This window comes from Arachis hypogaea, chromosome 17 (assembly GCF_003086295.3).
Source record: "Arachis hypogaea cultivar Tifrunner chromosome 17, arahy.Tifrunner.gnm2.J5K5, whole genome shotgun sequence".
Classification (NCBI taxonomy): domain Eukaryota; kingdom Viridiplantae; phylum Streptophyta; class Magnoliopsida; order Fabales; family Fabaceae; genus Arachis; species Arachis hypogaea.
In genome coordinates this window covers 28,502,166-28,574,254 of record NC_092052.1, presented here as the reverse complement: position 1 = coordinate 28,574,254, position 72,089 = coordinate 28,502,166, and the positions used below count along the sequence as shown (strand labels likewise).

The following is a 72,089-nucleotide window of genomic DNA, read 5'->3' as shown; positions in this document are numbered from 1 at the left end:
AATACAAGTAAACAATCATTAAAGATTAGCAGAGAGGAGAAGCGGATTAAGCCACCGCAAAGACACCCACCAGCTTTTACCGTCTCCTCCAAAGCGAAACGGACAAGGCTCTCAATAATCAACACTTGTATAGTATGACACTAATCTACACACACAGACATACACAAAATAATTCACAATTCCATTCCTATCTTTTAATTAAAAGCTATGTTGTGTACTTAATCGATAAATGTTGTTACATTATTCGACCTTTCCTTTTAAAATTTTCATATATTCTAACATATTAAATGAGGATAAAATGATAAATATGTTAAAATATAAGTGGTTAAATTTTAAAATAAAATAAACTATTAAATTAAAGAAAATGGTGCATGAAAAAGATGAAGTAGAGCACTGAAAATTCAAAAAAAAAAAAAAGTGAAATTAGATGGTGAAAATGTAACTCTATTAGTTGGCTACTAGTTGTATAATTTTCAATGAAGTGTATACTAAAATTATCTATATATTAATATAAAATATATATTAAAATATAAATTACATATTAAAAATAAGTTAATTATACATATATTTATATATAAATTTATAATAATTAATTTTTGATAACTAATTTTTTATGTAAATATAATATTTTTATATAATTTGTCTATCAGATCAGCATGTGATGCAAAATTCTAGAAAAATGGAGAAAAAGAACACTATACAAGCAGATTTGGAAGACTGAGCTTCCTCAACGCCTTAAAACCTTTAGTTGGCTTTCATAGATGAAGATTACTCTCCAAGATGTCATGAAAAAGAGGAATGTTGCTTCATGTTTGGGATTAATTATCCTACATCTCTACAGTGTGGATTAACAAGTTTCACAACATGATTATGAGAATTGAGTCGAATTAGCCGGTTTAACTAGGTTAACTAAAAATCGATCACTAGATTAGTTCGATTCAAATAAAAAATTGATTGTGTTTTGTCGATTTTTAACAAATCGATGGTGGTTCGATTCTAATGGTCTAGGAGCGAAACCTACTCCTCTTTTGCAGGTACCAGTTCTATAAGTGCATTAAAGACTCTCGAATTAGACCAGAATTGGAACAAGAAATAAAATCGAAAAATGCCAAAAAGATAAAAAGAAATGAAAAAGAAGGGATTCGAAAAGTAAATTGACTAAAATCGAAATGTTTTGCATTGAATTGAAACAAAGCAGTAAAGTGCCTTTGATTGAATCAAAGGACTTTTGACATAAAAATTAAAAGTGCTGAAATGTAAATTGGGCGAAGGAATTAAATATTGCCTGAAAGATAAATTGGATAAGAAAAGTAAAGTTTTACAGAAAATGTAAATGGAAAATTAAAGACAAGTGGAAGGAACCCTACAAAAATTTGACTCGAAGCAGACTCAGAAAGTCGCTGGGATGTGAGTGTGCATGAGTAATTTCTGAAGTAAAATTCCAACCCTCATTTCCTAAAACTTTCTAATATTTATAATCCATGTATGTAACCGATCCTTAATTACACGACACTAACTTGTATGCGGATTCTTAGGTAACCGCTCCTGCTCTTCTGCTCATAGACGTTACCCACAAAATTCTCGCTTGAAGAAAGCCTTCAACTTCTTTACTTAACGTAACCGCTCAATTCTCTATTCGAGCAACTATTCGATTTCTCATTCAAATGCTTGCTCGACTATGCTTACTCGATTCAATAAAGAATCTAAATCGAGTTCGTGTCGAGTAACTCCCAATTAATGCCTGCACGTGCGCCTTTTCAACCTCTGCTTCCATCCTAATAATCTCTTCAATATTTCGAATTAGCTGATCTCAATCGAAAATATTTTTCGACTAACAAATCGCCCCCTAGGATTAATGTGTTTGTCTTCGAAATCGTGCCTTGGAAGATGAAACACTTAATCCTAATTCAAACTTCAATCTCCTAAATCAGTAATAATTACCATTTAACTTCTCCATTAATACTGACCCATTTGACACGTCTCCCACGATTCACACTTTCTCTCTCCACCACTTCACCTTCTTCGCAAAGTTACCTCTTTTCTCTTTGAATTCCTTCTGTAATAACGGCTATAGTGAATCTCCCTTTAAATTCGATACTTGTATCATTGTTCAATCTTTCTCGAATTTTTATCTCCTCAATTTCTCTTGCATTCAACCTTCTCGTACAACTTTTACTCTTCAATCTTCATCCTCCCTTGCTCTCCAATGGCTATTTCTTCATCTCATGCCGCTGCATAAGACAAAGGAAAAGGCCCCACGGTGCATCCACCAGCTCCTCTAGCTCTCCCCATTTTAAATCAAGTCAATGACGAAGTTATCAATGACCCACAACTTCAAATCAATGACCCTAGAATCCTTATTCCTTTTACTGTGGGTGAATACATCCATTGTTTCATCGGTCCCATCAAAAATTTGGAAAGGGCAAACAAGAAACTCCCTTTCTTCCCTAGTGCTCAAGGGAAAGATTTGCTGATCAATCAAGACCTCGATATCTCCTTCTTTACTAACCAAAAATCCTTTCGGAACAATCCCAAAATCACCCATCGAGGAACTGACTTCACAGCCTGGTACGAACGTTTGGCCCCATCAAAGAGTGCTGCTTGGGGGGCTTTGGGGATTCAGGATCTTTTGAGACTTTCTCACTTTTCTCCTTCGACACTCCCTTGGATGATCGGAGCAGTGACCTTTTTCTAGAATAAGACTACCAATAATTTTCACCTTCCTTGTGGAATGATTGGTATGTTACTGCTAGATGTGCCTGCTATTACAGGACTCCCAATTAGTCCTCCAGACTTCACCTCTGACATGCAGCCCAGGCAACAATACGCTATTGCCCCCCACAACTTCTTATAGTGACTTCATTGCTCACCACATGGGTGCAACAGGTACTGCTATCACAGATGATGAACATGTGGCCTTTCTGTTCTATTGGCTAAATACAGTCGTCTTCTGCTCTCGAAGTGTCCAAATGTCAAAGCTTTTCCTTCCTCTTGCTTCTCTGCTTCATGAAGGAAACAACCTTAATCTGGCCAAGCTTCTTCTAGGGTACATCTTCAAAGAACTTGGCCAGTTTGTCAATTGTCTTCGGAATAACTATTTAATCAGTACAAGTGACCCTCTTTGGCTTCTTCAACTATGGCTTAATGCCATTTTCGAAAAACACATGATTACACCTAGAGGTGGTGCTACGGACAAACAGCACATTGAAGGTTTTCGATTGGAAAATTTTAAGCCAAACTTCCCAGAAGCAGAATCGGACGAAGACCAATTTTGGGCTGTCTTTTCTCTTTTCCACTCTTGCAAAGACTTCCACAATGAAGACCTCAATTTCACTCCCTTTTTGCGTTGAAATTGTGGTCCTACTTAGCTTGAATGCCTCCTCTTCCCCAATGATGCTGAAGAAAATGAATTTCTAACAGGAATTGGAAAAATTTACTGGCAGTACAAGCGATTCCTACAGGGATACCTCAACACAAAAAAGAACGTTTCAAGATAACTATGTATGCCCCTCATTACACAGCTAGGCAGCTTGAATTCTCACAAGCTATACCAATTCCACTTCCCAGAAATAGCAAACCGTTTTGTCACATCACTTTGACTTCTCAGAAAGAACTTGATCTTTGCCTCTCAAAAAATCAAAAACAAGAAGAGGGCTATAATTTCCTGGTTTATGATCGAAGCTTGTACATCACCAAATCTTGCTTCAATTGGTGGACTACTTACTACTCTAGGTACAGTCGTACCTTAGAGGAGATCAAGCGTTCTGCTGTTCGAACAGCCCCTACTGCTGAGGATTCTCCTAAAAGACCCCAAAAAAGAAAAGCTAAAACCACAGCCTCCTCACGACAACCACAACAAAAGAGTCAAAGGACTCCCACAAAGACTTCCAGAAGGGTATCTACTCTCTACCTATACACATGTACTCGAACTGAAACATTTCGAAAATCACATTTACTTGACAACTTTTAATTTCCATATTTCATCAGTTAAAGTTACAACCGTCAAGTGAAAGCTCTTCTGAAGACAGTAAACCATCTATTCGGAACATCCTTACTGCATCCTCACAATCAGAGGATATAATGGAAGATTCAGGTCTTCAACTAGTTCGAAGGACAAGACCCATTCCGGTAACATAATATCATTTCTACATCCAATTGAATTAAAATAAATCTCACTAATAGCTGTGTACCTTGCATGTCAACCCACTACTGCTTCTCAATCAATCACCTCATCTTTGGTACCAAATTAGCCACAACAACAACAACAACAACAAGACCTAGAGCAAACCACATCTCATTCATCAATCCAAGTCACAGGGTCTGTTCAGTCTCTCCAAGTCACTTTTCCGATTCCAACTGGGACACAGGTAATCGACTTGACAAATGGGCACACTCAACACTCTCCAACACAAATAGTGATCTTTGGACATGTCTCTCCAACAAACCAGGCTGCGCTTTCTGCTAAATTTCAGGTGGCCCCTGATTCTGACTCCCCTTCTCGAGTCGCTGAGACTATTGCCTCAGACTCTCCATCTAGAGTTGTGGAAACCTTTCCTTCTCCTCAAAGAACCTCCAGTCCTCCTCCACAAGCTGAACTTCAAACTCCTCATGTTCAAGGATCTGGAAATTTGGGTGTTTCCACGAGATCTGCAAGTGCCACCTTGGCTAACCTTGGCTATTTCCGTTCAAACTCATTATGATAAGGAAGAGATAAAAATTGAAGCAAAATTGGCTCAGATTAATGAAAAACTTGACAAAATTCGCAAGAGAAGGGCTGATATCGCCATGCCTCTAGCCACTGTCCAACAAGAGCAACAACAACTGATCCAAGAAATTGTTTCTATTGAGGCCAAACAAGAAGAATATGGGAAACAATTTGACAAAGCCCAATATGAAAGATTCAAGCATGCTGAAACACTTTCAGATCTGAACAATGAAAGGGTAAAGTTATGCTCAGACCTAACAAAGCTTATGGCACCTTATATCTCTCCACCTTAGACTTTAGTACTTGTCATGGTTTTCCTTACTTTCGAACTTATGCATTTTGATTTTTAATTCAGCAAACAATGATATTGCTTTAAGTACTTTCCGTTAATCGAGTTGATTATATTTCCTGATTCGATATCCTTGATTCGATATGTATTTCTAGAATATAATCCTATCACTTGGAAAGGGCCTTCCCAAGTATGAGACCAGTTGTCAAGAAATCTCGATTTCTTTTCCATTGGCAAAATAACTTTTAAAACCAACTCGCCTATATTGAAACACTTCTCCTTTATTTGATGATTGTAGTTTTGAGCAACACTTTCTTTTTGTCGAATTATATTTTCAAGTGCCAATATTCGCTCTGAATCCAATCATTCAACTCATCAAACATTGCATTCCAATAATCATCGACTGGCAACTCGTTTTGTTTTGACACTCTTAAAGTATTTAGATTGATTTCCAATGGAAGCACAACATCATGGCCATATACTAATTTATAAGGCGACATACTTGTTGACCCTCTTAGTGAATTTCGATAAGCCCAAAGTACTTAACTTAACGTTTCATGCCATGTTAGAGGTCTATTTACGATTTGTTTTTTAATTAAACTTATCAGAATTTTATTTGCTGCCTCAACTTGTCCATTAGCCTGTGCATAATAGGGGGTTGAAGTAACCATATTGATATTCCTCGAAGCTGCAAAATTTTTAATTCACTGACCAGTAAACATAGTTCCTTGATCAGTGCTCAATGTTTGAGGAATTCCAAATCGATGAATTATATGTTCCTCAATAAAATCTATTATTTCATTTTAACCAACTTTTATTAGAGGAACTGCTTCAACCCACTTTGTGAAATAATCAATTGCAACCAAAATAAATTTATGATGTTTCGATGAAGGGGGGTGAATCAATCCAATCAGATCCAAAGTCTAACCTCTAAATGGCCATGGCTTTATAATCGAATGCAACTCAGATGCTGTGATCTGTTGTATCAAACCATGCTTTTGACACTCCTGACACGCCTTTGCATATTCGATACAATCTTTGATCATAGTTGGCCAGTACACATGATTGCGATATAGCACCCATTTCATCTTCTTCCCAGCTTGATGAGCACCACATATCCCTTTGTAGACTTCGCCCAAAGTAATGTCTTTATCACTTTGACTTAGACATCTCAACAAACTTCCATCGATTCCCTTCATATACAACTCATCAGCCATCAACACAAAATTTGTTGCTTGTAATTTTACTTTTCTATCAACTGGGATTCTTTAAATACTCAGCAATAGGCTTTCTCTAATTATTATCCTCCCACTCGCCTATACACAAAGCCTCCCTTTCATCCGCAGGCACTAAAATTTGATGGATACTAGCTAATTTCCTTAAAGTTTCTGGACCGATTCTATATCTCGAAACAATTTGGGCTAACTCATTAGCAATCTCATTATGAATTCTTGGAATATGAACCAAGGAAACTTTTCGAAACGAAGTCAACAACTCCCAAGCTGTTGCTAAATATTTTTGCAGTGTCTCATTATTGCATTTAAACTCCTTCGATAACTGTTTTAGGACTAACTGAGAGTCCCCTAGGATTTGGACTTCCAAAGCTCCCTTATCGATCAATATTTCTAGACCCAAAATTAAAGTTTCATACTCTGCCATATTATTCAAACAAGGATATTTTAGTTCAAACAAGAATTCTGATGGAATCCCTTCTGGCGAGATCATAAGAATTCCAACCCCTGCACCATCTTTGTGCTTCGATCCATCAAAATACAACTTCCAATAATCGACTTTAATGTCGAGTACATTTGCCCCCTGGTCATTCAGATTATTCGAATTATCAACAAGAAAATCTGCAATAACCTGACCTTTCACAGCTTTGGCTGCGACATATTGCAAATCAAATTCTGTCAAAACTAGCATCTATTTCCCTAACCGTCCTCGTAACATTGGAAAACTCAACATATATTTAATGAGATCAGTTTGTGCTACAACTTTTACCGATTTAGCAACCATATAGCACTTTAACTTCATACAAGCATAATACAAAGATAAACATAATTTCTCTATCGGGAAATACTTTGTTTCAAATCAGTTAACACTCGACTAAGGTAATAAACCGCCCGTTCATTCCCATTCTCATCGTCCTGGGCTAGCATACACCCAATGTACAATTTTAAGGGCTCATGTGGACGAACATTTGCCATAATCGGAGCCTTAGACAAATAAGTCTTTATTGAATCAAATGCCTGCTGATGCTCATTTGTCCATTCGAACTGTGAATCATTCTTTAGTTTCACTAAAGATGCAAACACTCGAGTTCGATCAGAAAGATTCGAAATGAACCTTCGAAGATAATTCACCTTTCCTAGGAAAGATTGCACTTCTTTTTTCGATTTGGACGCAGACAATGCTAATATTGCATCAGCTTTGCTTTTATCGATTGCAATACCTTTTTTATGAACAACAAAACCTAGGAAATTTCCAACTGATACACCAAAGACACATTTTAAAGGATTCATCTTTAATCCCTTCTTCCTCATAGTGATAAATGCCTTCCTTAAATGATTAATGTGTTTATTCACCGTAATCGATTTGACCATAACGTCATCGATATACACCTCCATAAATTTCCTGATATACTCATAAAATATAGCATTCATTGCTCGCTGATAAGTTGCACCAGCATTTTTCAAACCAAAAGGCATAACCATCCATTCATAAGTGCCTAATGCCCCGGGACAACGAAAGGCAGTTTTGGACTCATCATCTTCTGCAATGAAGATTTGGTTATATCCTGAATAACCGTCCATAAAACTTAAGATTTTATTTCTCGCTGCAGAATCGATCAACATATCTGCGATTGGTATAAAATACTCGTCTTTCAGCGTAGCATTATTCAAGTCTCTAAAATCAATGCTTACCCTTAGCTTTCCATTTTTCTTCATTACAGGAACTATATTCGAAACCCATTCAACATAACGTGTGGTTCGACTAAACTTTGCTTTAATCAACCACTCTATTTCTTCTTTAATCTTTTGATTGATTTCTGGAACAAAACGACGAGGAGTTTGCTTCACATGTCTAGCATTTGGTTTCAACGCTAATCGATGTTCTACAAGAGAACGATCGAGACCAGGCATCTCATGATAATCCCAAGCAAAACAATCTTTAAATTCATGTAAAAGATGGAAAAGTTCATATCGAAACGGATCTACCAGATGTTTACAAATATAAGTGATTCGAACATCATCAAGAGACCCTAAATTAATTTCTTCTAAGGGATCTTGAGATTCAAACCCTTTAAAATGATCCTCATCCTTTACTGAATGTTTTTCAAAACCCAAAGGTTCTAAATCATAGATGCAATCAAAAGAGAAATCAACATATTCATTATAAATAGAACATACTTGATCTTTTGCTGGATTAACAACATCTTTATTTTCAATACATTGAACTTCTACTATGAAATCAGCAGTTCGACTAACAACACCATTTGCATTACGTAATAACGAAAAACTTAAACCATGACTAAACTTGATTGACGATATCGAGTTGTTACAACTAAGGTAAGAACTTGCGTTCCTAAATGATTCCACTTCATCAGAAGAATCACCTTTATTTTCTACAGAAGAGAGATTACTTAAATAATTATGTAAAGTTACCAGGTAATCGGAGACATCTTGAGCCTGGTCCATGGAGTAACACTTCAGAACCCTTAAGATGAACAATCCCAACCAGCTGGGATCACATTTAGTTGTGGATGGCACAACTTCACTGTTAGGCCTTCCGAATATAAGTAACAACCCTCACAGTTGTAAGCATTCAACGCCCTGTCAACATTCAAAGGCTTCCGTTTTGGGATATATACTCTGAAATTGACATGCAGCTATTCGACATATAGATTTGAATCTGCTTTAACAACTTCATACTTGCCATTCTCTGTCTAAAAAAGAATGCTTTGATGCATAGTACATAGTACAGCCCCAACTCCATGAATTCAGTCTCGACCCAGTAAAGCATTGTAACTTGCTTTTGATGGCACCACCACAAATACAGTGTTTCGCTCGGATGACCCTACTTTTACACCCAATATAACTAAACCTTTTGCAGGGGTGGAAGAGCCACTAAAGTCTGTTACAGCAATATTGGTGGGAACTAAGTCATCAGGATGCTTACCAACCTTCATCAGCATCCTTTCTGGTAAGAGACTAATTGCTACTCCACCATCAATCAAAATTTTATTTACTTTAATCCCACTCAAAGAAGTAGTAATATGAAGTGGGCAAAGATGAGACTTTTGCTTCTCAGTAGGCCTCAGGAAATATCCTGGTTCGTCCTCATATCAGATGAAGGAAAAAGCCTCTTAAGCATCCATATCATAGTCCTCTTCTGGATCACCTTCATACTCCCCTAAATACTCAGTTGGAATAATCGAAATAGTTCTAACAATCTCATTATCTCCTTCCTCGAAGTACTCCTCATCTAAATCAGCCTCTTTTCCTTTATCAATTCCTGAAGAATGAGCAATTGCCTTACCTTTCTCTAACTTTTCAGGAGAAGAAATTCCCTTTGGACATGTTTCCCCATCAGAAGGAAAGACTATTCGGGAATGCACTGAAGGCGTTGCACCCTTGCTTTTGTCTGATTGAGGTTTCTTGTTCTGATATATATATTTCTTCTTCCTCTACACCTTGAATATCCCCGAGCTCGACCACGGTTATAGGGATATTGGTTTCGATGAGGTCCTCGATGTTCCCACTCTGGGTTCCGTTGATAAAGAGCATATCGATTATGAAATTCCTGACAATTCCGAATTCATTGGACACTTATGGCTTGAGAACGGCTCAATGGTGCAACAACATTTTGTTGTGGGGCCTTAGAACTTTGCCCTTCTATACACCGAATCGGTTGCCTTTGGAAAGCTTGCTCTTCTCTATGAGCCAACTCCTTCTTCATTCTTTCCTTTTCAAAAATTGCTGCAGCTTCAGCATCAAATACAGCATTACACCTTGGACACAAAGATACATCTCGATCTTTGATTTTTTGCTGTACCAAGAAATCTAGCAGGCCATCTTCTGCTCGAGGATATACCGATCGAACTTGTGACTCGAAATCATCCAGAGCCACATCAAAGTCATAAGGCATACCAACCATATTTACTCCAAAATATGGTTCAGCAAAACTAGCTTCAGCATCGAAAGGATCGGTATCCACTTTCATCTCTTTCTTCCCATCATCAAACTTCAAACGCCCTTCCATTATTTCCTCCTAAATTAAGTCCCTGAAACGAACACAACTATTAGTCAAATGTCTGATTGCTTGGTGAAATTTACAATAAGGTTTCCCTTTTAAATCTTTTACCGAAAGTAAAGTTCTACCCTCAGGCATAATTAATTGTTTATCTTTAAGCAACACATCGAAAATCTAATCAGATTTTGAAATATCAAAATTATACTTCTTTCCACTCTTTAGTTTTGAATCATTCGACTTTTCGTTACTAGGGAGCCTTTTAAGTAAGGAACAAACATATGGAGGACCCTTCTTAAGTTCAGCCAAATCGACCTCTGTTTCGAGATCAAACTATCCTCTGAGGACTCCATGGTCACATAAGCAACTTTCTCCTTTTGAGTAAAAGATTTACTCTTTAACTTTTGTTCATTCCTATATTTCTCCTTTTTTTTCTTCATCAATTCAACCTGACGAACCCTTTCAGCCAGATGGGCTAAATCAAGGATATGCATATTCAATAATTTTCGACGGATATAAAATCCTAACCCCATAACTGCTATTTTCATTATTTCACTCTTAGGTAATGACACGTAGCACCAACTTCTAGCATTTTTGAAACATATCATATAGTCATCAATGGTTTCACCATCCTCTCGTTTCAAAGCAACCAGATCAGTCACTACTACATTCAATTCCCCTCGGTAAAATTGAGCAAGAAAAGCAGTTTCCAACTGATTCCATGTCGTTATCGAATTTGGTCTGAGATTCGAAAACCAAGTAAACGCATTCTTCGTTAACGAAGAAGGAAAAAACTTCATTTTAAAATTCTCATCATTGGCCAATTTCCCAATCTCGACCAAATATCGAGCGATATGTTCAGTGGTAGATTCTCCAACTTTTCCTGCAAATTTTGTGATTATCTTTGGATTTTTTACCTCTCTTGGCACTTCAGCCATTTGAACCACTTGAGGGAAAGCAGATGTAAAATGGGTTCGATTCATAAACCCAACATTCAAACCAACTCGATTGAGCACTTCTTCCACAATTCTTGTGACTTGATAACATTCACCACCATGATTAGCACGTAATCTGTTTAGAACCTCATCTGTATCCTGACCATGGGGAATTATCTGAGGATTTTCTCTATTTAAAACATTGTTTTTATTTTGAAATACATTTTCAAATCCTCTATTATTCCCCCTGGCATCATGCCTTTTACCATCATCATAATCAATGATTCAAGCAATTCGTTCGACTTGCCTCGCAGGACGTTCGAATTTTGATTCATGATCAGCCATCATAGGATCTAAAATTGTTGTCATCTATTGAGTCAATAAGTTGACTAAATCATTATGACTTTTCTCTACATGTTGTCGAATTACCGCCATGGAATTGGAAGCATTCGATGTAGAGCCCACATTATAATCACGCGAGTATTCAAAATACTGTTGTGGGTTTTGAGAATTATTTCCTCCATTCATACTCCCGAAATGAATAGGAGAAACAAAACTACTCACCGGTGGAGTATAACTGGGAGGAAGACCATAAGGAGGCCAACCAGTAGTTATTGGAGGTTGGATTGGTGGTAAGGAACCACGTGGACGAATATTACGTCTAGCATTTCCAGTTTGTACACTAGTAACCACTATACTTTCACTTAGAACCACATCTTCCAAATGTGAAGTAATTTACGTCCGAAGATTGCACAGTTACTGGTATGCTATCATTGGTGGAAGAACCACCATTCACATTTGATGCTTCATCAGCCATGTGAATAATCTTTCCACTTCTTAATTACATACACTAAATGACACCATGAAATAAATTTTTCAACACAATTCAGATTAAAACTATCCCACCGGGGGTGCCAATTTGTTTTTTCGATTTTTAGCAAATCGATGGTGGTTCGATTCTAATAGTCTGGGAGCGAAACCTACTCCTCTTTTGCAGGTACCAGTTCTATAAGTGCATCAAAGGTTCTCGAATTAGACCAGAATTGGAATAAGAAATAAAATCGAAAAATGCCAAAAAGATAAAAGAAGTGAAAAAGAAGGGATTCAAAAAGTAAATTGACTGAAATTGCAATGTTTTGCATTGAATTGAAACAAAGCAGTATAGTGCCTTCGATTGAATCAAAGGACTTTTGACATAAAAATTAAAAGTGCTGAAATGTAAATTGGGCGAAGGAATTAAATATTGCTTGAAAGATAAATTGGACAAGAAAAGTAAAGTTTTACAGAAAATGTAAATGGAAAATTAAAGACAAGTGGAAGAAACCTGACGAACTGATTTCTGCCGGTAAAGAATTTTATAAGAATAATCGCGTTGTAAGTATAGTTTCTAAACCAGCAAAGAATCCTTTCATACAAAAGTTTGGTTGTCACAAGTAACAAAACCCAATAAAATTTATAACCAAAGTATTGAGACCTCAGGTCGTCTTCTCAAGGAATTGCAGGGAAGTATGATTTATTATTAGTTATGGAAAATGGTATATTTTTTGGTTTTTGAAATAGGGAACAAGTAATTTAAATGATAAGAAAAATAAATTAATAATTAGAAAATCTCTTGGCAAGGTATGAGAACTGGAAATCCCATCCTAGTTACCCTTATCAGGTGTGATGAGAATTATTTATTGCTCCCACTTAGTTAACCCTTACTAAATAAAGGAAAGTCAAGTGAACTAATTAATTTGATTCCTCAAGTCCTAGTCAACTCCTATGGAAAGACTAGCTTTAGAGGGATCCAAATCAACCAGCAAGAATTCCAATTTTTAATCAACAGCTGAGTTTGACAACTCAAGTGTCACCAATTACTCAACCAAAGCCAAAAGGGAAAAAATCCAAATTATTTATATAATAAATAAAAGAAAGCAATCATAATTCTGAAATACCTCAAATCATATTAAATAAAGATATCAATTCTAACATGGAAAAGTTCATAAATCAAATTGGGAAAAATAAACAACTAAGTGATAAAGTAAATAAAAGTAGAAGAGAAATTAAATTAAAAAAACATTGAACCTGAAATTGAGAAGAAATAAACCTAACCTTTAAGAGAAATCCTAATCTTAAATCCTAAGAGAGAGGAGAGAGCCTCTCTCTCTCTCTCTAAAACTACATCTAAAACCTAAAATTATGAATAATGAATGTTGTATTTTCTGTGTGTTTGAGTCTCTGCTTGTTCCTTGGCTTTATTCTGTGTTTCTAGACCGAAAACTGGGTCAAAACGCGGCCCGAAATCGCCCCCAGCATTTTCTATTAATTCTGCAGATTGCGCAGGTCACGCGTACGCGTCATCCACGCGTGAGCGTCATTCAGTGATTTTCCTTGTCACGCGTACGCGTCAGGCACGCGCACGCATTGTTGCAATTTTCTTTATTCCGCGCGCTCGCGTGAGCCATGCACGCGCGTCGTTGTTCGCTGGTCATCTCCTTAGTTTCTTGTGTTCCTTCTATTTTTGCAAGCTTCCTCTCCGTTCTCTAAGTCATTCCTGCCCTATAAAGCCTGAAACACTTAACACACGGATCATGGCATCGAATGGTATAAAGGAGAATTAAAATATACTAACTAAAGATCTCTAGGAAGCAAGTTTTCAACCATAGAACAATACTAGGAAGGAAAATATAAAACCATGCAATTTATATGAATAAGTGAGTAAAGAGTTGATAAAAACCACTCAATTGAGCACAAGATAAACCATAAAATAGTGGTTTATCAATCTCCCCACACTTAAACATTAGCATGTCCTCATGCTAAGCTCAAGAGAAGCTATAAGAGTGAAGAGGAATGGTAGAATGTATGAAATGTAACCTATCTGTATGAATGCAGCTATATGCAAAATGTTTTTACCTACTTGGTTAAAAGTAAACAAAACTTTTAAGAACAAATATGAACTGGGTTTCACTAATTCAAATCACAAAATAAAGTACAAGTAAACTTGCAGAAGAAAATAGCTTATGAAAGTCGGGAACAAAGAATCGAGCATCGAACCCTCACCGGAAGTGTATACACTCTAATCACTCAAGTGTTTAAGGTTCGATCTCTCAATTCTCTACTAAGCTTGCTTCCTAAGGCTTGCTCTTCTTCTACCAATCAACAAATAATTAATACACAGATACACATATCAAGAGGTCTTTTAAGGGTTGTAATGGGGTTAGGGTCAAGGTAGGATTGTATTTGGCCAAGTGGACTAAAATCAGAATCCTTAATTAACTTAAACTTTCCACCTAACTTAGACAATCCATGTAATCATAATACAACATCTAACTATCCATTAACCATGTTTTCCACATATTCATGCATTCTAATTTCAAGTACAGTACATATGCATTGTTTTCACCACTTACTTTGGGGCATTTTGTCTCCTTTTATTTATTTGCTCTTTTTTCTTTTCTTTTTCTCCTTTATTTTTCTTTTTCCTTTTTTTTATTTTTTTATTTTTATATATATCCATATTATTTTTTTCTCAATGCATATGATTAAATTATTGAATGCATGAACATGTCCTAAACATTTCTTTCACATTTTCAGAAAATTCTAACATACTCAATTCTCAAACCAAATGTTTCCAAACCCAATTTTCCCACACTTAAATCATAAGCACTCTCACTAGTCTAAGCTAACCAAGGATTCAAATTAAGGACATTATTATTTTCTGCTTAGATTTAGTGATGAGCTAAAGTAACGAACAAAGGGGTATAATAGGCTCAACATTGGTTTGCAAAAGATAATGAAAGGGTAAGGCCATATGGGTATGTAAGCTCAGTGAAACAAAGGCCTCAATCATATAAGTGCATGCATACATCAAACCATGGAAATATAGAATTAAGCAAGACAAATATCACAATTTTAGGGAGAACAACACACACCAAAAATAAAATATTGTTGATAGAATGCAACCAATTCAAATAGGCTCAAAATCTCACTAGTTTTGTGTGTTCGAACTCTAAACCATGTTCCAGTATAATATTCTTTCAAACAAGTTTATAAAAAATTTTCAATTTAAATTAGTGAAATATTATAAAATAATTTCTTGGAAAAGAATTCATCACTTCAACCAAGCAGTGGTAGAATATGCACAAAATCAAACAAACGTGCAATTAAACATGCAAATGCAACAATGAACTAACAAATAAAGTAATATATTGGTGTTGAGAAAAAAATAACTAACCCATGGAGATCGGTATCGACCTCCCCACACTTAAAAATTGCACCGTCCTCGGTGCATCCAGAGATGTACAAGTGGATGGGTGGCTCCGCAGCTAGTGCTCTTTTTGTTCCTTTCCTTGCCGGTGGTTTGGGAATAGCTTTCTCTTTACCCTTCTTGGTTGCCATCCTGAAAAGGAAAAAAGAAAGTAACTTTTAAAGCTAAGGGTTAGAGCAAGGAAGGGGATGGTACAAGTGATAATCAATGCACGGTAAAGAAGAATGTCGTTAACACATGGTCGCGACTACATGTAAGAAGTTCATCAATGGAAATATAGCAAGTGCATGTGATGGCAAGTAGATGCAAGATGTTTATTGGCATGCTGGCAAAAGTATGAGTAGCATAGATCAAGCATTAAATGCCCAATTTGATTACCAACTCTTTCAAACTAACAACCTGTTTGTATTGACAATTATTTTTAATGAATATAAAAAGAAATTTTGTGAAAAATAGGCATTAGAGTAGAAGAATAAAATAATTAAATATACACAATGCCATACGAGCTTTTTCATAAACACTTAGCATGCATGGTAAATATGTTATGAAAAGTATTGAATTTGAACATGCAAATAATCCTAAAATAATTAATAATTGTCAAATAACTTCTAAACAATCCACAAGCAATTATAGAAGAAAATAATCACCCAATTAAATTTCTAACACCAATTAAAATAATGTAAAAAGAAAAAGAAAACATATATAATGAAAGAAAAAAGAAAAAGAAGAAGAAAACATAAATAAAAATAATGATGGAAAGGTAAGAAGGGAAGAAGGAAAGAAAAGAACTTTGATGATGATGATAAAGGAAGAAGGGAGAAAGTAAAAAGTGAGAAAGAATAAAGAAGGAAGAAGAGAGAAGAAAGAAATAAGAAGGGAAAGAAAAGATTTGGATTTGGGGAAGAAAAGATAAGATATCAGGCGCTAATCTGGATAAGCTGTGCGTCGCATGTGACGTTGACGCGTGGAGCACGCGTTCGCCTGGGTGGTGCAATTTTTAAGTGACGCGGACGCGTGGGTCACGCGTTCGCGTGAAATGAACTGTGCCATTGGCGCGAGAGCAGCCTCGCGTACGCACAACTTTCTGTTTCGTTTGTATAATGCCAAAATTCAGGGTGACGTGTGCGCGTGGGTGACGCGCACGCGTGAATGGCCTCTTTTTGAAAAATGACGCGGACGCGTGGGGCACGTGTTCGCATGATAAGGCTTGTGCTTCCAGCATCATTCCAGCCCCATTCCATTATAACTCTCTGCCATATACCTCTTTACGTCGATTTTGCAGGGTCACGCGTGCGCATGGGTGACGCGCACGCGTGGGAGGCTGATTTTTCAAATGACGCGGACACGTCAGGGACGCGTTCGCGTGAGCATGCTTGTGCTTAAGGCACGTCTCCAGCCACACTCCCACGTAACTCTCTGTTTCTTTCTTCTTTGCTTCGCATTCACACATGACGCGTACGCGTCAGCGACGCTCGCGCGTCGCGTGCGATTTTTTTTTTACACAGAATGCAAAATGCAGAATGCAAATGCTGATGCAGGCACTATGAATGAATACTAAGAAAAAAATAAAATAGAACTAAAATTAAAACAAAATAAAATAAAACTAAGACAAAAAAAAACGATCATACCATGGTGGGTTGTCTCCCACCTAGCACTTTTAGTTAAAGTCCTTAAGTTGGACATTTGATGAGCTCCCTGTTATGGTGGCTTGTGCTTGAACTCATCCAGGAATCCCCACCAATGTTTGCAATTCCAATATCCTCCGGGATCCCAAACTAGGCGCAAAGAGCCTTCAAGCAAGATTAAGCAAGTGACAAGGCCCCAAGAGTATTGATTGCTAGACTGAATTCCGGGGTCCCAAACCTTACTTTTGTACCTGTCTTCTTGTTGATCATCATTTTTCCACTTGGGTGGTGAACAGTCGGAATTCTCACGGAGACATCCAAATAATTTTCTAGACCCATTCAATTGAGAATTATACCAACCTTTATACTTCAATTTGTAGCATGCAACCATATTGAACCTTGCATGACAACTCTTACCACTAACCATCTCCCTCTTACTCTTATAGCCACAAAGAGCTCTAAGTTGCCCATCTGTCTCAAGCAAAGCATATTCAAGTGGGCTAATTAAGCTTAGAGATGAGAGATTTACCCACTTGAATGAAGGGATGGATGGTGATGGCTTTGGGAGAGAGGTCTCCAACAACCTTGGCAAGGTGATTTCTAGCTCCATTCCCTTGAGCTCTTCCTTGAAAACTTCCACCTCCTTGCAAGCTTCTTCAATTTCAACCTCTTCCTCTTGGTAGCTTTCTTCCAATTCAATCTCTTCTTCATTGTTCACCAAGGGTATGGGAGGTTGTGCTTCTTCTTCTTTAATCTCCATGTCAAGTCCAATGGGAGAGGATTCAAATGTAGATAAGAATTCATCAATGATTGAATCTATCTCTTGATCATCCTCTTCAAAGTCTTCAACCAGGCTATGCCTTGGAGGTTGTACACCCTCCTCAACAACAAATTCAAACTCCTTAGAAGGGAGCTCTATGACTGGGCTTTCCCATGGATGTTCCGCATCTCCTAAGTCTTCGACCACTTCTTCCTCTTCAATAATTCTGGCTTCCTCCACTTGTTCCAATACAAAGTCATGCTCCTCACTGTCCACCGGAGTTTCTAGCGTCTCCTTCATGCTACGTTCTTCATTAGATTCTCCACATGAAGCCATGGGAGTTCCTTGAGTGTCCAAACATTGGGAAGCTAATTGATTTATCGCTTGCTCCAGTTGATGAAAGGTTGCATGAAATTGATCTACTGTTTCCTTGAGGCGAGCCTGTGATTCTTGGGTCGATGGATATGGACATGGTGCATATGGAAGTGGTGATTATTGGGGGTAATTGGATTGGAATTGGGGTGGATAAGGTTTAGGGTCATGTGGAGGTGAATGGTTGTGGTTGGCTTGTGAGTATGGTGGTTCAAAACTATGTTGAGGAGGTGGTTCATAGGCATATGATGGGGCTTGTTGGTAACTACAAGGGGGTCCACTATATCTATCATTTTGGTACGCACCTCGGAATGGTTCTCGACCATAGTAATTTGGTGGAGGTTGGTTATCACGAAAAGGTCCACCATAACTATTGTCTTGGCATGTATTGTAAGATGGTCGTTGTTCATGGTACTTTGGAAGGTGTTGTTGCTGAAAGGGTTGATCAGATCCTCGTGGCTCCTTCCATCTATGATTGTTTTGACCTTGACGCATATTCCTGTTATAGCTTCCATTCCTTTTAACAACATTAGAACCAAACTCAAAGCAACGGGGTTAAAACTCATAGTAGCTAATAAAAATTAAAAACAAAAATAAAAACAAATAAACAAGCAAAAGAAAATATTTACAGTAACCAATAATAAGGCACACAATTGCAATTCCCCGGCAACGGCGCCATTTTGATGAACTGATTTCTACCGGTAAAGAATTTTATAAGAATAATCGCGTTGTAAGTATAGTTTCTAAACCAGCAAAGAATCCTTTCGTACAAAAGTTTGGTTGTCACAAGTAAAAAAACCCAATAAAATTTAAAACTGAAGTATTGAGACCTCGGATCGTCTTCTCAAGGAATTGCAGGGAAGTATGATTTATTATTGGTTATGGAAAAGGGTATATTTTTGGGTTTTTGAAATAGGGAACAAGTAATTTAAATGATAAGAAAAATAAATTAATAATTAGAAAATCTCTTGGCAAGGTATGAGAACTGGAAATCTCATCCTACTTATCCTTATCAGGTGTGATGAGAATTATTTATTGCTCTCACTTAGTTAACCTTACAAAATAAAGGAAAGTCAAGTGGACTAATTAATTTGATTCCTCAAGTCCTAGTCAACTCCTATGGAAAGACTAGCTTTAGAGGGATCCAAATCAACCAGCAAGAATTCCAATTTTCAATCTACAGCTGCGTTTGACAACTCAAGTGTCACCAATTACTCAACCAAAGCCAAAAGGAAAAAAATCCAAATTATTTATATAATAAATAAAAGAAAGCAATCATAATTCTGAAATACCTCAAATCGTATTAAATAAAGATATCAATTTTAACATGGAAAAGTTCATAAATCAAATTGGGAAAAATAAATAACTAAGTGATAAAGTAAATAAAAGTAGAAGAGAAATTAAATTAAAGGAACATTGAACCTGGAATTGAGAAGAAATAAACCTAACCTTTAAGAGAAATCCTAATCCTATATCCTAAGAGAGAGGAGAGGGCCTCTCTCTCTCTCTAAAACTACATCTAAAACCTAAAATTATGAATAATGAATGTTGTATTTTCTGTGTGTTTGAGTCTCTGCTTGTTCCTTGGCTTTATTCTGCGTTTCTGGGTCGAAAACTGGGTCAAAACGCGGCCCGAAATCGCCCCAGCGTTTTCTGTTAATTTTGCAGATCGCGCAGGTCACGTGTTCGCGTCGTCTACGCGTGCGCGTCATTCAGTGATTTTTCTTGTCATGTGTACGCGTCGTCCACGCGTTTGTGTCATTTTAGCATACTCCAATCCACGCGTACGCGTCAGTCACGCACAGGCGTCGCTGTAATTTTCTCTATTCCGCGCGCTCGCGTGAGCCATGCGCGCGCGTCGGTGTTCGCTGGTCATCTCCTTAGTTTCTTGTGTTCCTTCCATTTTTGCAAGCTTCCTCTCCATTCTCTAAGCCATTCCTGCCCTATAAAGCCTGAAACACTTAACACACGGATCACGGCATCGAATGGTATAAAGGAGAATTAAAATATACTAACTAAAGATCTCTAAGAAGCAAGTTTCCAATTATAGAACAATACTAGGAAGGAAAATATAAAACCATGCAATTTATATGAATAAGTGAGTAAAGAGTTGATAAAAACCACTCAATTGAGCACAAGATAAACCATAAAATAGTAGTTTATCAGAACCCTACAAAAATTTGACTCAAAGTAGACTTAGAAAGTCGCTGGGATGTGAGTGTGCGTGAGTAATTTCTGAAGTAAAATTCCAACCCGCATTTCCTAAAACTTTCTAATATTTATAACCCATGTCTGTAACCGATCCTTAATTACACGACACTGCCTTGTATGTGGATTCTTAGGTAACCGCTCCCGCACTTCTGCCTATAGACGTTACCCATAAAATTCTCGCTTGAAGAAAGCTTTCAACTTCTTTACTTAACGTAACCGCTCGATTCTCTATTCGAGCAACTATTCGATTTCTCATTCAAATGCTTGCTTGACTATGCTTACTCGATTCAATAAGGAATCTAAATCAAGTCAATGTCGAGTAACTCCCAATTAATGCATGCACGTGCGCCTTTCAACCTCTGCTTCTATCCTAATCATCTCTTCAATATTTCAAATTAGCTGATCCCAATCGAAAATATTTTTTCGACAAACAGATTGATAATGGATTAATCAAAAATAAAAAAATTCGGTCAAAAAATCTATTAATTAATCGAACTGGCGCAAATTTTTAATAGCTAACTAATTTTAAATAATAAAACAATAAATCAATTTTTTTCTAAAAGATATATATTTTATACATAAATATATTATTTTATTATATTCGATTCAACTTCGGTTAAACCTTTAAATCTTTATACCGCTAATTCTATCAATTTAATGACCGTTGATTTTCAAATTACACATTTGTAACTCACTACAAGAAAATGTTGAGTATCGTCTGATTTATCGGTGAATTTACCAAAAATATCCACCGGCAATATATTTACTATCGGAATTACCGTCCAAATAAATCTAATGGTATAAACTTCGCCGGTAATTATTTACTGGCGAATTTTTTTGTCTGCCGTTAATTACCATCGAAAAATTTTCACTAGTAATTTTTACTGTTGGATCTTTCTCCAAATAAATTTGACGGTAATATATTATTAATTAATAATTAAATTAATAATTACCTTCGAATTTAACTGACGATAAATCCAATTATAAACTTAAATTTTAAATTTTAAAAAAATGTTTAAAAATTAATATATAATTTTAAATATTTAAATTCAATAATTTATAAACTAATAAATAAAAAAATATAACATTAATTAACTCAAAAAATAATTAACTTAGATAATAATACTTAAAAAATTACTTACAATAAATAATAAGTCAAAAATTAACTCAAAAAATAAATAAATTAAAATTAACTCAGACAATTAACAACAATTAACTAATTAACTCAAAAAATAATTAACTCAAATAATAATAAAATATTTTTATAATTATTTCGTTTGCATCACCAATAAAAAAAATAAAAGTGAAAAATTATATTTTTTTTGTCTATCCATATTTTTTAGGGCAAAACACCCAATTAAGCCAAGGGAAGCAAAATTTTACATGAATCAGCCAATCTGAAAAAAGTTTCATCAATCAACCAAACCACATTTCTATGTAATTCGAAAGAGCTAAATTCGAACTACATTTGTATATAATTCGAATCTACTCAATTCGAATTATACTCGAAGACAATAACACACTAATTCGAATCTACATGATTCGAATTACAAACAAGCATAATTCAAACTAGGTAACTTCGAATTACACATGTGCATGATTCCCCAAGTAATTTGAACCTAGTTGATTCGAATTACTCCCATTTTGCATCTAGTAGTAATTCGAATGGGGTTGATTCGAATTACACTGGATCCGGCTATATAAGGAGTTTGAATCCCCCTCATTCGAATCACTTTTCCATTCTCATACCCCACCAAATCCCGGAGAAAACGACCCAGATTCGTTCCGACAAAGACTCGAGCAGAATATTCAGCCGATGGGGGACGATCCGGAAAGGCTATATCGGTTGGATGGAGTTGCTCATATAGCCAGGGTCATCAACGACGAGGTTAGTAGATAGAAAATTTTGTGCTAGTGGTTTATCTGAGTTAGTGGTTTTGCATGCAGTTTTAGTGGCGGTTTATGTTAGTGGTTTATCCTAGTGGTATTGCAAGTGGTTTATTTTAGAGGTTTTGCATGCGGTTATGTTGGCGGTTTATGTTAGTGGTTTTTATTAGTGGTTTTTATTAGTGGTTTTGTATGCGGTTTTGTTGATGGTTTATGTTAGCGGTTTATGTTAGTGGTATTGGAAGTGGTTTATTCTGTGGTTTTGCATGCGATTTATGTTAGTGGCTTATCCTAGTGGTATTGCAAGTGGTTTATTTTAGAGGTTTTGCATGCGGTTTTGTTGGCGATTTATGTTAGTGGGTTTTATTAGTGGTTTTTGTTAGTGGTTTTGTATGCGATTTTGTTGATGGTTTATGTTAGCGGTTTAAGCATGTGGTTTTGCTAGTGGTTTATTATGTTGGCTTTGCATGTAGATTCCGTTAGTGGTTTCCATAAGTGGTTTCTGTTGTTAGTTGTTTTTGTTGGTGGTTTTGTGAGTGGTTCTAATAATGCGGTCCATGTGATGCGCAGCCCCAGCGATGCATCTCGAGCATGCGGCGGCAACAGGGCATGCGACTCGATGAGCGGTACGTTCCGTACTTGTAGATGGCCGGATTATACCATCTTGCAGGGCCGCTAGGCGATTACTTTGTTGGTGTCCCCGCCCATGACCAGACACTTCAGGAGAGTACGCCATGGGTTAGCCCAGGGACGATGTTTTCAGACTTCCTGGCCGGTGATGGTCTTGATGCGGACTTCGGCGGGTCACACTTCCTAGATGAGATTAGTGCCATCATGCAGGAGGATGATGCGGCCCGTCGGCATGGTCAGACGTCAGGCATATAGGCACCTTTAGATGTCGACCTGAACGAGCCTCCTACCATGCCTGCTCCTGACTATTTTTCATTAGGTGGTACCCCTCCTTCCGCCTATACTGCTGGAGTACATTCAGATGCCGGGCCGTCTGGGGCACCCGTCTAGCCTAAGCCACCTGCACAGCCTGCCCCGGATGAGGAGGAGGATGAGATCGAGGACGAGGAGCCGCTTATCCGGAGAGGACACAGGACACGGGTACCCCGTCGTTGCTTCACCGGTTCGCATCTGTTCAGATGATTAGTGTATGTTGTATGACTTTATTTGATGATTAGTGTTGTATCTTAGCCACCTTTATTTATGTCTTTCATGTACGTGTATGATCCAACTTATATTCTAGTTATTTATATTTGAGTACTTTGTTGCCTCATCGTGTTTCCGTTACTTTGAAAATGGGTGTTCATTGTTTCTTTAAGTTATTAGGATATTTTCCCCATCATGTATTCATGTAATTTGTAGATGGTGTTATTGCCTTGTGTATTCATCGAACATTTCATGCTTTACTTCAAAAACAGAACATATTCATTAATTAATATCACATGCAAAGTACATCGCATTAAGTTTAACAAATTTTAACACTTATCAAATACAACTAAGGAAACATATAACAGTGGAATCTAAACACCAAAGTGAAATCAACAAAGTACTAAAGCTAACAATACACCTACTAATGTCCCCCTGTATGGGCTGATCCTCCGATATGTGGGCAACTCCGACGTGTGTGTCCGGGTTGCCGACAGAGGCCACATCTCTTAGGCCGGTTTGGATCTGCCTCGTCCATATTGGTCCGTATTTGAGTGGACCTGGGATGACCCTCCCTCGCACGCCTCTTGTTCGGGTCTGGGCCCATCATATGGTGGCCAGAAATCCTCCGGAATGGGAGGTGTGAACCCCATTCGATACACACTGAACACCGAACTAAGACGATACACCTGGTGGACGTACGACTGCCAAGTAAGCCATGAGTAAGCACAGCATGCCAGGGCGTGAGGACACGGGAAATGAAGTGCCTGAAAGTATCCGCAATCACATGTCTGAGATCCAAGGGAGACCTTGTAGCTACCCAGTGAGAACGAACCAGTGGGAGTCATCTCTGCGACGGTGAACTCCGAGTTATCCCTGTCGTACAAAGTCACTGTGAAGCACCTCGCCGTCTTCAAGTTGGCCTCGATACACTTCACCAGGTGTTGACTGAATTGTTGTCTGGTACCCAGCTGGGCCTCAGCCTCCCTCCTCTTACGGACAAATAGTTCGGCCAACCTTCCTTATGTAGCCTTCACCAGCGAGCACACAGGGAGGTTTTTGACCCTCTTGAGGATTGAGTTAACACACTCAGAGATATTTGTTGTCATGTGCCCGAATCTCTGACCCTCATCACAATGATGTGTCCACAATGAATACTCAATCCGGTTCGCCCACTCACACATGGCAGGGTCTTCATACCGTAGAATATTAAACCAGTAATCGAACTCTACCTCGGTCTTAGCATACGTTGCATTCACAAGAAGCCTCCTTGCGTTTTTGCCCTTGAAGGTTAGGGCATAATAAATAATAAAAACCAAAGGAAAGAGGTCTTTTGGAGGAAAAAAAATTTGCTGCTACATGTCGAATGCAGAATGCACGGTATGCAGCTGGAGGTAGCCATCCTCCGTCGGGAGCCTCAAGCGCGGCCTTGATGTCGTTATGCCTGTCCAATATAAACAGCAGACCCGGCTACGGTGTCACGTGCTGACGCAGGTGGGAGAGAAAGAAGGACTAGGACTCGGCATTCTCACCCTTGACTAGTGCGAATGCAACAGGCAGAATGTTGGAGTTCCCGTCCTGTGCAATCGCGACAAGCAACGTTCCCCCCATACTTGCCATACAGATGGGTGCCGTCAATACTAACCAACGGCTTGCAATGACGGAATGCCTCGATACATGGTGGGAAAGTCCAAAACAGTCGGTGAAAATAAGCTTGAGACTCGTCCAACTGTCCCCCAACTCGAACAGGGCTCGTCCTAAGGATTGCAACAGTACCAGGCATCGTCTGCTGAACTCCTAATACCCACCTAGGGAGCTCGTTGTAGGACTCATCCCTGTCACCATAGATGACGGCAACAGCCTTCTGCTTCGCCAACCAGACCCTTCTGTACATCGGCCTAAACCCAAAGTGTGCAACCGTGGCATTTAGGAGCACCTTGATGCTGACGGATGCATCAGCCCTAACCATTGGCATAATGAATGCTAAGATCACATGATAATTCAAACTTCTGTGGTCACTGGAGATGGAGGTCGCGAGACACGTATGCGGTCCATTGTACCGTTTGACCTCCCAAATGCCCTTGCGCTGCCGGAGACTCAGTCGAATCAACCATGTGAACCCATTCCCAAACTCAGAGCACTTGCCCACAAACCGGCGATAGTCAGACTCCACTACCTTGTACTGTACCCCTCGACGGATGCTGTAAGTCTTGACACTTAACAAGGCCTCATCCTTATCCTGAAATTGCTGACCAACCTGAAACTCTGTCAGACCTGCAGACCCTTCCGCATCTCTAGCGCCAAATCCAATAGGCTCCCCAGGAACCCCCTCTTACCTCATGGCATCCAAGTCCAAAGATAAAAAAATATGGAGGGTACTGCTGTGTGCCAGAGCTAGAACCACCTCCCGTCCCTACAGGCTCACTCGCTCCAATATCATCGCCACTGTCATCAGCAATCATATCCGGCTCCACATCATCATCCTTTGGATCATCCAACAATCCATCTCCAACCCCAACCGATGCAGCACACTGTAAAGAGGTCGGCACAAAATCCCCTATTCCCACCTCGACGCCTACACTATCGTTGAGATCAACAGCGAACGAAGGGGAGGCGACAGGCTGGACGGGTGGCTCGTACACAGGGATGGACGAAGAAGCATCGGCAGGTCTGGAGCTAGAACCGGCTACCATACCTAAAGTGGGGATATTCCGGTTCGAACCCCCCGAGCTGGATACCACATCAACCAACTTTGCCAACAGCTCTGGTGTCCTCACTTCGGGAAATTGCCGGCGACAATGAAACATGACTTGCAAGTCCTCATCACTCCCGATCGTGAAACAATCATACTTCACGGATTCTTGGAGCACCATGATTGGAATGCGATAGAAAAACTTCTTAACCCGTTTCACACCTTCCAGACCAAATTTCAGCAGTACAGAGTTAACAAGGTCATTATACCTAGTCATAGGCCTCACGATAATACAAAGAGAATCCTTATCGGTGAACTTCACACCGGAATGTGTTTTTCTCTTAATCGATCCTCTGTGGTGAACCAACACTACAAAACTCTCCTCACTAGCCATTTTACCCCTCTAATGAGAGCAACTCACGTTCACACCGTATATATACAACTTTGCTCCTTTATAATTCGAACCAGCCTGGTTCGAACTACACTTGGTGTAGTTCGAATTAATCCACTTTGAATTACGTTGAATGGCGTGCATGGAAGTAGTTCGAATCAATATGATTCGAATTACATGTTGTTGCGTAATTCGAATCAACTGAATTCGAATTATGTTGCTTTGAGTGTCAGTGAGTAATTCGAATCTATATGATTCGAATTACATGCAATCCAAGTTTGAAGCAGGTAAGTTTGAACTACATGTAAACGTGGTTTGGTTGATTGATTAATCAGATTTTGCTTTGGCTGATTTATGTAAAATTCTTCTCCCCCTGGCTTATTTATATTTTTTGCCCTATTTTTTATATTTATTTTATTTATTTAAAATAACAATATTGGTAGTTCCAAGGAATCAAGTAATACTTACTGTAACAGAGTATGTATTGAACTTTCCCTTTCAACTAAACAACGGCGTAGTTTACGAATTTGTCCTTCCATAGGTAAAGGAAGAAATGGAAGACAAAAATCATTGGGGTATTTCCATAATTTACATAAAGCGTGACGTGTGTTACTCCAAAACCAACAAAACCAAGTCGTCAAAGTCCACCCTCCGTTTCTTCGACTCTTCTCCCAAAAACCTTTCATTCTCTTTCGAAAAGATTTTTTTCCAAAGGTCATTATCGAGAGGGACTCCGACACTGAACACAGTTCCTCATAAGAAGAAGAAGAAGAAGAAGAAGAAGAAGAAGAAGGGCCAGAATCACTTCAAAAAGAAGAAGAAGAGGAGGACAATGATGTTAATGTTGCTGGGAATGGGAACGCGGAGAGGTTGGAAGTGGGTTTGGATTGTAAGAGGAAAGGGAAAGCACCGATCACTATCACTCTCAAAAAAGTTTGCAAGGTTGAAGTTTTATATTATTTAGTTTTTTCAAAAGCGTGGCGACAGAACAACAGGCACGTTGACGAATGTGATCCTTTAAAAAATGTGCCGATAACTCAAAAAATATCATGAAAAGCTATCGGCACGATTTTGTGCACTTTTCAGCACATTTTAAAAATGTGATAAAAAGTTTATTTTCTTATAGTGTAAGATACAATAATTCATTGAAAGGTGATTTTGAATTTGAGCTCCGGACCAAGACGAAGTCTGAGAATTTGGAATCGTTGTGTCTCTTATTTTGGCACGGCCGTACCTCTTGTTTAGTGTCGCACACGCGGAAAAAGGTACACGAGGTTCAAAAATAGTAGTATCAATGTGATAATGAGAGGAGAATCCCTTGAAAGGCTTCTTGACACCTTGGAAGAGAACAAAGGCATTGGTGGTTGAAGGATTATTTTCATTTAAATCGGCGAATCCTCTGGATCTGCAGATAGAATTAGGATTGCACATGAATCGGATAATATCTGCATATCCGCAATAATTATCTGCATCCGATCCGCAGAGCCATCGGATCGGATCAGATCCAATCCGCACTGTGGTAGGATTGGATAGTGAATTTAGCAGTGATATCCACGGATCCGATCCGCAAATTCGCATAGCCGCACGTCTCATATAAATAGCATAGTTTAAGAAAGTAAACCCTAATGTGATATGAATTTTAGTGTGGTTTTTTATGAATTTTATGATATCTTGTTTTTAATTTTTTATGTTGTACTTCAACTTAGAATAATTAAACTTAAATCTTGTGTTTTTTTTTTTATTATTCAAAAGAACTTTTATTGATAATATTTTAGGAGTAAATAGGCTCAAACAGGTGAAAAATAAATTTTATAGATATTTTTTGTAAAAATAGCCAAATAGAATCTTAAAATAGTTTTTTTTTTAATTATGCGGATATATCCGATATCCGATCCGATCCGCAAGTATGCGGATCGGATCTGGCCTGAAAAAATATGGATATTATATCCAATCTGATCTGATCCGTATGCAGCCCTATTCTAACTCATAAATATCAAATTCTTACCTGGTTGGGGATTCTGATTATGTATGAGAGGAGGATCCATTCCCAACCAATAAGTCTGATGATCCCTTTTAATTTTACACTGTATTTATTTTTAGTACGTTATTATTACAATATTTTTGAGCTATTGCAATATGTACTAAAGACGACACTTAAAAAGTATTAGCCCAACATTTTATAAGTGTTCTCTTTGATCAGTTAGGTGAAGGATAAGATCTTTAGATACAAAATTCTTTTTGATAGATAAAATATAGATAGAGTCATTGTATATTGTGACACTGAATTAGTATTTTATATTTTTACTATAAAAAAGAATGGACACAGAGATGCAATTTATTTGTTTTTTTTATTATTATTATTATTAATTTTTTATAATTTTTTATTTTATTTCTTTTAATTTTCTATAAGAACAAAATAAAGATAAATTAGACTTTTTATTATTGTTCTATCTTATATTCAATTTATCATTAAATAAAATATAAAAATATTAATTGTTGTGTCTCTATTTTTTTTTTATTTCAATGTCCCTATCTTATCCTATACTCAAAACTACTCAGATCCAAATACAACTTTAAAGAACAAATTAAAAACAACATTGCTTTAATAAATTAACTAGACAATATTTATGGTATTCATATATTACATTTTATAAGAGCTGCTTTTAAATTTTTAATAAGCTTCTCACCATAAATGTTGTCTAAAATAAATCAATATATTTCTTCTAAAATTTCAAATTTTCCTCTAAATATTTAAACAAAAATTATTTTTCCTTCTTTAACTAAAAAAAATTCACAAAATACATTCATCACCTTCATAATCACTTTATTAACATTTCAAAATCAAAATCCTATAACTAACACTATCTCCAATTCTAACTCAATTTTCCCAATTTTACTGTATTAATGCACACATTATGCATTTTTTGTGTGATATCTATTTAAGAGAATATTTTTAACATTTTAAAATTAAGGAAGAGAATAATAATCTAGTCTTGGACATTAAAAAAAAACAAAAGTTCACCTCAAAAATAGTAGTACTTAAATGCCGACACTCCTAAAGTCCATTCATCACATTCTGTATGTGAGCTTTATTATGCATATGCATATTGCTATATTCTATTAGAATCAACAAACATGCATGTGAAATGCTGTTGCTTTTCATTCAAGGTAAATTTTTTGGTGTAGAAAGAAAAAATTTTCTACAACTATAGATTTGTGTTGTTTTAGTAAATAATTGACAAATGTCCTTTAAATAAGAAGATAAGGTCTATCATTTTAAAAGTGAGATGCAGTTTTATAAGACTTTCTTTCTGTTGCATGTGAAAATTTTAATAATTAGACTGATTAATTATATTTAAAATTTAAAATGATTAATTATTTTAACATGATAGTGTTGTGTACTAATTTTTTTCGTATTTGGATATTACAAGAAGAAATACAAAATGAAAGTTTGAATTTATAAGTTTATGAACTTATAATACTATGTATATTATTCACTCATTTAATATGTAACATTCATTATTATTGCAGTAGAAAATAAAAATGAATCTTTTCTATTTTTTTCTATTGATATTGTTAATTATTAAGTGTATTTTTTATTTCATAATATATTTTTTTAGTTTTATTTAAAATTACATAATAAAAAATTACACTTTATCATATTTATGTAAAAAAATAAAAAATTTATTCCCCAAGTATAATTACTATTCTTACTAGTGATCCTCCTATGATCATTAACTCTCATATATTTTTAATTTTTATAAAAATTGTTTAGGATGGATTGATTTTATTAATTATTCTCTTAAAAAGGAGTAATTTTTATTATCTTGGATTTTATGAATTTGGACAAAAAAAAGCTGAAAACTAATTTTGATTAGCTACCATTCGTTTAGTTTTATTATAAAATAAAGTTAAAGAATCAATTTTCCTTTATTTGAAACAATTATAGAAAAAAAATGATTGTATTACTATTATTATTCAAAAACATAAAATTTATCTTTATTATTAAAAAAAATTATTCTTTTATAAAATACTTGTATATATATAAGAATGAGAATGTTATACTAAAATTTAACCGATAAATAAGAAAATTAATTTTTAAATTTTAAGATATTATTTTATTCTTATATATTTTTTAGTTAAGAATGAAATTAAAATTAACTCGTATAAATATATACTAATGGATATATGTTTCAATAAATTAAAATTATGTGATAAAATGAAAAAATGTGCTTTAAGATTTATGGAGCAATAACAAAAAAACCTGACTTCAACCCAAAATGCTTTCTTTTGTGCAAAAACAAAAAAATTTCTAACACATTATAATTAATCATGATAAATATAATTATTTAAGTTAAGTATTAAAACTCTTACGTGAAAGAGAGAAAAGGTCTTTATACTTCACTTTTAAAGCTACATCTCACCTGCAAAACAACAGACTTTGTCTTTTTTTTTCAAAAACACATGTCAACTATTTTTTGTAACAACACAAATCTATGTATAAAAATTTTTTTTCTTCTACACCATAAAATTCACCTTCATTCAAATATGATGAACCAATTCTCTGACATCCTCAGATAATTATTGGCTTGTTGCCTAATAAATTTAATTTGAAAATCATACGCTTTTCATAAATCTTTTCCATTAGCACAATGTCATTCATTCTTAAGCCATAGTTACAAAACAAAATAATTGGTTACGCCATTTTAGTTACAAACTAATTGTCCAAAGCAAAGCCAAACAAAATAATTCAATTTCAAAACCAATTTCAGTTTTTTTTTACTCTTAAAATAAATTTTCTTTATTCATTTTTCTTCGCACACACTTATTAAAATGTTATAACTTTAATTCCAAACATATCGGCCAAGTATCATGACTTCTAATAGAATTATCAATTACTTTTGATGATTTTGTTAGTGAAGTTTTGGATGTTTTTAGTATGTGGTTCATATGTTTTAGGGATAGCAAAATTTTTCGAGACGCGAAAATTTTGCGGGAACTGTCTCGAATGGGGATTCGATTATGGGAAATTTTTTTCGCAAAAATGGGGATGGAAAACAAAATTCTCCCGAAGCAGGTGCGGGGACCCGAGCGGGAATCCCCGCTCCCGTCCCGCTATTCTCGAAATTTATGAATTTCCTGAATTATCCTTAATAGTTTATTTCTCATATATATTTTTTAGTCATTTCTCACACACACATATATATAGAAATCCAAAACTCCTAATCTTTATTTGCATAACCCTTCTTCAATTCAGATATCCCTAACGCTGTCCATACTCCATCCAACCTCTTCGCAGCCACCCCCTCGCCACCCTTCTCCCCGCATCGTCACACCTCATCGTGCCATCACCCTTACCGCGTCGTAATTTCTATTTGCGGCGTTCCTTTTCGTAACTCTGTCGTCGTGTCCATTCTCCTCTCTGTTGCCGCGTCTCCCACCTTGTCCACTACTTTGTTCTTTGGCTCGTCGTTGCGTCCCCCCATTGTGTCATTTAGACTTTTTGTATAAAATTTTGCAGTTTTTGTATAAGATAGATACTTGCAGTTCTATTCATATAAAAATTAATAATTAATTAGAACTATTATGGAGATCAGGAATGGAGTCTCCGCAGGGGAATGGAGCCCGTGAAAAATGGAAATGAGGAGTAATATTCTCCCATGACGGAAAATAAAAACGGAGATGGAGAACAAAATCTGAAGGGCGGGAATCGGAACAGGGAGGCATCCCCCGCCCCCATCCTATCCCGTTGACATCTCTAAATTATATTCGCTTGAATAATAATACAAGTTAAAAATAAAATTTCAATAATAATATTATCAATAAATAGTTGGTTTCTAATTATATCTATTATCAATGGTCAACACTTGTATAGTATGACACTAATCTACACACACAAAGACATATACAAAACTATTCACAATTCCATTCCTATCTTTTAATTAAAAGCTATGTTGTGTATTTAATCTATAAATGTTGTTACATTATTCGACCTTTCCTTTTAAATTTTTTATATATTCTAATATAGTAAACGAGGATAAAATGATAAATATGTTAAAATATAAGTGGTTAAATTTTAAAACAAAATAAACTATAAAATTAAAGAAAATGGTGTATGAAAAAGATGAAGTAGAACACTGAAAAAAAAAATTATACACAAAGGTTTGGCGTAAAAGACACAAAATAAACTAAGAAAAAAAAGTGAAATTAAATGGTGAAAATGTAACTCTATTAGTTGGCTATTAGTTGTATAATTTTCAATTAGGTGTATATTGAAATTATCTATATATTAATATAGAATATACATTAAAATATAAAATTCTAATAATTACTATATATAAATTTATAATAATTAATTTGATAGCTAATTTTTTTTATGTACATATAGTATTTTTATATAATTTATCTATTATATCAGCATGTGACGTAAAATTCTAAAAAATGGAGAAAAATAACACTTTACAAGCAGACGAAGATAATTGTCCAAAATGTCATGGAAAAGAGGAATGTTGCTTCATGTTCTATGGGATTATCCTATATATCTTACGGTCTGTATTAACAACGTTCACAACATGATTATGAGAATTGAGTTGAATTGACCGTTTAATTGAGTTAACTAAAAATTGATGACTAGATTAATTCTATTCAAATAAAAAATCGATTGATAATGGACTAGTGAAAAATAAAAAAAAAAAAATCGGTAAAAGAACCTATTAATTAATCGAATTGGTGTGAATTTTTAACAATTAACTTATTTTAAATAATAAAACAAAAAATCAACTTTTTTTAGAAATATATATTTTATATATAAATATATTATTTTATTATATTCGGTTCAACTCTAGATGAACCTTTAAATCTTTATACTTCTAATTCTATTATTTTAATAATGATTTGATGTTCAAATTAAAGTATAATAATTCACTACAAAAAAAACATTGAGTACCATTAGATTTATTAATGAATTTATCAAAAATATATGTCGGCAATATATTTAATTACTATAATTACCGTCGAAATGAATCTGACAATATAAATATTGCCGGTAATTATTTACTGGTAAATTTTTTTGTTCGCCACTAATTACCATAAAAAATTTTATTGGTAATTTTTACTATTGGATTTTCTCCGAATAAATTCGACAGTAATATATTATTAATTAATAATTAAATTAATAATTATCATCGGATTTAATCGACGATAAATCTGATTATAAACTTAAATTTTAAATTTAAAAAAATTGTTTAAAAATTAATATATAATTTTAAATATTTAAATTTAATAATTTTTAAACTGATAAATAAAAAAATATAACATTAATTAACTCAAAAAATAATTAACTTAAATAATAATAAATTTAAAAAATTATAATAAATAATAAGTCAAAAATTAATTCAAACAATTAATAATAATAAAATAATTAACTCAAATAATAATAAAATATTTTTATAATAATTTCGTTTGCATCACCAATAAAAAAATAAAAAATTATAATTTTTTTTGTCTATCCAGATTTTTATACTTATTTTGTTTATTTAAAATAACAATACTGGTAGTTCCAAAGAATGAAAGAATCAAGTAAAAGTCATTGAACTTTCCCTTTCAACTAAACAACGGCGTAGTTTCCGAATTTGTCCTTCCATAGGTGAAGGAAGAAATGGAAGACAAGAATCATTGGGGCATTTCCGTAATTTAAATAAAGCGTGACGTGCGTTACTCCAAAACCAACAAAACCAAGTCGTCAAAGTCCCCCCTCCGTGTCTTCCCTCAAAAGGCTCAAAAACCTTTCATTCTCTTTCGCTTTTTCTGTATAGTACTCTCTATAACTCTGTTTTCCCCCCAAACAACAGAAAAAAAAGGTTGCTCCTTTTTTCTCAACCGCCAATGGCACCCATAACTCGAAAAGCTTTCTTCCCGAAGGTCATCATCGAGAGGGACTCCGACACTGAACACAGTTCCTCAGAAGAAGAAGAGGAAGGGCTAGAATCACTTCAAGAAGAAGAAGAAGAAGAAGAAGAAGAAGAAGAAGAAGAAGAAGAGGAGGAGGACAATGATGTTAATGTTGCTGGGAATGGGAACGCGGAGAGGTTGGAAGTGGGTTTGGATTGTAAGAGGAAAGGGAAAGCACCGATCACTATCACTCTCAAAAAAGTTTGCAAGGTTGAAGTTTTATATTATTTAGTTTTTTTTAAGTTCATGATGTTCGTTGCTGTTTTGGTTAAAAACAAAAAATGTCAATGTTGATTGTTTTATAGGTGTGTAAGAAGCCTGGACATGAAGCGGGGTTCAAGGGTGCTACTTATATTGATTGCCCTATGAAGCCTTGCTTTCTCTGTAAAATGCCTGGTAAGTAAGTAACTAACTAACTGTTATATTCTGCTCATTGCTTTGTATTGTTGTTCTATATAGGACTCCTTTGTTTTAATTTCTTTAAAAGGTTTGTTTAACACTTTAATACTAAAATTTAGTTATAGTGATAGTGAATATGGTCATGGAATGCTTAAACTGATAGTGATTACCAAAATGCATCAAAATGCCCTTTTTTTTCATAGAGAGAGGAGAGGGGGTTCTATTTTTCGCTGTTGTTTTTAAGTTGTAATCAAGAAAAGTATTTGTTTTACTTAGTGACATCATCAGGAGTATAACATGTATGCCACTACCATATACTTCAATGAGTATGAGTGAGCATTGAGGTATTCATATATGTAGAGGATATTTTATGTTAAAACTTAAAAGCTTTGATCGTTTAAGAATGTTTTCCCCCTAAATATCCATTTATTGTGGGATGCTCATTTTTGTGACATTGTTTCCATTTCCACTCTGGCATGATAACAACTTGTTAATTTCTCTAATTTATTGGTAATTCTTTGTTAATGTTCTTCATTTGCTGTGATCTTTTGAATTGAAGGACATACCACTTTGACTTGCCCTCATCGGGTGACCACTGAGTATGGAGTTATTCCGGCACCTCGCAAAAAGACACGTAAACCATTGGAGTATGTGTTTGAACGCCAGCTAAAACCTTCTGTTCCTTCGGTAAGTCTGAGCTTTTTTTGTTTTTTATTTTTTGATAAGAAGAATTTCATTGAGACAAATGGAAGAATCATAGAAGATAGAGGATAAGAGTTCCTCTAACCAAATAGCAAAACAACTAGGAGTTTTCTAAGCGCCTTACTCTTTTGCCTGTCTATGCAGTGCTATTGTAATTTATCTTTTAAGCCATTGATTTGATGGTATAAATATAATGGCATTTACCCTATGCTCAGCCTAATTAACCAAGTAGATTTTGTACTTTTAGGCAGCCTTTTTCAGTTTACTTGCTTCTAAGCTATTAGTGTTAAGTTCATCTGCTTAGTTAGCCATTGTAGGATTCTATGAAGTTTACATGGTTGAGATGAATCATTGGGTTTTGCTAATAATTTTACATGAATGTGTTTTCATTGTTATGGTTATTTATATGACACAGCTGTATCTTACAAGATTTTCTTCGTTATATGCATTATGCAATAGATCAAGCCCAAATATGTGATCCCAGATCAAGTGAATTGTGCCGTTATTAGATATCACAGTAGACGTGTAACTTGTTTGGAGTTCCACCCGACAAAAAATAACATCCTTTTATCTGGAGATAAGGTAATTATAATAAATTACATTCTCATTATGTTAGTCCAGATCACTTTCCAGTTTACCTTTTTTAATGCCACTGATTGTGCTTTTCCTTCTTTGACCCTAAAGAAAGGACAACTTGGAGTTTGGGATTTTCAGAAAGTACATGAGAGGATGGTCTATGGTAACATACATTCTTGTATTCTGAATAACATGAAGTAAGTTGCTTTATCAAAAATCATGAAGTAAGTTGCATTTATTTGTATCTGTGAACTCAGAATCTGATTCTCAATATGGAAAATTTCGTAGGTTTGATCCTAGAAATGATTGCATGGTCTATTCTGCATCCTCAGATGGAACAATTAGTTATTCTGACATGGAGACTGGAATATCATCCTGTCCATTGAACCTGAACCCTGATGGATGGCAGGTAACATTTTTCATTTCTGATATGTCTGGTTTAACTTCTTGACTATGATGTGCTCAATGTGTGGGTTTTTGTTTTGGCCTGCTTTAATTTTCTGCTTTTAATTGGAATGGTTGTAGGCTTGTAGCAAGTTGTTTTACTTCAATTTTACTTCTGGGTAGTTTTGGCAAGAAAAGAGTGGTAGAAAATAGAAAAAAAAGTTAGAAATGGCCATTCATTGAAGTTTCCCTAAATGTTTTTTTTTGTCTATTTACAACATTTTTATTATAATGTTTTGTTTAGGGTCCAAATACTTGGAAAATGCTCTATGGCATGGATATTAACTTTGAAAAGGGTCTTGTGCTTGCTGCCGATAGCTTTGGCTTTCTTCACATGTAAGTAACCTGGGTTGGTATTTTATTTCCTAAAGTTTTTAATTTTATGAAGAGATATCCATTCTTGTTAGGCATTAGTATCACTTAATAACAAAGTAATGAATGCGTACATCACACATGGTAAGCTTATGAAAGTACTTGATAATAAAGTACTTGATATTTGCATCCACCAGAGCCTGAATTTGTTCCTAATATGAAAGTTTTCTTTTTGTATTATCATGTCATTATTTTTCTTGAATAGGGAAAAAAAAAATTGTTTCCTTTTAATCTGTAGCTATGTGTCTTTAATCCGTAGCAACCTGTGGCATTTACAGGGTTGACACTCGCTCCAACCACAAGACTAGTGATGCAATTTTGATCCATAAAAAAGGTCGAAAGGTAGTTGGTCTCCATTGCAACCCAGTTCAGCCAGACCTCCTATTGAGTTGTGGAAATGATCATTTTGTGAGTTCTTACTCTTGTCCATACAAAAGTTATTCAGTTAAAAAATGTAAATCTGATGCTCGGTGCTAACTGTATATATACTAGTATTTAAAACATGTAATGGCCTCTCTTTTTAGGCTCGTATTTGGGATATTCGTCGAATAGAACCAAAATCATCCATATATGAACTTAAGCACGGTGGTGTAGTCAACTCAGCCTATTTCTCTCCAGTGTCTGGGTGCAAAATTCTTACCACATCACAAGACAACCGTCTTCGTATTTGGGATTCAATCTTTGGAAATATGGACTCCCCCAGCCGAGAAATTGTTCACAGTAATGATTTCAATCGTTACTTGACCCCTTTTAAAGCTGAATGGGATCCAAAGGTATTATTATTTTAAAGTTAAAGTTTGTGCTAGTTGTTTATAATGTTTTATTTTTGTAAGTTGCTTAGGGACAATGGGCAATGGCATGTGTGTAATTGCAGGATCCATCGGAATCGCTTGCCGTCATTGGTCGTTATATAAGCGAGAACTATAATGGAGCTGCCTTACATCCCATTGATTTTATAGATACCAGTACCGGACAATTGGTAGCTGAAGTCATGGATCCAAACATCACAACCATCACTCCAGTGAATAAGTTACACCCACGCGATGATATCCTAGCATCTGGAAGTTCAAGGTTCGAATTTTCTTTTTAATCAGTCCTAGAGAACTGGATAATGATGCTTGTGAATTTTTTTTTCCCTCCATTTTATCCATGACAAACTTCATGTTACCTTTGCTGTTGAGATTTTCCATATCCAAATAGAAAATTTTGAAGGCCTTCTATGATTTGAAAGAGCATGTTTGGTTTTTGTTTTTGTTTTTATTTTCTATTTTTATTTATAGTATTTTCTGTTTTCAGGATTTTCTGGAAAAAATAAAGCTAAAACAGGAAATAAAATGAGTTTGACTTTTTAACAAAATTATGAAAGCAGAAAATATTGAAAATGAAAATAGAAACCAAATAGACCCTTATAACTGGTCTTTGACAAGTGCTTTTAGGACCATAAATTATTATGAACATTGAAACTGGTGATACTATAATCAATTCTGACATGGTACATACATAACTTGATCTGATATTCTGTTAATGATAGATCATTAGTGTTACCAATAATGTGTGAAAAAAAGCTGTAAAACCATGGTGTTCTGAGTCTGATTTGTTATTCAGATCTCTGTTCATATGGAAGCCCAAGGAGACATCTGCGCCTGTAGAGGAGAAAGATGAGAGCAAAATTGTGATTTGTGGAAGAGCCGAGAAGAAACACGGTAAGAAGAAGCGGGATGACAGTGACGAATCAGATGACGAAGCATTCCTACCCAAGAACAAGAAATCTAAGTCAGAAAAGACCAACTGGAAATTGACTAGCTGCACCAAGAAGAAATGCTGAATAGCGAAGTCAATGATTTCTTGTCAATGATTTTTTTGATGGAAAAATGCTATTTTGATAAGTCAGTTATCTATAATTGTCTATTGTTATAATGAGAGAAAGGAGCACATTGTTTTTTGTAACTTGAAAAAAAAAAAACATTTCTCTCACTTTATAACTATAGGTGACTAGTAAATGGACAAATTGGTCTTTTAAATTTCACTAAATCAAATTGGTTTTCCAAATTTCTCAATGCAAATCACGTTGGTTTCTCATATCACTTTAGACAAGGACGAATGTGGTTGACTTTGGTAAATTTGGAGAATCAATTTGATCTAGTGGAAATTTAGAAGATTAGTTTAACTAACGAGTGAAATCTGAGGGACCAATTTGACTATTTAAACGATAGATAACTATGAAAAACTATTAGTTTTCAGGATGGCATTTCACTACTTTTGATCATTGCATCTGCTAACATGTCATGGCTTCTAAGTTCTAACTTTCCATCCTGTTTTTTGAATGGATCTTTCTAAACGGAAGTCATGGTATATTTTTGTGCTATAGTGTGTCATATTAGAAGGCAATGCTAATGGCACTATAGCATTTTAGGAAGTCATGTATATAGGTTATGTTGGATTGTGCCTTTTTTTTTTCTTTCTTTCTTTTTGATGATTTTGTATAGTTTTTCACTCTTCAAGCTATAAGATTGAACAAAGGTATCTTTATGCCTTTTTTTTTTGTTGGGGGGGGGGGGGTGTCTGACTCTATGCTTATATCTTAATTTTGATTTTGATTTTATTTTTTTTAGATCTTACACTGCACACACTCACACACACTAGAAAGGATTCTATATTTAACTCATGAGATTTTGATTTTTCTTTGTGTGAAATCTTGAAACCCTGTTTCTGTTCATTAGTTAATTACGGATAGTTCATTCATATGTTAGAGAGACCCAAGATATAATTTGAGAGGGATACTAGTCTAATCAGTGATTAATTTGCTACATAACCCAATTTTTTCCTTCAGAAAAAGTGATTAGTAGTACAGACGATGTTTGTTATTTCCACGGAAAAAAATTGTTCCTATTCTCGCTGGTTTAATCTTTTTTGCTTTTGTTTTTACAATATCCAAGTCAAATTTATTTAAACCAAATTTATATAAGCAATTATAAAATTAAATATAGTGTGTGTTTGGATTACAGTTTGTAAATAAAAATTTGTATAAAATTGATTTTGATGAAAAGTAAGTTTGTGTTAGCGTGATTTATATTTGACAATCTTTATATCAAAATAAATTATAGTAAAATGAATGTTTAAATTATACTATTCGAAATTACTTTTAGATGAAAAATTAATAAAAAGACATCAATTTAAATATTTTTTATATTATCCTATCATTTTAATTTAAATAATTAAATATTATTTATTAATTTTATAATAAATTAATATTTACTTACTAAATTAAAATAACATATTTTTTTTGGTGACTAAATTAACGTAACATATGAAAGTTACTATATTATAAAAATTATAATAAAACATAATATACGAACATTATAATTATAAATTTTACGTAATCGAATAAAAAATAAAAAATTTCAACCAAAACAAAAATATTAGACCTAAAGAACAGTAAATAATAATAAAAGTTAATATGAACAAAGAAACAATAAGAATTACAAAAAATAACAATATACATGAAAAATTATAACATTAATAAAAATAATATAAACATTATTTATCATATAAATAAAATAAATATAATAAAAAATAAAAATACGAAAAGGAGTACTATGAATTTTATAATGTCAAACAAAAAGAAAATATTTTATAAATTTTTTTTAGTACTATCAGTACTCTTTAATTTAGTATTATTTTAAACTATAAATTTTTATGATTCATGATTCTATTATTACTTATAATTAATTTTTTATTTATTTTGTCTTTTTTGATAGGATCAATTCATATTATACAAAATTTTGATAATAAACGTAGCATATAATAATTATAATTACAAATTTTATAAAGTCTAATAAAAAATAAAATTTTTTTATACAAAATAAAAATAGAGTACATCAAAGAATAGGAAAAAAACTCATACAGATCAAACAATAAAAATTCCATAAAATCAACCATATATATCGTATAAACAACAAAAATATAAAAATTAAAATATAAAACAGAATACTAAACATAATAAAAAAATAAAATATTCACCTTTCTAGTAATTAAAACAAATCTGAATAATTTTAATAAAAAAAGTTTAAAACGAAAAAATACGAAAAATTAGAAAGAACTACTATGAAATCATAAAGGTAATGGTTATCGGTATCTTTTTGATAGAAGAAAATAAAAAGTAAAGTTAATGAAAAAAATTTCACCTGATTAACAAAAGTAAAAAGTTGCCAAACATAAAAATAAAATATTAAAAAAAAAAGAGAAAGTATAGGGAGCCAATGGAATATATGTACAATGTGTACAATGGAGGTCTAGGATGTCTGATTCAGTATTAGAGATATAATTATTAGTGTACATTTTTCTATCAGTTTAAGCTTTTGGGATGAGTGGTTCCATGACATGGTATCAGAGCTCTAGATCTGAAAGGTCAAGAGTTTGATCCTTGCTGAACCTTAAAATCAGCTTAAACTTCTGCTTCTAGTATGCTTATGTTGTCTAGGTGTTGTGCAGAAATAAGAACACGTTGTTATAACTTTCTGGACTTCATGTCAGACTTTCTCTCTTTTTTAATGTTGTCTTTTATTTAGTCACCGCAATTACTTTTTCTTTCTATTTTGAACCCTAATAATAATTAAAACTATGATAGTTTTTTTTTATTTGACTAACCTATTATTTTATTCATAAAAATTTTAAATATTGACAAATTTACTCATAAAATATATTACGGTGTCTTTTGAATTTTGATGTTTCAAAAAGTATTATTAAAATTACATTAATATTTTTTATTATTTAATAATATTTTTTAAAAAATATTGAAGTAATATTGTTAGTCCTCAAACTTTACCAATGTAACTCTATATTTAACTCATGAGATTTTGATTTTACTTTGTGTGAAATCTTAGAGCCCTATTTCTGTTCATTAGTTAATTATTGATGGTTCATTCATACGTCAGAAAGATTCAGGATATAATTTAAAAGGGCAGTGATTAATTCGGCATAAGTTTGTTACATAACCTAATTTTTTCATTTTTTTTTGTGACTGAACATAACACAAAGAAAAAACACCTAAGAAAAAGAGTAACACTCCTCTCTAATAATAATTTCTAAATTATTAGGGGGTTGTAACCACTCTAGGTACACCTGCTTGTTTAAAGCAGCAGTCTTAGCCATTAAATCAGCCGCTCTATTTGCTGTACGCTGGATGAGCACTAAAGTAGCTGTCCAATTGCGCTGAAGCATCTCTTTGATTTTGCCAAGCAGATCAGAGTCATTCGTAATCATGCTGGTTGTGCCTCGTGAAACAAGAAGAAATGCATCAAGATTATCAGTTTCACATATGACCTCTTTACACTCGCAATCCCAAGCCATAACAAGCCCTCTCCAAATAGCATGAAGCTCACAAGAGAGAACACTAGAAAGAGGTATACTGGCAGAACAACCTTTCATCCAAATTCCCATGTTGTCTCTAATAATACATCCAAAGCCCGCTAATTTCCCATTTTCAAAAACGCTTGCATCGCAGTTCACTTTATAGACATTCATTGGAGGTGGTTCCCAGTTATATTGCAAAGAGGAAGAAATAATATATTTTTGGTTGGTAACAACCTTAGAGAAATCGCGAGCAGCATGTTGAACTAAGTGAACAATTTTCTCCTTACTCCATGGATCATCTTGATGGAAGATGTCACTGTTCCTATCCCTCCAAATCCACCAAAAGGCCGCTGCAAAGAGAAACTCATTTTTGTTGAGGTTAGAACGAATCCAAGACACAAAATTCAAACTAGAGTCCTCAGCGGTCATTCCCAAATTTAAGCTAATCCAAATCTGACGAGCTTTTTGGCAAGTTCTAAAGCAGTGGTTAATATCCTCTAGAGCAAGATAACATCGCTGACAAAAATCAGAAGTAGCAAGACCTCTTTGAAACCGGTAACTAGCTGTGGGAACTCCGTTGTTGAGACAAAGCCAGAGCAGACACTTTATCTTCTCCGGTATTCTCAAGTGCCAAAGCCAAAGCCAATTTTCATTATCGTTCCAGCCAAATTTCTTCTTCAATAGCCATTCATACCCGCTTTTAGTCGAGTAGGTGAGAGTATTTGAGTTTGTCCAAAACCAACCTGTTTTATCTCCTGCCTGCTTGATAGGATCAAAGAGCATCAAATCAAGTTTAACTTCTTCCGGAATCATTGTGCAAAGAATATCCCACCGCCAATGTCCATGGTACCAGACATCTTCTAGCTTCAAGTGAGAATCAGAGATGTGCACAAAAGGAACCAAAGGAGCTAGTGTTCCACATGGTCGCCAAGCATGATACCAAAAGGATTGAGACATCCTGCCTGTACACCAATCAAAACCATCACGAAGCTTTTCTATTGTCTTATAAATCGCTCGCCAAGTGCTTGAAACATTATTAGAAAAACTGGATGAAAAGCAAGACCTCCCAGATAAATATTTTGCCAACATAATTCTTACCCAAAGCTTATCATTATTATGCAGTAATTGCCAAACAAACTTTCCTAATAAAGCAAAATTTACACACTGGGTATCTCTAATTCCCAAGCCTCCATATTTTCTTGGAGTGACAACTTTGCTCCACTTGACATAATTTAAGCATCGCTCCCCCACCTTTCCCTTCCACAAGAATTGTCTAAGCACAGAATCAATCTTTTGACAAATCGAAGTAGGAAAAAGAGTCACTTGCATTTGATAAATAGGAAGAGAAGAAGCAACAGATTTAATTAAGCAAAGCCTGCCTGCTCTGTTAAGGAGCCGACCTTTCCAACTAGCCAGCCTATTCTTGATCTTCTCTAAAGAGTCCGAAAAAATAGACATAGCAGCTCGAGGATGGTTAAGGTTCACCCCCAAGTATTTGCCTAGGTCACTAGTAAAAGGAATATGAGAAACACCAAACAACATTTCCTTCCTTCTATTAGAGATATTTCTAGAACAAATAGCTTTAGATTTTTCAATGTTAACCTTCATACCTGAAGCTTTGCAGAACAACTCCAAGGTGTGCACAACATTCTGAACTTGATTTTTCTTCGCTTTACAAAAAAGGAGGAGGTCATCTGCAAACATCAAGTGAGAAACTCTAGGTCCTCCTCTAGAAACAGTCACACCATCCCAAATACCCTCGTCAACTTGTTTGGAAATGAAGCACGCCAATCTCTCCATGCACAAAACAAATAAATAAGGAGAAATTGGATCTCCTTGCCTGAGCCCTCTGCGAGGTTGGAAGCTGTCCAATCTATTCCCATTCCAAAGGATGGAAAGATTTGAAGCCTGAACACAATTCATTACAAGCCGAATAATTAGAGAAGGAAAGCCAAAAGATTCAAGAGTGTGCTCAAGAAAATTCCAATCAACTCTATCATAAGTCTTTTCTAAATCAATCTTAAAAGCCATAGCTCCTTTTCTAGACTTTGTCCGCTTAAGAAAGTGAAGAACTTCTTGGGCCACAATAATATTATCAGGCGCTCTTCTACCATGTATAAACCCTCCCTGAGTTGGGCTAACAATCTCATCCAAAAAAGGTCGTAATCTATTAATCAGCACTTTAGTCACTAGCTTATAAATTACATTACAAAGGCTTATTGGCCGAAAATCCTTCAATCTAGTTGGAGGGTCGCATTTAGGGATAAGAACAATCAAAGTTTCCAACAAAGAATGGCTTAAAGTCTCCCCTAAGAATGCTTTCTGAACAGTACGCCACACCTCATGACCCACCACATCCCAATATTCCTTGAAGAAAAAAACTTGAAAACCATCCGGCCCAGGAGCTTTGAACGAGCTCATATTATCCAGAGCTTCTTTAACCTCCAACATTGTTACTGGTTTAGACAAATTATCACAAGCATCCTGGCTAAGAGATGGCATAGGAATTTCTCCCATGCAATTAACCTCAACAGGCTCAGTAGAGCAAAAAATATTTTTGAAAAAAATGAACGACCTCTCTTTGCAAAACTTCCGGATCATCAGACCAGGACCCATCACTGACCAGCAACCCATGAACCTTGTTAGATTTTCTTCTAATGATAGTTTGCATATTGAAAAAGCTAGTATTTCTATCACCATACCGAACCCATTGATCTCTTGACTTCTGGTACCAAAGCAATTCTTCCTGGGCCAAAACTAGATTATACTCAGCTCTCAATTCTTCCTCTTTGTGCTTCAAAATCAGATCATCGTCAGCCTCCATTTTTCGTTGAATACAATTCAAATAAGCCTCCAATTCCCTCTTTTTAATAAAAATATTGCCGAAGACCGTAGAGTTGAATTCCAACGAAGCTTCTTGAACCCCCAACAACTTCCTATGGATGCCAAAGTCTGTACTATTCCAAGATTTCTGAACAATGGCCTTGTAATCAGGATGCGTTGCCCATGCCGCTTGGAATCTAAAAGGCCGGTTTCCTTTCTTGATAGGAACTCCTTGACATCGGATAAGTAGGGGACAATGATCAGAGTGGGAACGGCTGAGAACTTCAACAAAAGCTTCTGGAAAAAGAAGACGCCATTCTGTAGTACAGCAAGCTCTATCTAATCTCTTTGCAATTTCTCTGTTTCCTTGAATTTTACGGAACCAAGTAAACCGTCTTCCAGAGGTTGTCAGATAAAAAAGACCACAAGAATCTAGAGTACTTGCAAAGACACTACTGCGAGTCGAATAGTAATTACCCCCCTTCACCTCATGAACACTCAAAATATCATTAAAATCCCCAACCACCACCCATGGGTCCTGAATGCACAAACCAATATCAAGCAGATGACTCCATAATTCTACTCTATTAGTGGCTTGAGGGATGCCATAAACCGCACTGCAAATCCATCTTCGCCCACCACCATCAATTTCCAAAGTTACACATTGATTCATAGCCCAAAGAATTTTACAAGAAAATTTTAAATTAGCAGAGAGGAACCAAATTCCTCCCTTATGTCCAACAGCATCTACAATCCCTACAGGATAATAGCCTAATCTCCCCCAAAATTCTTTCATAGTTTCAAACCCAATATGAGTTTCCACCAAAATAAAAAAAGTTGGTTGAAATTTTGGTACTAACTCCTTACAGTGCACCCGAGACATCTTATTTGACGCTCCCCTTACATTCCAACTAATAATATTTAAATGGTCACAATCCATAAAAATAAATTAAATAATTGGAATTTATAATCATTTTACCTCACGTTGATGGACCCCTGTCTCCAATTGTCTTCTGGTGGACTTGCGTCGCAGAATCATCATTCTTCTATTGAGGTTGGTTCTCCAAATTTGTTGTTGCACTAGAGCTTTATCAAGCTCTTTATTTAGAAAGAGTGATTAATAGTACAGATATATTTGTTATTTCAGATGGAAAAAAATCGTTCATATTCTCGCTGATTTAATCCTTTTTTGCTTTTGTTTTTAGGATATCCAAACCAAATTTATTTAAACCAAATTTGTATAAGCAATTATAAAATCAGATATAGTGTGTGTTTGGATTACAATTTGTAAATAAAAGTTTGTATAAAATTGATTTTGATGAAAAGTAAGTTTGTGTTAATGTGATTTATGTTTGACAATTTTTATATCAAAATAAATATAGTAAAACAAATATTGTTTAAATTATACTACTCAAAATTACTTTTAGATGAACAATTAATAAAAAGACATTAATTTAAATATTTTTTTATATTATCTTATCATCTTAATTTAAATATTTAAATATTATTAATTAATTTTATAATAAAATTAATATTTACTTACTAAATTAAAGTAATATATGAAAATTAACAAAATATATTTTATATTAAAAATAAAAATATATTTTATTATCTATGAATAATTTTTTATTTAATTTATCTTTTTAAATGAGATCATAATCTATATTATAAAAAATTATAATAAAACATAATATACGAGCATTATAATTATAAATTTTATATAATCGAATAAAAAATAAAAAATTTCAACCAAAACAAAAATATTAGACATAAAGAACAGTAAATGATAAAAAAAAGGGTTAACATGAACAAAGAAACAATAAGAATTGCAAAAAATAACAATATACATAAAAAATCAGAACATTAATAAAAATAATATAAACATTATTTATCATATAAATAAAATAAATATAATAAAAAATATAAAATATAAAAAAAATTCTATAAATTTTATAATGTCAAACAACAAAAAAATATTTTATAATTTTTTTAGTACTATCAGTACTCTTTAATTTAGTATTATTTTAAACTATAAATTTTTATTATTTATGATTCTATTATTATTTATAATTAATTTTTTATTTATTTTGTCCTTTTTGATAGGATCGATTCATATTATACAAATTTTTGATAATAAAGGTAGCATATAATAATTATAATTACAAATTTTACAAAGTCGAATAAAAAATAAAATTGTTTGTGAAAAATGAAAATAGAATACATCAAAGAATAAGAAAAAAACTCATACAGATAAGAAACAATAAAAATTTTATAATCAACAATATATATTATATGAACAAAAAAAATATAAAAGAGTACTAAAAATAATAAAAAAAATTAAAATATTCACCTTCCTAAAAAAACAAATTTGAATAATTTTAATGAAAAACATTTAAAACGAAAAACTATAAAAAATTAGAAAAAATTATTGTAAAATCATAACGGTAACCGTTATCGGTATCTTTTTATAAAAGAAAATAAGAAGTAAGGTTAATAAATTTTTTTTCACCTGATTAATAGAAGTAAAAAGTTGCCAACATAAAAATAAAACATTTAAAAAAATCAAACCACTTCTCTATTTATTCTTTCTTTCCAATGCACATTTATAGAAAATAAGGACGCGTTGTTATAGCTTTTTGGACTTCGTATCAGACTTTCTCTTCTCCTTGATGTTGTTGTTTATTTAATCACCGCAATTACTTTTTCTTTTTATTTTGAACAATGATAATAATTTTTTTTGTGACTAGGACAATGATAATAATTAAAATTATGATAGTTATTTTTTTTATTTGAGTAACCTATTATTTTATTCATAAAAATTTTAAATATTGACAAATTTATTCATAAAATATTTACGGTTTTTTGAATTTTGATGTTTCAAAAAATATTATTAAAATTACATTAATATTTTTTATTATTTAGCAATATTTTTTAAAAATATTGAGGTAATATTATTAGTCCTCAAACTTTACGAATGTAACCCTTATTGTTTTTAGAATAATTTTTGGTATTGGCTGTCTATATTAACGTTTCATTAATATTTGTGTGTCAAAAATTATCTCAGGAATCATTGTAAGTCAAGTTTACAAAATTTATAAATTAAATAAAAGCAATTGAAACTTTAAAGATTAAATTGAAGTTCGCGCATAAATCGAGAAGCCAAATTAAATAATAACTTAAAAAAATATTATTAAAAACGTGGTACCAAAATATTACAAATTGCAACTTTAGTTTTAACAATATGCATATAATAACCACCGTAATTATAAATATTAGAATTCATCCCAGAGTATATATAATCGGCATATATTTTTTTTTCAAACCTACGTACTTTTATAATACAGCGTAAAAATGTAATTTGCTTCATATATATATATATATGTGTTACGATGGGTAGCCGGAGATTATTGAAGTGGATTAGTTGGGTTGGCCCAATTGTCTGAAGAAGAAAGCCTTTGAGCAAATTTGCGATCCAGAACTTCTGTCCGACTTGTGTTTGAGAGAATGGGGGGTAGTACCTGCAAGGACACACCGATGCCTAAGTCAGCAAGGGAGCAAAACAGGTCTAGAGAATATTGGGCTTAGTGATACCTGAGGAGTGTCAGTGTATTTATAGTGGTGAACCCATAACCACCATTGGAGTAGTTCCACCATTTAAGGGAGAATAACCGTCCATTTATCTTAAGGAAGTTGGGATATGGCTCCTGGAAGTGGGTTGAGAGATTTTAGGGGCAGTTACTCATTTGAGTGAGTGTTTATCTGCCAGCTAATCTTCGTTCCCGACTTCTTTAGAGCAAGTCGTGATAGGAACCGACTTCGCAGGACGAAGGTCGGCGGAGGGTGAGACTCAATCCTTTTGGATCGGGCCTTTCGTTTGGATCTGGGCCTTAGCATTGTGCCAGGGTATGAACTGTGCCCCTACTCGAGGTCGTAGCCGACCTGTAGAGGAACCGACATGATTATTTGGAACCGACGTGACTTTTCGTGACTTTTGATTTTCACAATCGTGTCTAATCAAACGTCGCGTCCGTTAGAGGTTCGTGTATGCGTAGGGATTAATTACCTTGGTAATGGTGCACCCATTAATGACCGCTTCTACTTTTTCCATTATGCCCCTAACGTATTTATAAATACTTTCCCTCTCTTTCGTTGTTTCGTTTCTGCGAATTTTCAAACTTGCTTCTCCTTTGTTCGGAAGGAATTCTTATTTGAAGGCATTCATTTTTCTCTGCACCTATCCTTTTCCAGACAAAGGTTAGTTTTTCTCCTCTTCTCTTTTCATAAAGTGCTCCTGTTTGCATGCTTTTATTTTAGAGAGAGGAGTTGGCTTGTAGGCTTCTGTTTGATTCCGGGCCCCTTAGAAACCATGTTTTTTATTCTTTTCCGTTTTTCCTTTGTAGGTTTCACTAATCCTTTTTAGGAAAAGAAATGTCTTCCATAGAAATTCTTGCTCAGTGGGTCGATGTCACGGTCTTAGAAGAAGAACCTTTGGTTGATACCGAATTTATCACCAACCTTCGCACTCATCACAGGCTCTGCACCTCTGATGAAAATGAGCCGAAGTATGAGCTTCTTGTCCCAGGTCCGGAAGACCGGGTTTGTTTCGGGAGGGCTTCTGAGGCAGCCCCTCATTTCTTCTATATGTATGAGAGTATGATCACCCGCCTGGGCGTTCTTCTCCCTTTTTCTGATTTTAAGATTGCTATTTTACGTCATTACCGTGTTGCTCCTACCCAGCTTCACCCCAATTCCTGTGATTTTCTGAAAATTTACCAGTTTATCAGCCATGCCTTAGACTTTCCGACTTCTTTGAGGATTTTCTTTTTCCTTTTCCACATAACCAAGCCCTTTAGTGGGCAAAATAACAAGCAGCAATGGGTGTCTTTCCGAGCTATATAAGGTCGGAGAGTCTTCACCCTTTTTGATGAATCCTTTCATGACTTCAAAAATTATTTTTTCAAAGTTCAAGCCGTAGAGGGTCACCACCCTTTCTTCCTGGATGAGAATCTTTCCCCTCACTTCTCTCTGTATTGGTTGGAGGCCTCCCCCTGTGAGAAATATGGTTTGGAGGATTTGGATGAGGTAGAGGCGGCCATTGTGGGGTTCCTCCGAGAAGTATGGGGGAGGGCGGCGGGGGTGTGCACGAAGTTCTTTGATATTTTTGAGAAGACTCCTCTCAGCTCTCTGGGTTCATCCTCGAGGGTTGAAGAGTTGGATGGGAGGCTTCTCTTATATCAGGAGCAGGAGAGGGAGCTGAGGGAGGAGGTCGCCAAATTGAAGGAGGAGAGGGATGGCCTTCGGGAGAGGGAGAGTAAGTTGCAGGCCTAGTGCAACATGGAGGAGGGTCTGAGGTTGAAGGTGCAAGATAGTTATTCAAGCTTGTTCGAGGATCTCGTGGAGGTGAGGAGGGATTTGTTGAAAGCTCGGAATGCCTATACCAAGTTGGAGGACTCCATTGCTGACGGGGCCGAGGAAGCATGGAGGATCTTTAAGGAACAGGTCGGAGTTCTTGCTCTCGACCTGGATCTCTCTCCCTTGGATCCCGACAAAGTCGTCATTGATGGGGCTATAGTCTCTCCTCCCGCTCCCCAATATGTCTCCGAGTCAGATTTAAAGACTCGGGGGCAGAGGATAATGGAGTCCCCTCATCGACCAAAGGATGCTCCGAGTTCCTCGAAGGCTCCCAGAACCTCTACTCCGTCTCCTATGGATACTTCTCTCCCTGGTCCTGATGGCGCTCCGACTACTCTTCCTGACTCTGGTGGTGCTCTGACTACTCCTCTCGGCTTTGGTGGTGATGTTCTTTGAAAAAAATTGATTGTGGCTATATGAGGGCCCGGCCTGTGGGTCCCCTCTTTTTTAAACTATTTATTTTGTGTGGTGGTGATGGCTTGTTGACATTTTCCTTGGCCTTTTAAGGCCATAAACAAAATATTTTAAAAATACCCTTTTTGGATAAGGGTTTAAGTTGAACAGAAATACCCTTTTTTGGATAAGGGTTTAAGTTACCTTTCTTTGCCTTTTTGTGTGCATGCTTTTCTGTTTTTAAATTTGGAAAAAAAAACTCTCTGATCCTTGTTTTGAAAAACCCCTTTTTCTTGGCTGACTGTCCCTCCTTTTAAGTTTCTTTTTCTTTTAAGAACTTGGGACAGTCTTTTGCTTTGGTGCTTTTAATAGGTTTTCCGATCTCTTTTAGTATTCCCTATACTCAACTTTTTGATTGAGTCTTTATGACTTAGGTTATTTTTGCGATGTATTTCGTTGTTTCTCGGTTTTTCCGACTTGTAAGTCAGATATTGTCCGAACTTATCATGATCGACTTATATAACCTCTTTACACCGACTTGTACCTCGTCGTTTTATCCTGACGACCATCTAGGTCGTTTCATGGGATTTTCACGTTTTGTCGAGCTTAAGTCAGCGTGTTTCGTAGAAGGAAAAAAAAAGCGAGAGGGAATTTATAAGAGATATCGTAAAAGATCTTTATTTATTTGCGAAGGTACTTCATTGCTACTAAGGGTTTTTGATGGTCTATTTTCCCTTAGTCTCTACTGTGATGCCTCGTTAAAAACCCTTCTTCAGAAAAAACCCTTTTATTTTTGGGAAAAAATCATGAAGTTGGGAAAAGAGTACATCAGGGAGTAGAGTTCGCTTTTAACTATAGTACATTTTCATATTACAAGCATGCCACGACCTTGGTAACTCGGTGCCGTTTAGGTCGGTCACCTTATAATAACCTTTTCCTAAGACCTCACTAACTTTGTATGGTCCCTTCCAATTAGCAGCGAGTGTTTCCTCCCCCGATTTGTTGATTCCAATGTCGTTTCTGATCAAGACCAAATCGTTTGGGGTGAAACTCCTTCGAATGAATTTTTTGTTGTACCGGGTGGTCATCCTTTGTTTCAATGCTGCTTTTCTTATCTGGGCTTGCTCTCAGACTTCGGGGAGCAATTCCAGCTCCTCTTTGTGCCCCTGTATATTTCCGATCTCATCATGGAGAATCACCTTTGGACTTTGTTCGCTGATTTCTACTGGTATCATGGCTTCTACGCCATAGACAAGTCGGAAGGGTTTTTCTCCAGTGGCAGATTGTGGTGTCATCCGGTAAGCCCATAACACTTGTGGGAGCTCCTCAGCCTAGGCTCCTTTTGCATCTTGTAGTCTTTTCTTTAGTCCTGTCAGTATGACTTTGTTAGCTGCCTCGGCCTATGCATTTGCTTGTGGATGTTCCACTGAGGTGAACTGGTGTTTGATCTTCATACTGGCCACTAGGCTTCTAAAGGTAGAGTCGGTGAATTGGGTTCCATTATCTGTAGTAATGGAATAGGGTATCCCATACCTTGTGATGATATTTTTGTAGAGGAACCTCCGACTTCTCTGGGTTGTGATGGTGGCTAATGGTTCTGCTTCTATCAACTTTATGAAGTAGTCTATTCCCACAATTAAGTATTTGACTTGTCCTGGGGCCTGGAGAAAAGGACCTAACAGATTCATTCCCCATTTTGCGAAGGGCCATGGAGAAGTTATACTAATGAGCTCCTCGGGGGGAGCCACGTGGAAATTTGCATGCATTTGGCATGGTTGGCACTTTTTTACAAATTCTGTGGCATCTTTCTGCGAGGTCGGCCAATAGAATCCAGCTCGGATCACTTTTCTGGCTAGCGACCTGGCTCCGAGATGGTTTCCACATATCCCATTATGAATCTCCTCTAGTACTTCAGTGGTCCTTGAGGTCGGTACGCACTTCAGCAATGGCGTTGATATTCCTCTTTTATAGAGGATATTTTTCACCAGAGTGTAGTATTGTGCTTCCCTCCGGATTTTCTTAGCCTCTTTTTCCTCTTTGGGGAGGATGTCGAATTTTAGGTATTCGACCAAGGGATTCATCCATCCGAGGTTTAGCCCGGTTACTTCAAGGACAACTTGTTTTTCCTATGTTTTCACCACGGAGGATTCTTGGAGAGTTTCCTGGATCAGGCTTCTATTATTCCCTCCTGGTTTGGTGCTCGCTAACTTGGAGAGGGCGTCCGCTCTTCATATTTGGGTCTTTGGCCTGATACTCTCCATTTATCTGGGAGGTCACCACTTGAGAGTCACTGAATATCATCACTTTTGTTGCACCAACTTCTTCTGCCAGCTTCAATCCTGCAATCAGGGCTTCATATTCTGCCTGATTATTTGAAGTTGGAAATTCAAATTTGAGGGAGACCTCTATTTGGGTTCCCCTTTCATCAACCAGTATTATGCCTGCACCACTCCCTGTCTTGTTTGAGGATCCATCTACGTATAGTTCCCATGTAGTTGGCTTTTTCTCTTGGTCTCCCACGTACTCCGCTATGAAATCGGTGAGGCATTGGGCTTTGATTGCTATCCGAGTTTCATACTTCAAGTCGAACTCGGAGAGCTCTATTGCTCATTGAACTATTCTCCCTGCAACATCCGTCTTTTTGAGGATTTGCTTCATGGGTTGGTTCGTTCGGACTCTTATTGTGTGGGCTTGAAAGTAAGGCCGTAGCCTCCGTGAGGCTATTACTAAGGAGTAAGCAAACTTCTCTAGTTTGTGGTACCTTAGCTCGGGGTCCTGTAGAACTTTGCTGATGAAGTACACTGGATGCTGTCCGACCTCGTCCTTCTTTATCAGGGCTGATGCGACAGCTTTGTCTGCTACAGACAAATATAGGACGAGATCTTCCCCAACTAGAGGTCGGGTTAGGATTGGAGGTTGGCTCAAGAACCTTTTGAACTCCTGGAACGCTTCTTCGTGTTCTGGAGTCCATTCGAACTGGCATCCCTTTCTTAGTAAAGAGAACAGTGGAAGGGATTTTAATGCTGACCCTGCCAAGAACCTAGAGAGGGCTGCAAGTCGGCCATTCAGTTGTTGAACCTCTCTTAAGCAAGTCGGGCTTTTCATTTCCAGGATAGCTTTACACTTGTCTGGGTTTGTTTCAATCCCCCTTTGCGTTAGCATAAACCCTAGGAATTTTCCAGCCTCAACTGCGAAGGCACACTTTGCGGGATTTAGCCTCATCCCGTGTAACCTTATGGTATCAAAGACTTGCGAGAGGTCTGTCAAGAGGTCGGCTTCTTCCTTGGTTTTCACTAGCATGTCGTCTACGTAGACTTCCATTAAGTTCCCGAGGTGGGGAGCAAACACCTTGTTCATCAGCCTTTGGTATGTGCCCCCTGCATTTTTTAATCCAAATGGCATGACCACGTAGCAGAAGTTTGCTCTGGGCGTGATGAATGATATTTTCTCTTGGTCCGGCTTGTACATCGGGATTTGGTTATATCCCGAGTAGGCATCCATGAACGACAAGTATTAATATCCCGAGTTAGAGCCTACTAGAGCATCAATGCTTGGGAGTGGATAAGGGTCTTTGGGACATGCCTTATTCAGGTCGGTGTAGTCGACGCACATCCTCCACTTGCCATTTTGCTTCTTGACTAGCACTACATTCGCTAGCCATGTTGGATATTTAACTTCTCTGATGAAGCCGGCTTCTAGGAGTGCCTGTACCTGCTCCTCCACCGCTTGGGCTCGTTCCGGGCCGAGCTTACGCCTTCGCTGTTGTACAGGTCGGGACCCTGGATATATCGAGAGCTTGTGGCACATAAGCTCGGGGTCTATCCCAGCCATGTCGGAGGCTTTCCAGGCAAAGAGGTCAGAATTGTCTCTTAGGAGCTTGGTCAACCTTTGCTTTAAGGCTTCCCCTAGGTTGGCCCCTATGTTGGTGTTTTTTCCTTCCTCTTTGCCGACCTGTATTTCATCAGTTTTTCCTCCTGGCTGTGGTCACAGCTCTTCTTTGGCTCTCGCACCACCGAGCTCTATGGTGTGGACTTCTTTGCCTTTTCCCCTCAGGTTCAGGCTTTCATTGTAGCATTTTCTTGCCAATTTCTGATCTTCCCGTACCGTTGCTATCCCCGCAGGTGTCAAAAATTTCATGCAGAGATGAGGGGTAGACACCACCGCTCCGAGTCGATTTAGGGTAGCTCTGCCGATTAGGGCATTATATGCTGATCCCACGTCGATGACTATAAAGTCTATGCTCAGAGTTTTGGATTTTTTCCCCCTTTCCAAAGGTAGTGTAGAGGGGTAGGAATCCTAGTGGTTTTATCGGCGTGTCGCCTAGCCCGTACAAGGTATCAGGGTAGGCTCTTAACTCCCTTTCATCCAACCCTAGTTTGTCGAACGCGAGCTTAAAAAGGATGTCTGCTGAACTCCCTTGATCTACTAGAGTTCTGTGGAGATGGGCGTTGGCTAGGATCATGGTTATCACCACTGGATCATCGTGTCCAGGGATTACTCCTTGCCCATCCTCCTTTGTAAATGAGATAGTAGGGAGGTTGGGTGATTCGCCCCCGACCTGGTAGACTCGCTTGAGGTGTCTCTTGCGAGAGGACTTGGTGAGTCCCCCTCCCGCGAATCCACCTGAGATCATATATATATGTCTCTCCGATCCGGAGTTTGCGGTGGTGGCTCTCTTCTGTCCTCGTCATCTCGCTTTCTCTTCCCATGATTGTCCGACCTTTCCATGAGATATCTGTCAAGTCGGCCTTCTCTGGCCAGTATTTCTATCACATTTTTGAGGTCGTAGCAATCGTTTGTTGAGTGACCATAAATCTTATGGTACTCACAGTAGTCGCTGCGACTTCCTCCCCTTTTATTTTTAATGGGCCTGGGAGGCGGTAGCCTTTCAGTATTACAAATTTCTCTGTATACATCCACTATGGAAACCTTTAGAAGAGTATAAGAGTGATATTTTCTCGGTCTGTCGAGACCGAGCTCTTCTTTTTTCTTGGGTTCTCTTTCTTTCTCTTTTATCGAGTGGGGGTGCCCGGGTCGCCAACTCGGCTCTCGTAGTCTGGCATTCTCCTCCATGTTGATGTACTTTTCATCTCTTTCTTGTACATCACTTAAGGAGGTGGGGTGCCTTTTTGATATGGACTACGAGAAGGGACCTTCTCTAAGCCCATTTACTAGCCCCATGATGACTGCCTCAGTGGGCAAGTCTTGAATCTCTAAGCATGCTTTGTTAAACCTTTTCATATAGTCCCGTAGAGGTTCTCCGACCTCCTGCTTTATTCCCAAGAGGCTCGGTGCATGCTTTACTTTATCCTTCTGAATGGAGAACCTCATTAAGAACTTTCTCGAGAGGTCCTCAAAGCTGGTGACCGACCTTGGAGGGAGGTTATCGAACCACTTTATTGCCGCTTTTGACAGGGTGGTCGGGAAAGCTTTGTAGCGCGTTGCATCAGAAGCGTCAGCCAGATACATCCGACTTTTGAAATTGCTTAGATGATGCTTCGGATCCGTGGTCCCATCATAGAAGTCCATATCAGGGTTTTTGAAGTTTCTTGGAACTTTTGCCCTCATTATGTCCTCACTAAATGGGTCCTCCCCTCCTAGGGGCGACTCTTCTCGATCGCCACGGGAGTTCCGACCTTTGAGGGAGGATTCTAGTTTTAAGAGTTTTTCTTCTAACTCTTTTCGCCGCGCCATCTCCTCCCTTAGGTTCTTCTCTGTCTCCCTTTGTCGTTTTAGCTCCTGTTCCAACTGTTCCAAACGACCTTCGTGGCCATGGACTAGCCCCATTAGTTCAGTCGCATGGGGGTGGTCCGTCCTTTCCCGATTCACGCCCCTCCGAGGAGTTCATCTTCGGATTTTTTAGCCCGGAGGTGCCTTCCCTATGTTGGTCGTTGGTTCCCTGGTGATGGGTTAGCTCCGCATCATTGTTTCCGGTATCTAGATTCTCTTGTTCGGAATCTGACGCTACATGACCATCTTCAGGTGACATATCCGCCATTACTGGCTGATCTCTCGGGTCCCCGGCAACGGCGCCAATGTTACGATGGGTAACCGAAGATTATTGGAGTGGATTAGTTGGGTTGGCCCAATCGTCTGAAGAAGGAAGCCTTTGAGCAAATTTGCGATCCAGAGCTTCCGTCCGACTTGTGTTTGAGAGAATGGGGGGTGGTACCTGCAAGGACACTCCGATGCCTAAGTCAGCAAGGGAGCAAAACAGGTATAGAGAGTATTGGGCTTAGTGATACCTGAGGAGTGTCAGTGTATTTATAGTGGTGAACCCATAACCACCGTTGGAGTAGTTCCACCATTTAAGGGGGAATAACCGTCCCTTTATCTTAGGAAAGTTGGGATATGGCTCCTGGAAGTGGGTTGAGAGATTTTAGGGGCAGTTACTCATTTGAGTGAGTGTTTATCTGCCAGCTAATCTTCGTTCCCGACTTCTTTAGAGCAAGTCGTGATAGGAACCGACTTCGCAGGACGAAGGTCGGCGGAGAGTGAAGCTCAATTCTTTTGGATCGGGCATTTCGTTTGGATCTGGACCTTAGCGTTGGGATAGGGTATGAACAATATATATGGCTAAATATTTAATTTATTTAAAAATCCCAATTTAAACATAATTTTTGTATGGAAAAGTTTTTAAATTGGGAAAAAAGAGTGATGGCTGTTATTGGAAAATAACCAAAATAATAACACTTATTATATGAAAACTAATTATACAAGTCTCTCTCAAAGAACCCCTTGTCCAATTATATTCGGTTATTCACTCCTTATAAAATAACCATCTATTCAATATAATATTCGTACCTTTCTAATAAAAGAGTATAAAGAGAGTAAGAAAAGTAGAAAACTAAAGTCAGACACATGTTTAAGTAGAGAAACTAAAGTCTCTACATATAGCTTTTTAATAATTGAAACAAATCTGAATAATTTTCATTAAAGGAAAATTGAAACGAAGAATTAAAAAAATTAGAAAAAATTACTGTAAAATTATAAAGATAATAGTTATTGGTATCTTTTTAATAGAAAAAAATAAAAAATAAAGTTAGTAAAAAAAATAAATTTTTCACTTGATTAATAGAAGTAAAAAATTGTCAAATATAAAAATAAAACGTTTAAAAAACTCAAAACGCACTTCTCTATTTGTTCTCTCTTTCCCAATATATTTATCAAACGTCACCCATAATATGAGACCTTCTTCTTTAGTATGCTTATGATGTCTAGGTGTTGCGCCGAAAAAAGGACGCGTCGTTATAATTTTGGTAGAAACTCAGGTGAAGTCGACTTTATGTGAAGTTGATACCTGAGAGCTGTTGGATGAAAATTTAGTCAAATCAGTCAAATCATCTAACGGCTCTCAGTTATCAACTTTATGTCAAGTCGACTTCACCTGAATTTTCACCAATAACTTTCTGAACTTCGTGTCAGGCTTTCTTTCCTCCTTAATGTTATCGTTTATTTAGTCATCGCAGTTACTTTCCCTTTTTATTTTGGACAATGATAATAATTAAAATTATGATAGTTATTTTTTTTATTTGAATAATCTATTATTTTTATTCGTAAAAATTTTAAATATTGGCAAATCTATTCATAAAATATTTACGGTATCTTTTGAATTTTAATGTTTTAAAAAGTATTATTAAAATTACAATAATATTTTTTATTATTTAACAATATTTTTTTAAAAATATTAAGATAATATTCAATCTGATTTTTAAATTTACATACAAATTTTAATTTAGTCTCTAAAATTTTAATTGTCTCTATTTAATCCTCTTTACGAATGTAACTCTTATTTGTCTTTGGAATAATTTTTGACGCACAGATATTAATGGATGTAAACAGTTGAATACTACGTTATACTCTGTAAGATGATATTATTTTTATTTTGACACTCAAATAGCTAAAAACAATATTGTAAGTGTGTTTATTGAGATTTTTCCTTCCAAAGCAAGTGTTCTAACATTATTTTGAGCTATTTGAACGCCAAAATTAAGATGGCATCGTTTTACAAATTCCACCATGGTATCTGGCTGTCAATATTAACGCTCTATTAATATTTGTGTATCGAAAATTATTTCAGGAACTATTGTAATTTGCAAGTCACGTTTACAAAATTTATAAACTAAATAAAGACAATCTATCTATTCTATCTATTCTATTATATAAAAATCGGATGTCTGCACTTAATGATGAAGCTGACGTGACATGCTTTAGAGAGTGTTTCTCGATTTAATTGTTTTAACTCATTCAATACAATTTATTGTACTGAATTAATTATATCAACCAATTGATTTGATTAGATATTTAAATATTAATATAATTTATTATAATTTATATTACTTAATTAATTATATTACATTAATTATAATTCATTATATTAGTGAATTAGTCTTTTCATTTATAAAGTCTAAAATAAAATAAAATAAATAAATTATTATTTATTTTAATTAAATTTATTTATATACTATATATGAATTAATGTTAATTTATAAAACATAGAACTTGTGGATTGTGATAAAAATGCAAATAAAAAAAATGCATACAATTAAAGAAGAATTAAATCTATTCTCTTTATTTATTTTTAACTATCGTTTTAGATTTTATTTTTTTTTTCTAAAATCAGTGATAGTGGAATTTTATTGATGCTAGATAAAATTATAGAAAAATCTACGAAGCAATATAAATTGTTGTTCTTTCAATCAAATCATACCACATATAAAAATAAATTAAATTAAATAAATCAAATTTGCATTTATATATAATTCAATTCGGTTTAGGCAAATACATAATAAATTGAATTCATAAGGTTCGAATTATATGCAACTTCTGAATAATTATAATGATATGGGTATTTTATATAAAAATTAATACAAAAATAATTTAAATTCTATACAATATTTTTTTGTATTTATGAGCTAATTCATTAATATATGTAATTTAAAACTCTAATCCCAAATTGCATGCGACCCATATATAATTAATTTTATCATACAATTGATCATATTTTTAATACGTCTTTTCACGTAATTTTTTTTATTTTGTCTAAATTTTGCATATTTTTTTTATTTGTCTTGTGTTGCAATATTTTTTTTGGAGTCAATAAAAATCAAAGTCTCAAATTTTAAATTATAGAAAATATGATACTATGTTATACAATTATTTTTCTAATAATTTAAACTCATAAAAAATGCATATGAATAGGATAAAACTATCTTAATTTTGCTGCGTATGATGCCTGGTTTAGAAAACAACAATAAAAAAATAAAATGACCACAGATTTGTTGAAATAGGAGTGGTTCACAAAGAAGATGGTACAAGTTTTAAACAATTATGGCATGGGACCGATATATATTATTCATATTCTAAAATCTTCAACCTGAAACTCAAAATTCGCAAATAAAAATTAGTATATGAATTTTTTTAAAATAAAATAATAACAATAATAAAAAGTACTTTTAATTTATTATTAATTAGTCAGTTAAATTATCAAATAAAAAATATTATTAAATGAGAGTAGTTACTGAGTAAGAGTAATTGTTAGGATATTGGTGTTGTATGCTCTTGTGGCTCATTAAAGTAGGTTGACCCGTAAATAAAAATTATTTATTTCGTTCAAAAAAAAAACCTTTTGATTTGAAATAAAAATAATTTCTTTGATTTTTTCCAACAAATTATAACATATACACATTAAAATTTTAGTTCAGCCCAAAATACAATAGTTCTATATAAGAACTCTACAATTACATATAATTATTATATTTAGTATTTGACTATTAGATATTTTTTGAAAGTGTTACTGTTACACATTTTTATGTAAGTTTTATTTTTTTTTCATTTCAAATAAATTTTTTAAGTGTAGATTAGTCTTCTATTGATTAGTGTTTTCATTTTATTTTGTTCAACTTCTTTACAATTTTACTTTTTTACGGTTTAGTAATTAAAAATAAATAATATTTATATAATTGTTAAATATTTGAAAAAAATAAGACTATTATGCACTCTCTAAAAATGCTGTTACTATACAATACATTATGTTTTATGTAAGTTTTATTATGTAAGTTTCATTTTCTTTTATCAAATAGATTAAAGTTTATTAATTTGGATACTAATTTTTATTATTCACTTAATTTAATTATCCAAAAAATATTTTATTATTTATAAAATAAATTTAAAAATTACATGCCACGAAAAACATGTACTACTACTACTATTATTATTATTATTATTATTATTATTATTATTATTATTATTATTATTATTATTATTATTATTATTATTATTATCACAAAGTTGTATTTAATTTTTAATACGTAATCCAATTTTTAATATTTAAATTTTAAATGACTAAAATTATTTTATGTTAAATATTTTGTCCTTAACTAATTTTTTTGTTATACATTGATTAAAAAATGTGATTTATTAATCACTTCTAAACTCAAATTTAAAAATTGTTGTGCATGAGTGTATATTTTTAATTAATTATTTAATAATATATAATATAAAAATTAGTTTGCTTAAGATAACTATATTTAAATTGGTTTGGCTTTTATTTATATATATATATATATATATATATCCCTTTTAATTAGATTATTAATTTGTGAATAAAAAGTCACTGTTAATATATTTTTACATATTTAAAAATTAAGTTTTTTAGTTTTTAAGTAAAAAATAATACCTCATAAATTAATCAATAAATAATCAGTATTGTAAGTTAACGGATATTTAAAATTTAATTTCAAGATAAGTATTAAAATTTGAAAATTTGTATTCGTAGCTCATTATTGCGAGAAAAGTACATTGTAGATAAATGACTTAAAAACGATAATGTATCCCACTCCAATCACACAATCTAAGGTTGCAAGGTTAAGACGAAGGATAATTTTGGCAAGAAAACGAAAAAGACTTGATGATAATGAGTCTGCTTTTTTTTGTGTTTCTGGTAAGTGTTCTTGTGAAACTTTTTTAATTTCTATTTTTTTATGAGAAATACAGTTTAAACTATCATCATTGTTGAGAATATTAGCGAAGTAGTTTGTATTATACATAATTTTTTAAATATTTTAATTTAGTGATTGAAAAGCTGTAAATAACTATTCATCTTTATAAATTTTTTTTAAATTCATATTTAATAAGCTATAAATTACATAAAAACTATGCCATCTTCAAATCTTCAGGTACTATTTAAGTTAATTAATTATTTAATATTATTTAAGATATACTCTATCATAATTTAAAATAATATACTATTTAATCTAAATTAATACATAAAACTTCATACTAATTGAAAAAATAGAAAATTTGATGCTTTTGTGTAGATCTATTTAACTTGATTTAAATAAATTAAAATTTTAAAATTATATTTAAATTTAGAGTTTTATTTATTATTTAAATTGAATAGTATTTATTTTTAAGTCATAACTGGGTATATTTTAAATAGGTATAGACTCTGGTGGCTTATTTTTTTCATGGCTAAGGTGACTAAGTGGACCAAACCAAAAGAATGTTGGCGTGTGGCTTAGTGAGTAGAGACTGAAAGGTTTGTTTGACTTTGCTGACCTGAGTAACTTAGGTAATCATTCAAGGTAAAAAGTTGGATGATTAATTAGGACCATCATTTTAAGAGTTAATCAGATTAAGAAGAAGAAAGACCAATTAGGAATTTTAAAAAGCTACCCAAAAAACCTAAATGACCAAAAAACTTTCCACACTTGAGTTTGAAAGGTTTGCCGTGGATAGCGACAATGACCTGGGGTTCATGTTAGTTGGAGTCAACTTGAACCATTGTTGAGGGTGAGTTCTTAACCGTTGGTTTCATGAGTAAGCCTCCCGTGTTGTTTCGGGGGAGGATTTTGGATTCTGGCTGACGATTGTATTGTGATTTGGGCGCATTCGGTACATACAGTAGCAGATTCAGCCACTACTGTCCCGTTCTAGGTCCGCAACCAAGCGCCGTGGCGAGGATAGTTGACAACATCGAAGTCTCCTCCGATCTGCGGCTGTGTATCTCCTTGTTATTTGGGTGCAATTTGTACAACAACATATGCAGGATTTTTTTTAAAAAAAAAAAGTTGATTTTTTTATAAATCAATATTTTAAAATAAAAAAGTTAATAAAAAATTAATTACTCTTAAATTAAAGATAATAAAACATATATTTTATAAAAATTATAAAATTAATAATAATTAATTTTTTATTTTATTATTTTACTAATTTTTTTATTTTAAAATATTCAAATTTTTTTTATATAAAAAATTTCATTATTTCCAAAAAAAAAATCACAAGAAAAGATGAATTAGTATTTTTTGTAATTGAATCTAATTTTACTTATAATTAATATAAGAAAATTTTGTATTAACACGGATTTTTTAGATTTTTCAATTCAAATCTTAAAGAACTATTTTCGTTTTTTTAAATTTCACCATTAAAGAAATCTATTCATCTAATCCTAAAATAATAATAAAAAAAACCTTTCTTTATTTTTTTTCTTCTACATTGCCCTCTTCACCTTAATTTTAGTGTTTTTGTCTACTCACACTTTAGTCAGTCCATGTCATAGTCATTTTTTGAAGTCAAAATTACTCCACTGTCCCTACAGTAAATCTCACAAACTTAGGCGCTCAACACTAAGAGATCCTTTTGACACATAGTTAATGCACTCATAGATAAAATTCACCACTTGCCACATGTTAATATGTCATTGGCCAATCAAACATTAGCCACACTTAGCCACTTAAAATCATGCTACCAGAGAACCCAGCTTTTAAATAATATGATATAGATACTCATTGATTTAGTTTAATAATTTAAAAAATAATTCAATAAAACTAAACCAATACAAAAAAAATTTTTAACTACGAAAGTATACTACTAAAATTGTATAAAATCAAATACGAGATTAGTTAATTAAATAATTATTATTTTTGTTTCATTTATTTTTCTTGACTTAACAGTGTTGAAGACAACAATAATACAAATTTTGACGTACATAAAAATGTGCATCATATTACTACAAGTCAAAAAATAGTGTGTCGAAAAACTGGTACCTCATCTAATATTTTCAGTTTACAATTCAATGAAAATAAAGGTGACATTTTTCTCACTGTAATTGACTCATATTTATCTAAATTTAATTTATATCAGTTTAATGACGAAAATTTTCTATATATTTCTCATTACTAATTCATAGAGAAGCAACTATCTATGTATGGTGTACACTGTGCCTTGCATGGAATTGGACAGAAAAATACTCCTCCTAATTATGTAAGACCTTCTACATCAGAGATAAGATCTAAATCTTTAATTCTACGGACGGATCCCTCATTGACAAGAACTCTACTGTCCGTGTTAACAAATAGTACGTATAATTAATGATTGCCAAATGATTCATATCCCAATATTTAACAAAAAGTATACTTCATCGAAAATCATTTATATAACATAGATTTATTACAATTCTAGCATACTCCAGTGTATAAGGACCCACGAATAATCTAACGAAAGTCGTTCCGCAAAATCAGCTTCCATTACACTGCGATTCCCACAGATCGTGCTTAACAGAAAAGTAATTTAAAAAAGATGATTATCATTATTATATTCTTTTCTTTCCTATAGTGTCTAACATTTAATTGAATAAAATTAAACTTTTTGTAAAGAAGTTCTACTATAATTGAGGTGCAAAAAAGACAATCTTCCTCTGTTGTTGCTTCGGTGGCTATTAATTTGGCACAACTTTATTAAGATGTAAATTTATCGACTGTTAAGACGCACCCACCAAGCGGTGACACACAAAGTGGCCAAAATGTTGACCCTTTTGTTGATGATGAAGGTAATTTCTCATTATACCAAGAATTTAAGTTTGTAGTTTGCAAGAGATAAGAATTATTAGTAATACATCAACATATATGTTTGCATTTTTTATAATTTTTATTTATTATAGTTTTGAATGGTTATGATGATTCAATGTTGGATGTGGATATGGAAGATAATTTTATACCATCCTCAGAAAATTTAGACGGTATGTAAAAATTTTATCTGTACGTTTATTGCATCTTTGTGTAAATCATGGACTAAATTGCATCGGTATGACAACTGAGTATCTAAAGAGAGTTCATTCGACAGATGTCTGAGATATAGGAAATCCTATTTATCAATGTCAACACTGTAAAGCATGGATGTGGTCTGGAGAAAGGCTTGCTCAATCCAAACAGTCGTCCCAACCAAAATTTTCAATATGTTGTATGGAAGGAAAGATCGAGTTTCCTCTACTTTCTGTGCCTCCTGATGAGCTCATTCAGCTTCATACTGAAAGAGATCAAAGAAGTATTCATTTCCTAAAAAATATAAGGACATTTAATTCAATGTTTTGTTTTACATCAATGGCCGAAAAAATTGACCATGGGGTAAACAATGGGACTGCTCCTCCAATTTTTAAGTTTAGGGGTCAAAACTACCATAGCATTGGTAGCTTACTTCCTCCTGATAGTTTGTGACCAACATTTGTCCAACTATATATCTATGACACAGAAAATGAGATTGATAATCGAATAGGTACACTTCGGTAATTTTCATGCAACCAGTCAAATTTTTTAGTTATTTCTTATCTGTGAGAGAAAATAACATAAATTTTTTTTTTCATAGTTCCAGTGAAGCTATAAATGAGCGGGATAGAAAAATTGTGGCAATATTAAGAAACATGCTAGACAAATATAATAGTTTGGTAAAGAGTTTTCGCTATGCAAGAGATAGGTACCAACAAGAAAATTGCACAAACATAAAGCTTAAGTTAATTAGTAAAAGGACTGCAGATGGCAGGACATACAACTTGCCATCTGCATCTGAAGTGGCTGCATTGATTGTTGGCGATGTCGAATAATTTAGCAAAGATAGAGATATTATTATAGAGAGTCAATCTAGAAAGCTCCAGCGGATTGATGTTTTTCATCCATCTTATTTAGCCTTGCAATATCCATTATTGTTTTCGTATGGTGAGGATAGATTTCAGTTGGGTATTGCAACATCAAATTCTATCTCTGTTAGGCCTACAAAGAAAAACAAAACAATCACTTTGCGACAATTCTTTGCTTTTTGACTACAGAAAAGGATGGGTGAATCTCCGTTAATTTTGAGATCAAAGAGATTATTCCAACATTTTCTGATAGATGCTTACACAATGGTGGAATCAGAGAGGTAAAAATTCTTTAGGTGTAAACAACCACAGTTGAGGGTTGATAAATACAAATGTCTGCATGAAAGTCTTATAAACGGGGATGTAGATGCTGCAAGGCTTAGCAAAAGAATCATTCTTTTCAGTACTTTTACCAGTGGACCTAGGTATATGATGAATAATTGTAAAGATACATTTGCAATTTACAGATATGCAGAATATCCTAGTTATTTTATCACCATGACCTGTAACCCTAAATGGGATGAGATAAAAAAGAGAAGTGACTTCCATTGGATTGAAGGCAGTAGACCGTCTTGATATATTGTGTCGAGTTTTTAAGATCAGGCTTGATGGTTTGATTGATGACCTAAAAGAGGGAAAAATCTTTGGCAAAATTTTGGGATGTAAGTCTGTGTTTATGCAACGCTTTATTAAAATCTTATGTTGTAATGTTTTGCTCATTTGTCTTTTTCAATTTTCAGACGTTTGAATTGTAGAGTTTCAAAAGAGAGGGCTTTCGCATGCACATATCCTTTTATTCATGAGTAACAAGTTCAAGCTATAAACACCATATGACATAGACAAACATATAACAGTTGAGATTTTTGATGAAAATAAAAGGCCAAATCTACATAGAGCTGTTCAAAATTGTATAGTACATGGTCCATGTGGTCCGTACAACAAGAATTTACCTTGCATGAAGAATGGATCCTGTTCAAAGTTCTATCCTAAAGAGTTTAGACAACGAACACTCATTGATGAGGCCGAATTTCCCAAATATAGGCGTACTGATAACGGTCGAACAGTGAAGAAAAGAGAATGTATACTAGACAATAAGTTCATTGTTCTGTATAATCCAGAATTGTTGCTCAAGTTCGGGTGATCCGTCAAAAGCCACACAAGTTGCTGACGAAATTAGGAATTACTACGATTGTAGGTACATTTCGGCATGTGAGGCAGTCTGGCGTCTATTTGGATACGAAATCCAAGAGAAAAAACTGTTTGTGATTAGACTTTCATTCCATTTGGAGGATGAGAAACCTGTGGTTTATGGTGAAACTTCTAATGTGAATGATATCGTTGAAAGAGCAATATCTCATAAGTCCATATTTTTGGGATGGATGGCGGCGAACATGTCATATCCCTATGCTCGAAGTCTGATTTATGCTGAGTTTCCAACCAAGTTTGTTTGGAAGGACGATTCTTCAAAGTGGTTTCCTCGAAAGAAAGGCTTTGCCATTGGAAGGTTGACTCATGTACATGTAGGTAATGACGAGTTTATATTCAATTTTGATCTTACTTATTTAATGATTTAAATTTAAAATCTTAACAGCCTGTACCCCACGTCCATTTTATTCGATTTATCTACAATAGAAAATAAATGTTCAAATAACTTTCAACAGTTATAATCTGTAGATTATACAATTTTTTATTTTTCTATATTTTTAGGAAAATTATTCTTATGCGGATGTGTAGCTACATAATAATTAAAATAGTGTAGCTTAATCCATTTAACAACTTAAAAATGGAATTTTAACCAAGTATTTTGCAGTAAATACCGAAGAATATTACCAACGACTTCTCTTGAATACTCAAAGAGAATGTATGAGTTTTCGAGATATAAGAATAGTAGGAGGAACCATTTATGCTACGTATAGAGATGCATGCTTCGCCCTTGGACTCTTGCAAGATGATAAAGAATTCATTGATGCAATTAAGGAAGCAAGCTCATGGGCCTCAGGATCATATGTTAGGAGGTTATTTGTCATTCTATTAACATCCAACAATATCTCAAGACCAGAACATGTCTGGGATAGATGTTGGCATGAACTCTCAGATGATATTTTGTATCGACAGAGAGCCGTGATGAACATGAGGGGTGAGTTTTTATTAATTACAATGATAAAAGTTATTCCTTATTGATCATTTTTAGTTTGATTGAATTTTTATAGTATTGTATAATATGCAGAGTTAACAATGTCAGATGATGAGATTAAGCAGTTGTGCTTAATGAATATAGATAAGATTTTACATTCCTATGGTAAAACCTTGAAAGACTATCCTCCTATGCCTTTAGCAACTGAAGTTGATAGTTCTTTGTTAACCGAAAGGGTTATTAGGGAAGAGCTAAATTTTAACAGGGATGATTTAAAGAAAAATGCCTCAGACATGTTAGCCATCGTAACACCTGAGCAGAGATATGCATTCAATAAAATTGTTACAGTTGTGTATTGTGATGAAGGGGTTTTTTCTTTGTGTATGGTCATGGGGGTACTGGAAAAATATTTCTCTGGAATCTTATGTCTGCTGAGATTCGCTCAAGGGGTGATATAGTGTTAAACGTTGTTTCGAGTGGTATTGCATCTTTACTGCTTTCCAATGGAAGAACGGCACACTCAAGGTTCAAAATACCACTGAATATAACTGAGGATTCTGTATGTAACATCAAATCTGGTTCCTCTCAAGCAATGTTGCTGTTGAAAGCCAAACTTATAAGGATGAGACTCCAATGGTTAGTAGGTACTACTATGAAGCACTTGATAAATGCTTGGGTGATATCATGAGTTGTTCTCCAACATATAGCAAAGATTTTCCCTTTGGAGGAAAAGTAGTTGTATTAGGTGGAGACTTTAGATAAATTCTTTCTGTCATTCCACGAGGATCGAGACAAGATATCGTTCATTCAACCGTGAATTTGTCTTACCTTTAGAAGTTTCGTCAGGTGCTCAAACTAACAAAAAATATGAGACTCTGTAGGGACGACTGCTTCAGATCAAGATGAGACAGAACAATTTGGTGAGTGGTTATTGAAAGTTGGTGATGGTCTAATAGGAGACAATATGGATGGTAAATATGAGATATGTCTTCCAGGAGATATTGTTATTCCTTCTTCGGACCAGGCATTTGATGAGTTGGTTCATTTTTCTTATCAAATATTTTGGAAAATATGTCCTCAAAGAATTTTTTCAAAGCAAGAACTAGACATCGTTGAAGAGGTCAACAACCATCTGATGGCTATCATTCCTGGAGGGAAAAATTATATCTTAGTTCGAATTCCATTTGTATGGATGAAGGGAATACGGAGAGTCAACTAGATCTCTATGGTCTTGAATTACTGAATAGCATAAATTGCTCTGGTTTGCCTCCACATAAATTAATACTCAAGGTTGGTGTTTCGGTGATGTTATTGAGGAATATTGACCAATCTAGTGGTCTTTGTAATGGTACAAGGCTACAAGTTAGGAAGCTTGGAAATCATGTCATAGAATGTGAAGTCTTAATGGGTAACAATGTTGGTCATATTGTTTTGATTCCAAGAATGAATATGGTACCAACAAATAAAATCGTCCCAGTTAGATTCCAACGAAAACAGTTTCCATAATAGTATCGTTTTCCATGATAATTAATAAGTCTCAGGGACAAACTTTATCTCATGTTAGATTGTACTTGCCCAAATCAGTTTTTACACATGGCTAAGTATATGTGGCACTTTCAAGTGTTAAGAGTAAGAGAGGTTTAAAAGTTTTACTTATGAATCACATAGAAATGTCTGCAAATTCAACCATCAATGTTGTTTATAGAGAAACCTTTGAAAAAATAGTATTCTAATGTAAACATTTTAATTTTATTTTAAATTCTGTATATAATTATTTTACCTTAAAAAATATAAAATAATTATTACTCATTTTTTTTAAGTTAAACTTTGATTTTGATAATAATTTTATAAATTTCTTAAAATAATAATTATTTTGTACTTTTGTTTTAAATATCAAAGCATATAATTTTTTTTATTTTTATAAATTTTTCCGTGCTGAGCACGGGTCATACACTAATTGAAACTTTAAAAACTAAATTAAAATTTGCGCGAGAGACCAAATTAAATATTAACTCAAAAAAATATTATTAAAAAAGTGGTACCAAAATAGTAAAAATTGCAACTTTAATTTTAACAACGGGCATATAATAAGCACCGTAAGTATAAATATTAAAATTCATCCTAGAGTATATATATATATATATTATTTAAAAATTCCAATTTATACATAATTTTTATATGGAAAAGTTTTTAAATTGGAAAAAAAGAGTGATGGCTGTTATCGTAAAATGACCAAAATAATAACACTTATTATGTGAAAACTAATTTGTACAATATACAAGTCTCTCTAAAAGAACCCCTTGTCCCATCATATTCGGTTATTCACTCCTTATCCTATAAAATAACCATCCAGTCAATATAATATTCGTACCTTTCTAATAAAAGAGTATAGAGAGAGTAAGAAAAGTAGAAAACTAAAGTCAGACACATGTTTAAGTAGAGAAACTATAAGTCTCTACATATAGCTTTTGCCACCTTTTTCCTTTAATTTATTAATTCATCAGATATGGGATTTTTCACTATTTATCGTGCTTTATAGGCATTATTAATTTCAAGTAATAAGTAAAAATTCATAATAATTAAATTCAAAATACTATTAAATAAAATCATAAATATTAGTATTCAATTACTCTTATTGTTTCAAAATATTTATTAATTTATAATATTAGTACAGTAAAAGTTCAATATACATTTAGATACACTACATTTTCAATGAATTAAAATTTTGAAGTGATAAATATTTTAAAACGAGGAAGTATGTTTGATGAGGTGAGAAAAATTCGGTTACAAGTAATTGTCAACTAAGTAATTCAAAAATAAGGGTTTGTTCATTCTATGAAAATAACACAAAAAATCTGTCAAAATAACATGAAAATTATTATGAATAACACATCAATTTTATAAAGAAACACGAAAAACAACTTACAAAATATATATAAACAACACAAAAATAACTTCAAATTATTAACACAATTATTTCTTCATCCATCTACACAGCAAAATAATTTGTGGAGTACAGCCGTATAATTAAACAATACACTATTATCATGTAGTTGCAAGGAAAGAAAATGCTTCAAGTAATCGAGCACCATTATTTTAAAATTCATTTATTAGTTTTACAACTATTTCCTTATTTATGGTGTGATCTACAGCTCAAGTTGAAGGGTACAGACGGGGAAGAGGAAAAAGAAAAAGAAAAAAAAAGTGGAGGAGAATGAGGGTGAAAAAACGTGAGAGAGAAAAATAGAATAGGAAAAAGAAATTAAAAAAAAAAAAGAAAATAAAGAATATTGAGGTTCAATAGGGACTTAATTAGAAATGTGATTAAATATCAATTGTATAGTTATGGACAAATATATAATTAACTTGAAATGGAAAGAATTAAAACGATATGAATGAAGCTTTAGTTCCTCTCTACAGCTCGACTGAAGTGGGTACTAAATAACCACAAGTCCACAAGTCCATAATGAACTAGACTCCATCAAAATGGAATTAAATTTACAAGCGTGAAACTGAAAACAAATATACTTGCATGCGAAGGGAAAAAAATAACCTTCCCTACATATGCTTCTCATTACGTCATGGCGTTTTTTAATTTCCACTCAATTCTGTTTTTGATAGAGAGAATCTCTCAAATAAGTAGAAAGAATGTTAAATAAAAAAAAGGAAAAATACAACTCTCTAATAAATGAATAAACATCTTTGATTTGGATTGTCTCTACTCTCTAATAAGTCTCTAGAACATCGCCTTTGAACTTCATTCATACTTTATCTTTTAATTTTTTTTTTTAATTTTCCCACCAAAAAACACGTGTGGGCATGAGTCACTGAAGAATAGGACAAAGCTCAATTATACATAAAAACACATGGCATTACAAATCGTGAATTGCATGAAACTATAAAACACACTCCAGAGTTGAAAAAAGCCAGCTAAGCTACAGTAGCTAATTGCATTTTCGCAACTCTCCAGTTTTCCCTAACTGGTCGACCCAGCCTTGTAGTTCAAGGCATTTCCGTAATTTCATCCACCTTCAAAATTCGCGGTAGTATCTTGTTATATAATGTAACACATAACACAAAGCAACGCATCACAATTTTCTCAC

General features: G+C 34.5%; 4 protein-coding genes across 4 annotated transcripts in view; 3 read left to right on the top strand and 1 right to left on the bottom strand.

Moving 5' to 3' along the window:
• Positions 1-34,266: 34,266 nt before the first annotated feature.
• Positions 34,267-39,497, top strand: LOC112766368 (protein DAMAGED DNA-BINDING 2). The gene is made up of 11 exons (XM_025812263.3): positions 34,267-34,681; positions 34,777-34,867; positions 35,430-35,557; positions 36,032-36,154; positions 36,257-36,345; positions 36,437-36,557; positions 36,837-36,928; positions 37,243-37,372; positions 37,489-37,737; positions 37,839-38,035; positions 38,570-39,497. The coding sequence occupies exons 1-11, from the start codon at positions 34,406-34,408 to the stop codon at positions 38,787-38,789; spliced, it is 1,716 nt and encodes a 571-aa protein (XP_025668048.1). The 5' UTR covers positions 34,267-34,405; the 3' UTR covers positions 38,790-39,497.
• Positions 39,498-40,995: 1,498 nt separating this feature from the next.
• Positions 40,996-45,935, bottom strand: LOC140180550 (uncharacterized). Its single transcript, XM_072221773.1, has 4 exons — positions 44,940-45,935; positions 43,415-44,224; positions 43,060-43,180; positions 40,996-41,006 (listed from the first exon to the last, which is right to left on the bottom strand). The coding sequence occupies exons 1-4, from the start codon at positions 45,933-45,935 to the stop codon at positions 40,996-40,998; spliced, it is 1,938 nt and encodes a 645-aa protein (XP_072077874.1).
• Positions 45,936-61,771: 15,836 nt separating this feature from the next.
• On the top strand, positions 61,772-69,492 carry LOC140180549 (uncharacterized). The gene is made up of 8 exons (XM_072221772.1): positions 61,772-61,886; positions 64,686-64,772; positions 64,884-64,961; positions 66,692-66,915; positions 66,971-67,376; positions 67,663-67,989; positions 68,080-68,367; positions 69,185-69,492. The coding sequence occupies exons 1-8, from the start codon at positions 61,772-61,774 to the stop codon at positions 69,490-69,492; spliced, it is 1,833 nt and encodes a 610-aa protein (XP_072077873.1).
• A 2,581-nt stretch (positions 69,493-72,073) lies between these two features.
• LOC112766857 (ABC transporter G family member 31) overlaps positions 72,074-72,089 on the top strand; it is an 11,390-nt gene continuing 11,374 nt past the window's right edge. Inside the window, exon 1 of the mRNA XM_025812757.3 lies at positions 72,074-72,089. This exon is cut by the window's right edge and continues 613 nt beyond it. The gene's annotated coding sequence lies outside the window, so the exon portion shown is untranslated.

Coding starts and splice junctions, on each gene's coding strand:
- LOC112766368 (XM_025812263.3), top strand. CDS start 34,406: ATGGCACCCATAACTCGAAAAGCTTTCTTCCCGAAGGTCATCATCGAG. Junction 36,929..37,242: donor AGCTTTGGCTTTCTTCACAT/GTAAGTAACCTG, acceptor TGGCATTTACAG/GGTTGACACTCGCTCCAACC. Junction 37,373..37,488: donor GTTGTGGAAATGATCATTTT/GTGAGTTCTTAC, acceptor CTCTCTTTTTAG/GCTCGTATTTGGGATATTCG.
- LOC140180550 (XM_072221773.1), bottom strand. CDS start 45,935: ATGAAAGAATTTTGGGGGAGATTAGGCTATTATCCTGTAGGGATTGTA. Junction 44,225..44,939: donor ACAAGGTTCATGGGTTGCTG/GTCAGTGATGGG, acceptor AATTGTGTTCAG/GCTTCAAATCTTTCCATCCT. Junction 43,181..43,414: donor ATAATAATGATAAGCTTTGG/GTAAGAATTATG, acceptor TCTCACTTGAAG/CTAGAAGATGTCTGGTACCA.
- LOC140180549 (XM_072221772.1), top strand. CDS start 61,772: ATGTATCCCACTCCAATCACACAATCTAAGGTTGCAAGGTTAAGACGA. Junction 66,916..66,970: donor GTACTGATAACGGTCGAACA/GTGAAGAAAAGA, acceptor TGTATAATCCAG/AATTGTTGCTCAAGTTCGGG. Junction 68,368..69,184: donor TGAAGGGGTTTTTTCTTTGT/GTATGGTCATGG, acceptor GTATGGATGAAG/GGAATACGGAGAGTCAACTA.